Source organism: Diceros bicornis, chromosome 16 (genome assembly GCF_020826845.1).
Source record: "Diceros bicornis minor isolate mBicDic1 chromosome 16, mDicBic1.mat.cur, whole genome shotgun sequence".
In the NCBI taxonomy this organism is placed as follows: domain Eukaryota; kingdom Metazoa; phylum Chordata; class Mammalia; order Perissodactyla; family Rhinocerotidae; genus Diceros; species Diceros bicornis.
The window spans coordinates 26,546,315-26,607,966 of NC_080755.1; the positions used below are offsets into that span (position 1 = coordinate 26,546,315).

The following is a 61,652-nucleotide window of genomic DNA, read 5'->3' on the forward strand; positions in this document are numbered from 1 at the left end:
ATCCTTTTCTTTCTTGGTAAAAGAATCTCTAATTATATTGTCAGAAGACTGAAGCACCAAGCCCTATGTGATGAATTAAGAGTTTAAGCCAATCACAGTACTCTCATTGTCTTTTGCTAGTGACTGGGTTAAGAATGGTCATGGGGCCCAATTTGACCAATAAGATGTAAGGGGAGGTCTGCAGAAGAAGGCCTTTAGGAAATATTTTTCTCCCATTTAAAGGGACAGAGAGCTAGAAGGAGGAAACCCTATCTTTCCTTTCTGCTTTTGGAGATTGTTGTGTGTAGATGTAATTATTGGAGCAGTTCCTGCCATCTTTCTGCCATGAGGAAGACACTTCTGACACACTGGGGATGGCAAGGGACTGAGCCCTTGAGGACATCATTGAGTGGCTGAGCCAACTCTGGAACTGCTTACCTCTGGACTAATTTACTGTAGTAGATAATAAATATCCTTACTGATAAAGGCACTTTGAGTTGAATTGGCATTCCCTCCTTGCCATAGGTATATTAACTGATTATAGTTATTGAAGGAATAAGATCACACAGGGCTTTGTAGATCATGTTAAGGATTTGGAATTTAATCCTAAGGGTTATAAGAAGCCATTAAAGCATTTAGAGCATGAGGTGACTTGAGATATTTGCTTTTCAAAAGGTCACTTCAGTTGCAAATGGATAACAGACTGGACAGTGGCAATAGTGGAGGCAAGTGCAACAGATAGCAACTATCGCAACAGGTCATGAAAGAGGACGCAATGATTTTAAGTAAGCGGTAGCTGGCCATGGGAATCGAAAAAAATGAAACAATTCAAGAACTACTGAGAGATACATTGGAGGCAGAACTGTGATCGTGATTGTGATTGATTTAGTGTGAATGAGGAAGAAAAGACATCAAGGATGCTTCCCAGGTGTCTAGACTGAGTCTACAAGTAGACGGTAGGGCCATTTACTAAGAGAAGGATAAACAACTGGAGGTGGAAGTGCTGGGAGGCTACTGTAACGAGTTCATTGTTGGACATGTTGAGCTGAAGGTGCCTGATCCAACCAGGTGGTTATGTCAAGTAGTTGGGCATTTGAGTGGCCTAGAGTATAGAGAAAGACTTGAAAGTCTTTGGAATCTAGATGGTAACAGAATCTATATGATTTTTGAGATTCTTCAGGAGGGAGGGAGGAATGAGAAGGGAAAAGATCCTAAGACAGAATCCTAGGATCTCCAGCACTTAGCTTTTCCATGGAGGAGAGTTCAGCGAAGGAGACTAAGAACAACCAGAAAGAAAGAAGGAAAGCCAAGGATGGTTTCTACAAGGAGGGAATGGTCAACACTGACAAATATAGTTGAGATGTCAAGCAAGAACAGGACTAAAAAGAGTCTATTGGATTTAGCCACAAGAAGGCCACTGGTGACATTGGTGATGAAGCAGTTTTTGGACAGATGGAGGTGGAGAGGCCGGTTCAGGACCGAGATTGAACTGGATAAGGAGGGGATAATTAAGAAATGGAGACACAATAGGTAGAGAATCAGGTCAAGAAATTTGGCCTTAAAGAGGACACAAGGCAGGAGCTGAGGGACATGTGGGATCAAAGGAAGGTTTTTGTTTTTCTTTTCAAGTTGGGAATGGCTGTCTTTCCTTCACTTCTATATCCAATTCATTAGCAAGTCCTTTTAGATTTTTCTTCTAAATATATCCCAAACCTGTCCATCTCTCACCTTTTACCCAGATATCTTCCTGGCTCAAGCCGTTATCTGCCTCACTTGGATTAATTCAGTAGCCTCCTAACTGGCTTCTCTGCTTCCATTTTTTTCTTGTTCCTGTCTTTTTAAAACCACACAGCAGTCAGAGTAAATCAAATCATGGCACCTGGAATAAATCCAAACTCTTAGTCCTGGCCTGTAAGATTGGATATACTCGGGCTCATCTGCTACCTCATCTCATCCCATCTACCCCACTGGTCCCCTAGGCTCTAGCTCCACTCCGCTTCTTTCTGTTCTTTGCTCCTGCCTCACTCACCAGTCCCAGTGCCTAGCAAGCTTTTTCCTAAATCTTTGAATGGCTGACTCCTTTTCATTATTCATGAATGCTCAAATGTCACCTCATCCAAAAAGTCTTCTCTCACCTTATCCTCTCCCCCATCCTCACTCCTGTTTTATCTTATTCATGGCTCTTACCATCTGAAATGATCTTGTTCATTATTTCTTGATTACTTATATCTTCTTATTAAAAGTAAAGTCTGGGGGAAACTGGGTGAAGTTTATGGGATTATTATGTTATTGTATTACGTATTATTGTATGTACATATTGCATCTGTGTATTATGTATTATTTCTTAATAATAAGCATATGAGTCTATAATTATCTCAAAATAAATGTTTTTTTTTTTAAAGTAAGTTCTGTGAGAACTAGGATTTTGTTTGCTTGTTAGGAACTGTGTCCCCATCACCAGAACATAGTATGGCATGCAGTGGGCACTAAATAAGTGTTATTAAATGCGTAAATTAATAAATGACATATTTAGTCATGTTTAAAAGAGGATGGGGTTGGTTTACAAACAACATCAAGAGATCCCCAGCCGAAGAAACCGGGGGTCATAGAGTCTAGCATTAGAATCCCTGTCCTAGAGCTAGGATCAGAATCCAGATCTCCAGAACTCTCTCCACTACCCCATGCTACCTCTCTATTAATGGAGTATGGATTGGACGACCGAAGTAGTGATTAGCACTGTCTTAGGGGACGCTCAGTCATAGAGCATCTTTGTAGCTTGTTATGATTACAACAGTGCAGGACCGATAGGACCATCACCTTCGAAGTCAGTGTTCTCTGATTCTCATAAAGATGACCAGGCCTGCACTTTCCTTAACTTGCCAGAGTCGGGAAGGAGGATGTGCGATAACCTAGAAGATTCACTGGCAGCCCAGGTCCTCCGCTCTGCAGTTGAGGTTTCAGGTTTCAATCCTCGCAGGACCACGAGACGTTACTGCGTGCACGGTGCGGCTGCCGCCTCCGCCTCGGCGCCTCAGACAGAGCCCCGCGCGAGAGACGACTTCAGAGGCGCGGCCGCGCGCTCCGCCTGCACACGCCGAGGTTGGGCCCCGCGGCAGAGGCTGCTCCCAGGCTGCGCTAGCTGGGCGCGCTGGGAGGCGGCGATCACAGCTGGGCCGGGACTTCCTTCCTCCACCGTAGGACAACAAAACAACCCGGCAGCAGGCGCTGAGCTCTTGGCAGCTCGCTGGGCGAGAGGCGCAGCGATGGGCTCGGTGCTGAGCAGCGATAGCGGCAAATCTGCGCCCGCCTCGGGCACCCCGCGGGCCTTGGAGCGCAGGAGGGACCCCGAGCTGCCCGTCACGTCCTTCGACTGCTCCGTGTGCCTCGAGGTGTTGCACCAGCCTGTCCGGACCCGCTGTGGCCACGTGTAAGTGCTAGGGGAGCTCGGTTTGCGCGCCCACCCCCGGGGAGGGGAGGGCGATGTTGAGCGGACCGAAGGAATGGGGGGGGGGGGGCGGTTCAGAAGCCAGCACTTGAGAGAAATTGCTGCGGGGAGAAACCTGGACCCGTCGAGTGCGGGCCACGGGAAAAATGCTCAGTTGGAAGGTGACACAGGATTTCAGGAGGAGAAAACAGCAACAAGCGGGCCCTGCAGTCCTGCTAGAACTGCCTCTTTCCGACGTCCAGGTGTGGAGCCCCTGGGATGGGGATCCCAGGCGCGGGACCCGCAGAGAGCCAGGGCTAGGGAGGGTGGGCTTGGCGGGAGAACCAGCATCCGCCTGAGTGCAAGGCGGTGGGCTCCCGTGGAGCACAGTTATCCCGCTGAACTCGGTTAATGGAGCGGTGCTCCCCCCGCCGCCACCCCGTTCGGTTTTGTTTTGCTGGCTGTGTGCACGTGTTCCAGAATGCTCACTGAAGCTCGTCTCTTGAGCAAACAAGGATCTATGCAAGCTGTCCTTCCACCCCCACCTCCCTTTCCCAGTACAGACACTCAGAACCCTCAAGGATCAAGACAAACTGGAACGTCCGAGTGACTTTCTGTAGTCGTTGGAGTTGAACAACCTGTCGGGGTGGGGTCTGGGGCTTGGACGTTCGCACCTAGCCGGTGAATGTAGCCGTTTAAAACCCAGCCACGAAGGGACAGGAGGTTGCAGACTACCTTCCTTACGTACCGCCTCCCCCAAATCGATAGAAAGGAGAGATAAAAATAACTGTCTTAAAAACCACGAGCTGTTGAAAACTCGCCGTTAGCGCACGGCTGTGGTAGTTTCAAAGAATTGAAAAACAAAATCCCGATATAAATTGGCACGTGCTTAATGTGTGCTTGAAGAACTAGTACAGTAGTGGGAGTTGGATCTGTGAATTTGTGTTCTCTGTTTACTTAGAAGCTTTCTTTTCGTGAATGCATGGGTGTGTGACTGTGTGTGTGTGTGTGTGCGTGTGTGTGCGTGTGTGTGTGTGTGTGTGTATGTGTGTAGGGGCGGGGTTGCATAGAGCAAGAGCGGAAGCCCACTTAATGTCTTCTTTGGACGGCCGACTGACTCATTTGATGAAGCGCCAGGGCAATACCGCAATGGCTAGTAAGTGCTTGTGGCTTACCGGGAGAAAAGAAGTACCGTATTATAAATGCAAATGCACAGAATGCTTTCAAAAGGACTTAGGTGGTCCTGGACATCTATAGCCTAGTGCCTGAGAAGCAGTTTTCACCACTGAAAAGCCCAGCAGTGAGCCAGGGAGAAAAATCTGCAGCCCACACAATGTTTTAAATAAAGAGTGTCCTGGGCATTATTTTGTGGCTGTATTTTCAGGGCCGCCTGCCGTTTCAGCTTTGTACTTTAAACTCAAGGCTGACTTACCCTCTGTCTGATTACCGATGATGTTTTTTCCCAGCTGTCCAGATGTAGCTCATTGACATAATATCCCAAGGCCAATATGGAAGCCCAGGTGTTGTTGTGTAACAGTATAAAATATATTGATTAGTTCAGGGCAGTAATAACCTCAGGATAACCACGTTTAAATTTAATCTGTTAGCATTCAAACGTTAAAGTTGCACCAAAGATGCACAGTGGGCATCAAGTTGAAGATTCCTTTTGTAGAACTGAATTGAGCAGCTTTGCGATTGGAAATTGTTATATGATTGGAAGTTGTGTTCCCCAGTTTGGATTTTGAATGCTATGACTTACTGTTTGCAGTGTTTTTGCTTCTGCTAAAGGATAATATAAATTTGCAAAATGTTAAATCTTTTGTTTAATCTTTGTTAGAGTGAATAGGAACCCAGCAACTGGAAAAATAGTCATGAAGTAGCACAGCAAGGGCTGGACAAATTGCCTTCCCTCACTTTACTGTTCTTTGTTTCAACAAATCTATGTCCATTGTTCTGGCTGTGGGCAGAATTTCCATATTCCTCCTTTTGGCAAATTTACTTGAGCGGCTTCCACTTTGTAAATGTTAACCAGAGTCCCTTCTGCACTGGAGATGGTGAGCGCTGTAAACACCATTTGTACTTTCTAAATGAATTGCTCTCTTCCATTGAAGTTAAATTGGAAAATGAAAAAATGCAAATGAAACCTCTCTGTATTATCTCATAGTGAAGCTAATTTCCAAACTTGTTGATCTAGGTTTTTTATGCTAATTTCTGTTTATAAATCTATTTCAAATCAAGCAAATATAACAATGGCAACAGTACCTTGAAGGAATAGGTATATAGCACTTGATAAATTGTATTGTGATGCAGTAGAAACAGTGGGCTTGATAGAGAGCAGGATTTGAAATGCAACTGCCTTTAACCAGCTGTGTGCAGTCTCTTTGAATATCAATTTCTTCTTTTTTAAATAGGGTGAGTAATGGAATTTTTGTGAGTATTTGAAATGTAAAAGTAGCACATAATAAAGTCTCAAAACAGTGTCTATTTCCTTCAGAGTCATTCCACAAAGCAAAAACCCATGAATGGGATTATTTCTTATCTCTGTATTTCTTTTGGAATAAAACTGGGCCACAAAAGATAAATCTATGACATTTCCGAGGTGTCCTAGATAGCCTTACTTTTGGCTTAGTTCTTTTTCCTTTGGTGGACTTGAAGAAGTTCCATTTTAATGTTCTGTCATTTCCAATTGACTTTATTCATATCCTTGTATCAGTTGTCAGAATAGATTTGGGGGAAAGGCTTCCTCCCTCGGCCTTATCTTCTGTTGTTGGTGAGCTGGGAAAGAGGGAGAAGATAAGTTGAAGCTGTATAAATGAAACTGAAAGAGAGTGATTTACATTTAAAAGAAATATTCGAAGAAATTTGTTTTCTGATTAGATATGGTAGATACAGGGGAAGAAAAGTTGAAGACAGCTCCTGAAAGGTGACAGAGAGAAAGAAGGGCAGAGTTTAGCTCAGGAGGAAGTTAATGAACTCATGATTGGGCCTGTTGAATGTACAGTAGTCTGATAGGGAGATTCCAAATGGAAATATCCCAGTGGCACTGGGAGAGTGGGTTTGGAGAAAGAGGTCAGAGCTGGAGCTAGGGACTTAGCTAAAAGGATTAAGAGGTTGAAAATGGGCCCAAGTACACACTGGAGCATACATACTATAAGGTACAAAAAGCCACCTCTCCATTGAATTGGGTTGGATTAAGTTTCTCTAAATCACAGAATTTGCCTAATTTTTTAAATGAAACTTGAGGATAATCTTGAAGTGCTTTCAGGTAAATGGATTAAAACGTTCCATTTGTGGTCCAGTATGAGCAGTAGAGCCTGCGCCAAATTAGTGGTTCTCTAAGTAGAGTCTGCCAGTTTCCTGATGCATTTTAAACTGACCCAGGGAGCCTGGCCGGTGGTGCAACCGGTTAAGTGCACGCGCTCTGCTTTGGTGGCCCGGGATTCGCGGGTTCGGCTCCCGGGTGCGCACAGACGCACCTGTCACGCCATGCTGTGGCGCCGTCCCATATAAAATAGAGGAAGATCGGCACAGATGTTAGCTCAGGGCTAATCTTCCTCACAAAAAAAAATAAAAATAAACTGACCTAGAAATATGCATCAGTGCTTTCATTCTTTTTTTTAATTTTAGTATATTTTATTTAAAAATTTTTTTATTGGGGGCCAGCCCAGTGGCATAGTGGTTAAAGTGTGCGTGCTCGGCTTCGGCGGCCCAGGCTTCGTAGGTTCGGATTCCGGGCACACACCGATGTACCACTTGTCAAGCCATGCTATGGCGGAGTCCCATATAAAGTAGAGGAAGATGGGCACAGATGTTAACCCAGGGCCAGTCTTCCTCAGCAAAAAGAGGAGGATTGGCAACAGAGGTTAGCTCAGGGCCAATCTTCCTCACACAAAAAAATTTTTATTGTGGTGTAATTGACATGTAACATTATATTAGCTTCAGAGGTACAACATAATTATTTGATATTTATATGTATTGTGAAATGATCACCACAAAAAGTTTAGTTAACATCCGTCACCATACATAGTTACAAAAAATGTTTTTTCTTGTGATGAGAACTTTTAAGATCTACTCTCTTAGTAACTTGCAGATATGTAATACCTATTAGTTACTATAGTCACCATGCTGTACATTACATCCCCAGGACTTATTTACTTTATAAGTGAAAGTCTGTATCTTTTGACCCCCTTCACCCATTTTGCCCACCTCCCACAGTGCTTTCATTCTTACAGGAGATATGCAATCCCAAAGACTTCTTTTTTAACCTAACATTAAAGCTGCTTATGCTATTATTTATTATAGAAATTTATTACCTACTTATGTATTATCTATTAGTGAAGGTTCTCCAGAGAAACAACCAATAAGATATATATATGGAGAGAGAGAGAAAGAGAGAGATTAATTGATTTTAAGGAATTGGTTTACGTTATTGAGGATAATCTCTTAAAGTCAACTGTTAACCACATCTACAAAATACCTTCACAGCAACACCTAGATAAGAGTTTGATTAAATAACTGAGTACTATAACCTAGCCAAGTTGACACATAAGACTAACCATCACATCTGGCAAACAAGTTTTTAAGGGTTATTAAAATCTGGTTATCAAAAACAAAAATTAGGTCATTATCAGGCTTTACTAGAAGACCCTTCAGAATTCTACTCAGAAGTCTGGCTGTCAGGCAACCATGGACACACCCACATGTTGCTCAAGCAGACAATGGGGAATCCACACAATTTTCTTACAATTAAAATTGTTGTTCATGGGCCGCCCTGTGGCTTAGCGGTTAAGTGCGTGCGCTCCGCTACTGGTGGCCCGGGTTCGGATCCGGGCGCGCACAGATGCACCGCTTGTCCGGCCATGCTGAGGCCGCGTCCCACATACAGCAAATAGAAGGATGTGCAGCTGTGACATACAACTATCTACTGGGGCTTTGGGGGAAAAATAAATAAATAAAATTATAAAATAAATAAATAAGTAAAAAATAAAATTGTTCATTTAGCTTCATCCTTATCATTTTGGTTTGCTGTGGTTGTTTGGTTAGATTTGCTGTTGTATGGGGTGCATTCATTTATTCATCCAGCAAACATCTCCTGCTCTGTGCTGAGCACATAGGCACAAATGCTCTCCTCTAGGAGCTTTCATTCTCATGAGGAAGGTGGACAATGAACAAGATACGAGTGTTAAGTATATGGTTTGTTTTATAGTGATACATTAAGATTTAGAGAATAGGGCCGGCCCTGTGGCTTTGCGGTTAAGTGTGCGCGCTCCGCTGCTGGCGGCCCGGGTTCGGATCCCGGGCCCGCACCGGCGCACTGCTTCTCCGGCCATGCTGAGGCCGCGTCCCACATACAGCAAGTAGAAGGATGTGCAGCTATGACATACAACTATCTAGTGGGGCTTTGGGGGAAAAAAATAAATAAATAAAAAATTAAAAAAAAAAGATTTAGAGAATAAGGCGAAGAAATGGGATAGAAGTGTGTGGGGGAGTTGCACTTTTAGGATATTTAGAGCAGTGCTTCTCAAATTAACTGTTGTAAAGAACCAGTGAGGTTTTTTTGTTTTGTTTTAATTTCCAGCCCATCACAGACCAGTACTTTTATAAAATAAAAAACATATTATGGAAAAATGAAATTTAAAAATACCAAAGATATATAAAATACAAGCCCTCATTATAAAAATTATTATTAGATTCAACAGGCATAAAGTTACCCTGTCAGATTTCTATACAAGTTTCCAAATACTTCTGTCAATTTCTATACTTAATTAAGCATGAACTATAATTAACATGGCCTCATTTTGGGCAGCCTTGGTTTAGAGGAAGGTGGAGGGTGAGGAAGCTAGTTGAGTTGGAGCAAAGTGAGTGAGGGGCCGTTGTATGGGATGTGGGGGCATTCATGAGAAGTTTGGCTTTTTATCTGAGTGAGGATTTTGAGCAGATTCGTGGCATGAGCTAATTTAAAAGGATCGCTGTGGCTGCTATATTGAGAATAGACTGTAGTGGGAAGAGCAGGATCAGGAGGGTGAGGTAGGAGGCCCTTGTAATAATACAGATAAGAGAGACCAGGACCAGCATGGGAACAATGGAGGTGGTGAGAATGGTAGGATTTTAGATCTAGTTGAAGGTGCAGCTAACAAGATGGATTTAATGTGGAGTGTGAGAGAAAGAGAGGAGTCAAGGATGACTGCAAAGTGCTTGGCCTGAGCAGAGGCTGGAGTTGCCCTGAGATGGGAAAGACTGAGAGGTCGGGATGAGGATCAGGGTTAAGTCAGGAATTCAGTTACTGACAAGTCAAGTTTGAGACAACCAAGTGGAGATGTTGAGTAGGCAATTGAATATATGAGTGTGGAGTTCAGAGGAAGATATGGGTTGTAGATAAATAAAATTGGAAATCATAAGCATATACTTGGTATAAATCCATGGGACTGGATAGCTCATCAAGGAGTAAGTATAGTTAGAAAAGCATAGAGGTCCAAGGACTGAGCAGTGGTGCACACCAACATTTAGAAACCGGGACTTGAAACCCAGAAAAGCAGCAGCCAAAGGGGTAGGAAGGAAAGCACCTGGTGTCCTGGAGGAGGCCAAGCGGGTACAGGAAGTATTTTCAAGGAAAGAGGGCTGCACTGAATCCAGTGCTGCTTAAAGGTCAAGTAGATGAAGACTGAGAACTGATCATTGGATCTAGTAATGTGGAGGCTATTGGTGACCTTGACAAGAGCAGTTTCAGTGGAATGGTGGGCTCCAAAGCCTAATTGAAGTGGGTTCACCAGCAATCAGAGGAGCAAATTAGAGACAGGGAGGAAAGAAAGCCCTTTCATAGAGTGGAGAGGCAAAGGGAAGGAGAGAGATTGGGACAATAGCTTTAAGAGAAGAAGAATTTTGTATACTGATGGAAATAAATGAATAGTGAGGGAAAAATTGATGCACAGGAGACAGGAGAGAATTGCAGGAGCAAGGCCCTTGAGTAGGGGAGAAGAGCTAGTATTTACAGTGGGGGCTTGGCCTTAGCCAGGAGAACGGACAGTTCATCCATATAAGGAGGATGTAGAGTATTAAATAGGCACAGGTGCAGGTAGTTGAATTGAGGTAGTGGGAGTTTGTAGACATTTCCATCTCATTGCAAGTTATCATTGACATGACGTGTGACCTGTGATTTGACTTGAAGACAAAACTTTGCAGTTTGAATATAAATCATCCATGACCCTGAGCTAAAACAAGTGTATACAGAATGTCTCCTCCTCCCAATGTACTTGGGTAAGTGTCAAAATGGGATGAGTAGAGTCTTTTGTACCATCAAGGTCCAAAAACTCTTGAGAGCCATTGCACTAATAAAGGAATGCTACTTCCCATGTTGCCTCTACTGTAAGGTCTGGCACTTAGTAGGGGTTAGAAATTAGTTGAATTAAAGAATGGCTCTAAAACAAAAGGCAGTTTGGATACTTTTGTAAACACCCCTGAAGTGGGGACAACCACTGATGCTATGCTGATGCTATGCAGTTTGAGTGATAGATAGGAGTTCCATGATAGCTTGTGAACTCCATTCCTTTTATATGGTACTAATCTGTGCCTGTATTACTGAGAATTTCAGAAAGATGTAATTAAGCCTCCTCAGGTGGTTGGACTGCTCTGTGTTTACTTAGCAACATTAGGGTTGTCATATGCAAATTAAATATTAGCGACCTATTAAATTATATATTCTCTAACAAACAGAACCTAAATGACGTAGCAGATTGAGTTTTATGCTGAGATTCTCCTTAGAACCTGGTCCAAAGACCAGCAGCACTACAGAATCTCAGGCCCCACCTCAAGTCTACTGAATCGGAATCTGCATTTTAATAAGATGCCCAGGTGATTTATATCCACTTTCAGGTTTGAGAAGTACAGCCTTAGATAACCCTATTTAATTGACAGTAAGATGCAGTAAGTTGAGGACAGTGTTTGAGAGTTATAGAGAGGCACCCCTGTAAGATTTTAGGCTAAAGGAAATAAAATTTTCCTTCGGGGGCTAAATTTGGAGTATAGAGATATGCAGAGTCAATGTTTGGAGGCTGAAAGATTCCCAGGATGGACTTGGAGTGTAATGTAATTGAATACATAAACACAAAGAGGAAGTCTTGAGGAGCAGTGCGTGGCTTGGAGGGCCTGTGCTCTAAGAATAGCTGAACTTGGGCCTGTCCAGGCTGATCCATCATTGGTGAAGAGGGAATGGGGTGTGTGTGTGTGTGTGTATTGCCCTATATTGGAATGTTTTAGCCTGAGACTCTTATCATCACTTTGAATAACGAAAGCAACTCCTCTAATTCTATTTACATTTTCAAGCTCACCAAGCCAACTCAAGATTTTAATTCGGCTTCATATTGGCATACCCACAGTGAGGCAGCCTAGTGTTGAGAACATAAATAAAAGGTTAGACCGGTCACATGTTGCCAATGGCTTCTTCCAGAACCCCATTTAGGGACCACCTCTGGATACTTATTTTGCCTGTCTAGCCCTAGGCCCCATGGAACCCCTCATGCATCCCTTTCCTCTTAGGGTTCAGTTTTACCTTTTAAGATTGGATCCATTATTTTAGCCAGTGTCCTCAGCACCCCTTTCCCTGTTCCCTGCAATCCTTTGCTGACCTCTTCATTACAAGAGTTTTACTGCTAATCACTTAATTTAGGGGAACAGAAAGGGGTTAATAAAATAACCAGTGGGAGTGGGCTAATTAAGTTTCCAGCTGGTTTCTAAGTTCTTAGAGTCATCATTTAGTGCCTGGGTGATTTCTTCAGGAGCTACAAAATCAACAGGGGTGAGGCAAGTGATGTAAATGAATGTGGAGGGTGAGTACCCCACAAGAAGGGGCACCAATCTGTGTGGCCGCTCGGGAGTGCGAGTCCAGATTTGCAGTTGGCTAGCTTTTCAAGAGAAGCCAGGTATTTGGGTTTGTGTATGATTTTAAAGCAATGGCAACTCATTCAGAATTTTTGAAAACATTGAACCAGTCTAAAAAAAAAAAAAGCAATTGACTTCCATCCTCAGCTTCTTTCTGTCTTTCACCTAAATTCTCCTCATTCTAATTGTGTCTTTTATTTTTTATTTATTTATTTTTTTGTGAGGAAGATCAGCCCTGAGCTAACCTCCATGCTAATCCTCCTCTTCTTTGCTGAGGAAGACCAGCCCTGAGCTAACATCTATTGCCAGTCCTCCTCCTTTTTTTTTTCCTTTTTCTCTCCAAAGCCCAAGTAAATAGTTGTATGTCATAGTCGCACATCCTTCTAGTTGCTGTATGTGGGACACGGCCTCAGCTGGCCGGAGAAGCGGTGCGTCAGTGCGCACCCGGGATCCGAACCCGGGCCGCCAGTAGCGGAGCGTGTGCACTTAACCGCCAAGCCACGGGGCCACTCCTAATTGTGTCTTTTATAATTCATCATTCTCAACCACGTTATGGAGGGGGGAAGAGAGGCAGACAAATAGGAATCCCTTATCTCCTTAGGTTTGTGTTCATTTCTATCCCTTGTGTTCTTCCAGAAGGACGTAGCACTCTTATTTATTAATGGAAACGTTGGGCCCTGCCCAGAAAATTCTCCTTTGGGCAATTCCTCATAACTGATTTAGTTATTTCAATTTATTGAGCATTTACTGAGGTTGCATGGGGCTGCATGGGAGGTAGGCCTACAAGATTCTGAATGGTTCTGTGCTGTATATATTTCTGTGGTCTTCATGCAGTGTTGGTGTTACCGACCTGTTGTCACTGTGGCATTTTTGTTTTGTTGTAATTTTCAGCTTTATTGAGGTGATACAGTACAATTGACACAAAGTGTACAGGTTGATGAATTTTGGTAATTGTATAGAACCCTATAACCACCAGCACAAACCAGATTTAGAACAGTTAATTCCATTGCCCTAGAAAGCTCCCTCAAATCCTTTGCAATCAATCCTCTTCCCAAACCCCCAGCCCCAGGCAACCCCATCTGCTGTCTGTCACTAAGTTTTGGAATTATATTGTAAGTAGTCTTTTGTGTTTTGACTTGTTTCACTTAGCCTAATGGGGCATATATTTGTTGTCATTTGGTACGTCGTAAGTCCTTTTGCCTCTTCTTCCAGAATAAATCCTAAATCCGTCTGTCCACTTACACTGTCTACTGCTACTCTGCTGGTCTAAACCACCATCCTTTCTTGAAGTGACTCTTACAATGGACTTAAAACTGGGCTCCTTGCTGTGGCTCTTGCACCTCTGTAAACCATTCTTCAGACAGGAACCAATGATCTATATAATGTAAACAAAGTCATGTCACCTCCTGCTTAAAACCCGCCAATGCCTTCCCAACACTCTTAGCTATGGCTTTATGGTTTGTCTCCTTCCTACATTACTTTCCCATTCATCTCCAATTCCTCTCTGTTACAGCCCCCTACATTTTAACTGTGCTGGCTTTCTGTACCTCAGCAAGATGGTCCCTATCTTTTGTACCTTTTGTTTTCAGCTTGGGAAACCATTCCCAGATCTTCCCAAAACTGGTGCCTTCAAATATCATTTCAGGGACCACTCATCTGACTGCTTCCTCTGCCCCACCCACTCTATTTTTATTGTCAACTATTTTATTCTTCTCAAAGTGTTTATCATATGCTGGGCTATTTGTTTACCTGCTTATTTCCTCTCTCCCCATTCCAGAACTCTGAGAGCAAGGACTTTAGGCACAGTTTCATCTCTTGCATGTTGAACACTACCTGGCAATAGTAAGCTATTACTAAAAATTTCAGCAGTCGTGGCTGGCCCCGTGGCGTAGTGGGTAAGTGCGCACGCTCTGCTGCGGGCGGCCTGAATTTGGATCCCAGGTGCGCACCGCCGCACCGCTTTGTCAGGCCATGCTGTGGCGGCGTCCTGTATAAAGTGGTGGAAGATGGGCACAGATGTTAGCCCAGGGCCAGTCTTCCTCAGCAAAAAGAGGAGGATTGGCGTGGATGTTAGCTCAGGGCTGATCTTCCTCAAAAAAAAAAAAAAAAAATTTCGCCAGAGAATGCGTGCTTATATGGGTGGGTCTTGGGAGATTTGAGCAGATTTATGCATTCTCTCATAAAGTCTTCATTATAACCATGGACTAACTATGCTTGCTAAAAGCCACACAAATTAACTTTTAAAAGTTTTGTATTTTTTCTCTTCAGCCTTTTATTATATTTCAAATCATTCTGTGTTCTTTAAATTTATTTAAATAATCATAAATGCAATGTAATCTTTTCTTCACACTGAATTTGGATGCCCTTAAAAAATATTTTTAAAAATATTTTTCTCTTCAAATCACATCCTATTAAAAAATTTCAGGTCTCTCATCCTCCTAACGTTTCCCTTCCTAATTTTCCAAATAGATTTTTCTCAGGTGTAAAGAAAACTTAAGTCATAGTAAAGTTAAGTTACACATGGTTAAGTGAAGAAATATTAATTTATAGTAGGTGATTAATTTTCCCCAACATTTTATTATGAAAAATTTCAAACATAAGTTGAAAGAATTATACAGTGAACACCCATATATCCACTACCTAGATTCTACAATTGTTAATTTTGCTATATTTGCTTTTGTCTCTCACTTTAACACATACCTATCCATCCGTCAATCCATCTTATTTTTTGATGCATTCAATAGTAGTTTGCAAATATCATCACACTCTATCCCTTCTCATATCAGCATGCATAATATTAACCAGAGTTCAATATTTGTTTATGTTTTTTTTAAGGTAAATTACATATTTAGCGAAATGTGTAGATCTTAGGTATAACATTGACTGAGTTTTGACAATTGTTTAGCCCAAACCCCTATCAAGATGTAGAATATTTTCATTACCCCCAGAAAGTTCCTTCATGCCCCTTCTCAGCCAGTCCCTCTCCACGTACCCTAATAGGTAACGACTGTTGTGATTTTTTTTTTCTACCATAGATCAATTTCGCGTATTCTAGAACCTCATATAAGTGGACTTATACAGATGCGCTCTGTTGTATCTGGCTTCTTTCACTCAGTATGTCTTTGAGATTCACCCATGTTGTTGCATCTATCAGTAACTTGTTCTTTTTTGTTGCTGTGTAGTATTCTATTGTAGGAATATGCCACGCTTTGTTTATTCATTTTCCTGTTGATGGACACCTGGGTTGTTTCCAGCTTGGGGCTATTATGACAACATGCCTTATGAATATTCTCATACTAATGGACATATGTTTTCATTTCTCTTGAGTAAATGCATGGGCTTGGTATTGCAGGGCCGAGGGGTGCCTGTATGTTTTGTTTTATAAGAAACTACCAGACCATTTATCCCAAGTGGCAGTAGGAGACTAATTTTTTAAAAGAATCATTTATTATATAGGTAATATGGTTATATGGTTCAAATTTAAAATTCGACAATTAAAATACCCTCCTTCTCCACACACCCCCTCTTTCCAGTTCCCATTTCTCCAAGAGGTAGGTAAATGTTCTTTCTTTATTGTTCTAGATAAAGGATAGATCTACAAACCTACAAGTGCTTATACTATATACATGGTTCTACACTTTGCTTTCTAAGAGGTTTTATTTTTTAATTATCTTGTCTATGTGCCTTGTTATATAGTTTATATATATTCATTACCTAAACCTGAATAACCCCATATGAATTCTAATTAGACAATTCATAAAATGCTTGATCACTTGTATACTTTTTAAGCTAATGTACTAGAGTAGGGATGTTAAATTCTCCAGTTCTCGTGACTTGAATTTGATGACTGTACCTTTAAGGAGAGAGTTTTAACCTCAGATCTTTTTGAACTAAGCAGTTCTGCAATCTAGTTTCTGCGTCCCAGAAAGTGAGACTTAAGCTGCAGTGGCATCCAATTCCTTTCCTTATTTGTAACACTTCTAAAAGTTGTAGTTTTTATATACCATAACCAGTAAGTTCAGTCTGTTCCAAAACACCTTGGTCTTGATGTGTTTTCTCTGTTTAATAATCACTTTTATTAAAACAAGTACAGCTAATTGACTGATCTACCAGGTTTGCAACTAATATTGTCACATAATGCAATAACATCTATATGTAACACCACTGTACAGATGTAGGGAGGTTATAGTGAGGGACTTGATAAAACATGCAAGTATGCTCCTTTTCATGAGTATCTACTAGGCATTTCCATTGTTGTAGTTATCAATTGTAGTTACAAAAACATGTGCACAGCGCTTACAAAATGACAGCGGAAATGTACTCTGTATAAAGCCCACTGGTTTATACATCGATGATCTTATAATTTTGCTGCTTCTGCTTGTCACTAGGAGGAATTGAGGTGATTAAAAAACTTTACCGACTTTGAACCCTTACTGAAACTGAGAATCAAAGCACTACTGTACCCTGGCTGCGTGACCTTGGCAACTTGTTACCCCTCTCAACCTCAATTTGCCATCAGTCAAGTGAGGAGAAAGCAGAGCAGCCTTTTAGGATTACTGTGAGGGCTCTGAGATGGTGTATATCAGTGGCCACTGCAGGGCTTGGCACCAATATTAGCCTTCTGCTTGTGTTGGCATAAAACTCAAATAAGTTGTGAGAAAAGTGAGAAGACTTTTTAGTTGTCAAAAAACAGTGCTGTCTGCTTGCCTCTAAGTTATGTAAGCAAATAATTCATATCTGAACCATAGGTGTTGTATTAGAAATGTGAATTATGAGTTAAGCATTTGGACCATTTGTAATAAATGCCTTTCAAGACTATATTTTGAGACCCAATTCTTAGGGACTCAAAGAAACGCAAGGGCAGACTGTGCCTTAGAACTTACAATCACCTGAGGCAGAGAGCAGTAAAACCACAGCGGAGGACTTAGGTTTCTTGATTCCGGAAGTGTTGCTCTTTCCAACTGAGGCAGCTGTGGTGGTGGAAAGAAAGGTTACTGAATTTTGGACCAGAAAACCCCAGCTTCAGACTAACCAAACTCAGGCACTTTCTATAGATGTGACCTTGCAGAAGTAATTTAACCTCTGTGTACCTCAATTTCTTCCTCTATAAATGGAAATAATGATCTTTCTTAGGGGTTTGTTAGGGTTAAATGAATGAAGGTATGTGTAAGTGTTTTTAAAATTGTAAAAACCCAGTGTATCAAGTTTGAGATTATATCAAAATAAAAAGTTACCAAGCAACAATAATAACACAAACACCTAGGAAAAAAGGGTAGGAACTGAGGCACATCTGGGGTTCTAAATAAAGAGCGGGACAGTCCCTTCAAGCTGTTGCTGAATCAGTCTTTATGTCACTTCGTTTAGTATTCTACTTCAGAGAGAGGTTGAATACTCAACTTCAGATGTTCGCTTAGTCTGGCCGTCATCAGGCGCTCTTGCCTTCTGCAGGGGATCGTGGGCACTTTGATTAAGGTCCCACCAGATTGTATCTGATATGAGGTTAGTTTCTGTAGAGCAAAATCAGAATGCTATTGCAAGAAAAAGGGGAAATGGATGCTGGGCAAGCATAAACATCAAGCAGATGCCTCAAGAACAATGCAAACGTCAGCATCCTCTGTGTGCACATAAGAATTTTATAAACAGAAGCAGAAGAGAGTACTTTTAAGAACCAGTAATAGCTAGTATAATTGGGAGTTCAGTTTACGAAATTTCATTGAACTGTATAGCTATGATATGTGAACTTTTCAGTAGGTATATAGTATACTTAAATTTTAATGCCGTGTATTAATACTCCCAAATAGATAATTATATGCTGAGTACTTTAAGACCTATCAGATCATGCTACCTAAATGCTCATTTTTATTTCCGTGTGCATTTAGCCTTCAACAGCTCCTATAAATAGGTTAAGATTTTCTGTGAATTCTGTTGATTATGTTAAGATTTTATTATGATCATCTTTAAATAAACCAGAGAATATATTTCTTGACTTGGAGGACATTCCTAAGAGTGGTGATACTGATCAGATAATTTTCTATGTCTGGGGAAGACTTTAAAATTATTTTATGAAGAATTATAATGTGTCTGGTGTTTTTACCTCTTAGAGTTGCTATTTTCATATCTAACACCTAAAATCTCACAGAGCGAAGACCTATTTTCCCAAAAAATTTTAGGTAAAATAGGATTAAAGAAAATATAGAACACAGTGGCTATCCTTTGAGTTATAGTTTTAACTCTGTTTTTGGAATGCTGTTTCACCACTTTGTCTGTATTTTGTTTAAATGTGTGCAGTGCATGTGGTGACGTGTGACCCCCAAGAAGTCTTACTGGGAAGGTAAGACTCTCTGGCAAGTGTAGGATGCAAATGCACCTTTAGTTTGGCAGAACAGCTCACAGTGCACGAAGTATCATTAAAATACAGTTTACACACATCAACACATAGTGGTGGCTCCTTCATATCTTTTAAGGAAAATGATGTATTCTTGGTTTGTTTCGGGTAGGTTCTGCCGTTCCTGTATTGCTACCAGTCTAAAGAACAATAAGTGGACCTGTCCTTATTGCCGGGCATATCTTCCTTCCGAAGGAGTTCCAGCAACTGATGTAGCCAAAAGAATGAAATCAGAGTACCAGAAATGCACCGAGTGTGACACCCCGGTATGTGACCCTTGCCTGTGCTGGTGATTACCGGCTTAGACCTCTGACAAAATTGTCATGCAGCTGATCACTTCAGCTATGCCTTTAACCTCATCCTACCCCGACTTTCTAAAGTTTATTGTCTCAGCCTCTCCCCTTCCTTTCTCCAATTTCATGTACGTAGGCTGCAGTAAAATTGTCACCTGACTCTGACCACCGCCTAATTTTTCAAACAGATGCTTTCATTGACCACCCCCATTTCCTCTCTTCCCATTACTCCCGTGACCCCCTATTGTGTGGCCTCCATTCCTGCTCCTCTATTGCAGCCCACCAGTGAATAGCTTTATTATCAAATCCAGTGGCATAGTTCCTCCTATATTATTCGGAACTCTGCAGTGTTTGTCTCTATTAATCACTTCCTCCTTGTTGCATTTTTCCTCTTTGATACTATACTGGCCTGATTGGATCATGCGAGGTCTTGGAGGCCATGTCAAAGATTCTAGATTTTATCCTAAATGCAGTAGTGAGTCATAGAAAAAGAGGAAGCTTTTGATCAGATTTATATTTTTAAGATATCACTCTAGCATGTGCGTGGTCAATGGTTTGAAGGGGGCAAAAGTGGAACTGGGGAAGCCAGTGAGGTGGCTGTTAGGATGGGTTCGGTAAGTAGGCTGGATTAGGGTGATAGCATTAGATCTGGAATAAGAGGTTGTTTCAAGGCGTATTTAGGAGAGAGAATTGACAGAAATTGGTAATTGACTGGATGTAGGGGTAAGTGAGAATGAAATGTCAAAAATGCCTCCCAGGTTTCTGATGTGAGTAGGTGAGGGAGCAGATTTGGAGAAGAATCCAGAGTTAGGTTTTAGATACGTTAAGTTTGAGCTGCTGATGGGCCGGCCCGGTGGCTTAGCGGTTAAGTGCTCATGCTCCGCTGCTGGTGGCCCGGGTTCGGGATCCCGGGCGCGCACCGACACACCGCTTCTCTGGCCATGCTGAGGCCGAGTCCCACATACAGCAACTAGAAGGATGTGCAACTATGACATACAACTATCTACTGGGGCTTTGGGGAAAAAAAAAACAAGGAGGAGAATTGGCAATGGATGTTAGCTCAGAGCTGGTCTTCCTCAGCAAAAAGAGGAGGATTAGCATGGATGTTAGCTCAGGGCTGATCTTCCTCACAAAAAAAAAAAAAGTTTGAGCTGCTAAGGGGAGGATATTTAGATATACCAGTCTAGAGATCAAAAGAGAGATGGTGTACTGAGGATCTGAATTTCCTTAGAGAACCTTTCTTTGTTCATTGTTAGTGTAAATTAACGTAAAGCCCATTACACTTTCTCTTAGCACTCTGTGCTTTCCCTTTATAGTGTTTATCACCATTTGTCATTATGCTTCTATGATTTTTTAATTTCATGTCTATTATCCCCACCAGATTTAAGTTCCATGAGAGTAAGGACTGTGTCTGGTTTTTTTTTTTTGTGAGGAGATCAGCCCTGTGCTAACATCTGCCAATCCTCCTCTTTTTTCTGCTGAGGAAGACTGGCCCCGGGCTAACATCCGTGCCCATCTTCCTCCACTTTATATGGGACGCCGCCACAGCATTGGGTGCCAAGCAGTGCGTCAGTGTGCGCCCAGGATCCGAACTGGCGAACCCCAGGCCACCGCAGCAGAGCTCGCGCACCCAACTGCTTGGGTCACTGTGCTGGCCCCAGGACTGTATCTGTTTTATTGGCAACATGTACCCAGCACTTTGAAACGTGGCTGGCACACAGGAAGGGCTCCATGCATTTTTTTTTTGAATATTTATGTAAGATTCAATAATCTATTCATGGCTGACTGACTGCAGAATTTATGCATGGTCTCTCACTTATTCTTTGTGATTTTGGGCAATTATTAATCTAAGTTTTTGTTTACCTCCTTGAAAAATGAGGAAAAAGGTAATGTTTGTGTCAAAGTCTGGTTGTAAAGGTAAATCATAAAACATACGGCTTTTAGCACTGTCTGGAACATTGTAAATGCTCAAAATCAATAGCTTTTTACATTCATAATAATAGATTATTGCTTATTTTTACTTCGATACTTTTTGTCAGATATGAAATTCAACATGCACAAAATTAAACTCATCATATTATTCCATCATCCAGTTCTTTATCTCACCTTTGGGGTCTGTCAGAAACAAGAAAATTCTCTCAATTATCTTGGGTGGAAATCCCCTTCTTTTTTTAATCCACTCATTTCTGATTATTCACAAGGATTTTGATTTTTCCTTTGAGATATTTCTTCTATCTGTCTCTTCCTTTTCATGTTATTCCTCTTGCCAGGAATACTGCCATTCCTTCTATAGCCATTTTATTTATTTATTTATTTTTTTATTTTTTTGGTGAGGAAGATCAGCCCTGAGCTAACATCCTTGCCAATCCTCCTCTTTCTGCTGAGGAAGACCGGCCCTGAGCTAACATCTATTGCCAGTCCTCCTCCTTTTTTTACCCCAAAGCCCCAGTAGATAGTTGTATGTCATAGTTGCACATCCTTCTAGTTGCTGCATGTGGGACACCGCCTCAGCATGGCCTGACAAGAGGTGCGTTGGTGCGCACCTGGGATCCGAACCCTGGGCCGCCAGTAGCGGAGCGCGCGCACTTAACCACTAAGCCATGGGGCTGGCCCTCTATAGCCATTTTAGACTCTACTGATTCTTCAGAGTCTAGGCCGCATCTCCATTCCATGAAACCTGGCCTTTGTATGCCAGTCCCCAATATCAAACGGTTTGCTATGCACTTGTGTCTTTTTTTTTCCCTCCGTTAGAGTGTAAGCACCTTCACAGCAAGCACAGTGGCTTATGTTTCCTCTGTCCTTTCTTAGAATGCCTTACATAATTTTGTGTCTAGAGTAGAATGAATTATCAATTCATTTGTCAGTACATAGTCCCCAAATTGCTAATTTAAATGAGGAATGCTTCTCTTTGTTGATCAAGGAATGCAGAGAGGAAGAAAGAAACTTTTAACAAAAGTCATAAAGAGATGAGAGAGCACTAATGTACAAGGTTGGATGTTAAAAGTTGTAAAACAGTCTGTTTTAAGACGGCTACCTAGATTGGTCCCAGTTTTTACCTCTTTTAGATGGATATTTGTAAAGCAAGGATTTGTTTTTACTTTTCCACTTGATTTTATTTTTTATCTTGTGTTAAGCAGTTATAACTGTTTCCTTGATACGGTAGGTTTCACGTTTGAGGTTTAACTTCCGTAGCTTGGGCAAATTGAAGCAGGGTGGGTTGGCCACCTTACCACAGCTGTACAGAGCTTCCTTTAGCACAAGATTGTATCAGTTTCTAATGACACATTTAGTGGAATATGTGTTATTTAGCAACAGACCCCTCCTGGTTAGGATCTCTGAATGTATATCTGGAGGAACAAGGGCTCTCTATTCTGCCTTGATAGATATGGACTGCAAGAGCTGTCTTTTATGTTTACTCTTAATGGGCCCATTAAGTATACTGTGTATTGTGAATTCATGTAACACTACTGGATATACTATAAAACCATGGTATTTGTATCTTTCTGTGAGGCACAGGGTTTCTTTTTACTTACTATGAACATCTCTAAAAATCCTTCCATTTATTCTTTTTCTCTCTCTTTGTTTTCTTTCTTTCTGTCTCTGTTTTTTTCTTTCCTCCCTCTTGCTCTCTTTTTCCTCTCCCCGTTTTCTTTCTCACTTCCTTCTTTCCATCACTGACTTAGGTAATGGCATGCAAAAAAAGTAAATTTGAGATAGTACACATCTTTTCAGTTTAAAAAACATATGCTTTCTAGAAGAACCAAATTCAAAACTCAATATTTGGGCCTTCCAAGTATTAAAGAAATTTTAAAATAGTGTTATTCTTGAGAATGCCGTAACTTTGTGTACTGTTGTCATGAATGCATCCTTTTAATCAAGTGTCCTCACGCTATGACCTTATTTGAAATAATGAAAGTCATAAAGCTGGATTACATAAGACTTCATTGAGCCCCTTTCCAATAGTGAGTTTATTTTCAATTTGCTTTTATATAGGTTTGCCTCAGTGAAATGAGGGCACACATAAGAACTTGTCAGAAGTACATAGATAAGTATGGACCACTACAAGAACTTGGGGAGACAGCAACAAGGTTTGTTTCAATACAGTATAGTTTAATGCTAAATTTGATATGCCTGTAAAGAATTTAATGGGCTGGAAAGTTTAACAATTTTGTTGTGAAAATATGTATGTAGTTATATTTATCTTAATCATAATACCTGTTATTGGTAATCATTTGTTAATAGCAATAATTATGAAAGAATTTTGCTTTCTTAACTTTAAAAACTTTGCATAGGAGAACCAACAGAAAACCAGAGAGATTGGGGGAACTTCCTCAGACAAGTTTGTATTAAGGAAGATCCAAAAATAGAATGCAGAACTGTTCAATTTCTGCTAGGCTCTGTTTTCTGAGTAATAGATTGTTGAGGTAAATCATAGTTAAGAGGTTATTCATCTTTACTTTTCCATCGCCGCCACTCAGTTCTCCAGCTCATTCCCTCTCATTTTGCTGGTTTCTCTTTAAAAGGTAAGAAGTGACATCTCAGGATATATATCCTAACAAGGAAGAACAGGCCTGGGGCAGGCATTCGGAATCCTGTACCTGCTTGGTGCCTAATCTTATAGGGGGCTGAAGGAAGGATGGAGGTGGCTAGTAGGTATAGTGGAGAATATTGATCATTAAATTTTTTTTTTCTTTAAAAAAAGAAAAGAAGCAAATCTAGGTCGTTACCTCTATCCTTATAGCCAGAGTAATTACAAAGTTTGGAGTCTCTCTGTACTGAAGAAATAAAGAAATGATTTGTGTTTTCCTGCATAAGCTGATGACTTGGAAACCATTAAACCTGTTTATAAACTCAGTTATCATAGTGATATTCAGTAGAAGTGTGATTGCTTTCTTCTGAAGGAAAATCTTAGTTCTGCTTTTTTTAAGAAAATACACTCAAAATATAGCTTAAATTTCCTAACCCAGAAGTCTAAATGATTGCCCCATTCCTTTTGTTTTACTAGAGATTGCTTTGCAAGTGTACCTGTTATTATAGAATTAGTTTTATACCATGGCATTATACATTGTAAATGAGTATTTTAGCTCTAAGCAGAGTATGGATTCTGTTAGATTGACTACAAAGACCAATAGGAAGAAAGGATAACAAATGGGTTGAGAAAGCGTGTGGGTTTGATTGCAAAGTTGATAAGCTTTATGAAAATTTAAAAATATATGAAAGCTAATTTAAATCCTAATTTCTCCTGCTTCTTAGAATTAAGTAATAAATAATTAAAATAACAGAAAATGAGAAGGGTTGTTGATTAATCAATCTTACAGGCTAGATTAATATTTGCATTTAAGACAGAAATCTTTGCTTTATAGAAGAACTTACTACATGATTCAAATTTTTAAAATTCATATGCAGGGAGCTTGTCCAGAGTACAAGTCTTGGGGAACAGGAACTTATATTTATAATAGAGAGTGAGCAAAAAATTCCAAGCCTCCATATTTTTCCTAAGAATTTAAGGCAGCACTATCCAATAGAAATATAATGCAGAAGTCATTTGTAATTTTAAATTTTCTAGTACCCACACTAAAAAAGTAAAAAGAAACAAGTGAAATTAATATTTTATTTTATTTTATTTTTTTAATTTTTTATTTATTTATTTTTTTCCCCCAAAGCCCCAGTAGATAGTTGTATGTCATAGTTGCACAGCCTTCTAGTTGCTGTATGTGGGACGCGGTTTCAGCATGGCCAGACAAGCGGTGCGTCAGTGCGTGCCCGGGATCCAAACCCGGGCTGCCAGCAGCGGAGTGCGCGCACTTAACCGCTAAGCCACGGGGCCGGCCCAATATTTTGTATTTTATTTAACTGAATATAGTCAAAAAATTATCATTTGAACATGTAATCAATATAAAAATTGAGATATTTTACATTTTTTTGGTATTAAGCCTTTGACATTCAGTGGGTATTTTATACTTCCAGCATATCTCAATTTGGACTAGCCACATTTCAAGTCGCAATAGACACATATGGCTGACAGCTACTGTATTGGACAGCACAACTGTAAGGGACAAATACTCCCTGTGTACACCTGTAGATATATAGGCTAGTGGAGTTGGAGAACAATGACACCCAATTCAGATGTTACCTGAATTAGGAAAGGAAGGAAGAAAAATGGACAGAAAAAGTAACCCAGGGACAGCTGGGTGGTGTGATCCTCAATTTCTCAGTTAACGGGTACTCAGATTGCTCTTTCTCCCAAAGACAACAAAGTGTTTCAAGTGTGTTGTAACTGTTTCTCTGTGAGGATACACATTTGCATTTCTCCTGAGAAAAAATTTAGGCACAAAGAGCATTATCAGGATAGGAAAAATAATATGAAATCTGAAAGAATGAGAACTGGAAACTAGATTCACCTACATTCTATTTTTCACCTCCAGTTAATTGCCAACAATTTTAGTAATATTTGTATTCTATGCAATTTCCAGGTGTGTATGTCCATTTTGTCAGAGGGAATTGGATGAAGACAGCTTGCTGGATCATTGCATTACTCATCACAGATCAGAAAGGAGACCTGTGGTGAGGATTTTTTCATTATATATTTCTGCAGTGTCTAAATTCAGTATACATTAGAAAATCCATTTAATAGGCTACTATTTATAGACATGATAAAGGATAGTTTATGTCAAGGTTAGGGTGGTTCTATGACTATTAACAATATGAAAGTGTTGAGTTGAAACTGATAAGAATTACTAATATGCAATCATTCTTTTATTTATGAAATTACACATCATCTCTTACAGATAATCATGGGCATAATCAACTAAGAAGATCTAAAATGCACAGTTAAGGTATACTAACCATGGTCACGTCCTAAGTTAAAAACATTTTTTAATAATGTAAATAGGGTTATCATGACAATACACTAGAAATGAGAAGTAGACAGTCATTCATCTTTATTAATCAATCTGTTGTTTTATTTCCTAGTCTGAATATTTATCCATATGCTTGCACATTAAATATACATATTGTCATCATTTCCTAGGTCCATTGTGAGTGCTCCTTTTTTTCTTTTCAACCTGGCATTTTAGTTCTACTTGGCAGTGTAGCTGTTATAGTTTTCGTTTCTGTATAGTTGTGAGGAAAAGCAGAGTGATGATGGAATGATGATCATCATTTACGTAGCCATTTGACTATTTTTGAACACTTTGTTGCCAGTTTTTAGGATTTGAATTCATATTCTTGGACATTTAAACTTTTCTTTCTTTTTTTTTTTTTTAATAATTTTTATTTATTTATTTTTTTCCCCAAAGCCCCAGTAGATAGGTGTATGTCATAGCTGCACATCCTTCCAGTTGCTGCATGTGGGACGCGGCCTCAGCGTGGCCAGAGAAGCGGCACGTCGGTGCGAGTCCGGGATCCGAACCCGGGCCGCCAGCAGCAGAGCGCACGTACTTAACCGCTAAGCCACGGGGCTGGCCCTAAACTTTTCTTTCTATTGGATTTTTCCTATGAGGGAATTCCTTAGATTGATATTTCTTTGACCAAGAGGGCAAACTTTTTAATAACTCTTGAAATACACTTCTAAAATGCCTTCCAAAAAGTTTGTCAATTTATATTTGTGTCAGCAATTTATGAGTAAACCAGTTTCACCTTAACTTGGCCAAGATTGGCTACATTTATTTTAAAATTGCCCAGGCTTAACAACTATATAGTTATACCTTGAAGATTATTTTTTTCTTTTTTTTTGTGAGGAAGATCAGCCCTGAGCTAACATCCGTGCTAATCCTCCTCTTTTTGCTGAGGAAGACTGGCTCTGAGCTAACATCTATTGCCAATCCTCCTCCTTTTTTTTTTCCCCAAGGCCCCAGTAGATAGTTGTATGTCATAGTTGCACATCCTGCTAGTTGCTGTATGTGGGATGCGGTTTCAGCATGGCCAGACAAGCGGTGCACACCCGGGATCCAAACCCGGGCCACCAGTAGCAGAGCGCGTGCACTTAACCGCTAAGCCACGGGGCCAGCCCATGAAGATTATTTTGAATTTTATTTTAGTTTTATATGTATATGTATGTGTGTTGTTTTTATATATATGAGTTTTTGGTTTTATAAATGTAAGTTTGTTTTTTTTTCATAAAATCCTTTTGGGAAGTGGATGAAATTGAAACAAGATAGACAGATGATAGACAATAGATGATAGATAGATAGATAGATAGGTAGATAGATAGTCAGTCCTCACAACAATCCTATGAGATAGGTATGATTATTATCTCCATTTTACAAATGATAAACTGAGGCTCAGAGAGGTTATGTAAGTCTTGCAAGTTAAGTAGCAGAGCTACAATTTCCACACAGTAGTCTAGCTCGAGGGCCTGCATGGTAACACCTGTGCTCTACCAGCATGTTCAAGAGAAAAGCCCCACAGCACAGTCAAAGGTACTTATTATTGATCCTAATGGCTTAGGGGTTTGGTTCTTGGAATGGCTAGCTAGGAGCTTGATATGTATTCTGGGAGCAGGGGAGATTGTCATGGCCTTTTCCTGCTCAAGTTGCTCTGCAGGAGGAACTGGGCTAAGGAGTTGTTTTACGATAGGTCCTTGGGAAGCCAGAGGAAGTCAGAAGAAAACATTAGGATGGCATAATAATGGCTACCATTTACTGAGTTCTAAGTGCCTCCTTGGGGCCAGCCCAGTGGCGTAGTGGTTAAGTTCGTGTGCTCTGCCTGGGCAGCCCGGAGTTCGCAGATTCGGATCCCAGGAGCGGACCTACGCACCACTTATCAAGCCATGCTGTGGCAGGCGTTCCACATATAAAGTAGAGGAGGATGGGCACAGATGTTAGCCCGGGGCCAATCTTCCTCCCCCCCCCAAAAAAAAAAAAAAAGTACCTCCTTGTCTCCTCCTAGCACCCCTATGAAGAAGGTATTATCAACACATCTTGAGCCCTGACTAGTATTACCCAGGGTGCTGCTCTGGCTGGAGGAACACTAGGCACTCTGGACCATGGTCTTGGGCTACATCATAGCAGCAATTTAAGGCAGGCCACATACTAGTCCGTCCATTAGTACTATGTACCTGCAGAAGTCCAGTCCGTGTGCTGCTCCGTTTGGCCATCAGATTGAAGGTGGCCTATGGAAGCTAGGCCTTCCATGATTTAGCGTTTGTAGAAGTCATTGAAGAAAACTGACCTAAGGACAGAAATAAACTAGGAACGAGGGATCAGATTGCCAATGGAATGTGGTAGTTAAAGCCTAGGCTTTGGAGGAGATAAGCTTTGGTGCAAATCCCAGAAAATCCTATTAACCTCTCTGTCTCTGTTTCATCATTTGTAAAATGGGGATGATGATGATGATAATGATGCCTTTTTCACAGGGTAGTGAAATAATACCCTGTACCAGTGAATGAGCAGGTGATAATGGTACGTTACTACCACTTTTGCAACTATGTAAAATCAAGGCTAGTGGAGAGTTCTCAGAGGAAGTCATATACTCTCACGGTTGGGGAAACCAAGCTGGGAGAGGTAGGGAAGGTGAAGTGGTAAAATTTCACAAGACCAGGATGCTATCATGGCCCTGAGGCAGGAGCAGATTGTTTAGAAAATCCATGGTTCTGTAATACACTAGGGCCGTCTAGAGGTGGTCACTGGAACAGAAGACCTTTGGGTGTCTGATGTTGGCAGTTCATTCTTGACTAGAAGCTCAAGACACATGTCACTCTGAAGGATCTAGAGCCATTAGAAGTCAGGATATATGCTGTGGTTATGAAAAGGCTGGAAGTAGATACTGTGGCATAGCTGGGGTTCACGTGCTTAGGGATCCCCACTGGGGACACATAGTTGAAAACACTCTGGTAGAAGTCCTGGACAAGGAGGGCTGAGCCCGAGGCTGATTCTGGATTGGTGTGGAAGTTAGCAAGGAATTATTGCTTTAAAGGACTGGATTGCTGGGTTTGCCCACAGATAAGATCAGTGCCATCACCTGATTTACCTGGTACAGGAAGTTTCAGGGCAGTTAGAGACTTGGGCAAATGATTCCACTTTCCAGTATAATTAGATAATTCAGAGATCAAACTACAAGCAGCTAATCCTTTCTTTCTGACTTGCTCAAGACTGAGATAGTAGGTTAAGAACGTCAGGGTATTTGACTTTTCTCACATGCAGCTTCAACAGCCAACAGCTCCTTTTTGTCACACAGTAATTATATTCTGTCATGTTTTATTTTTTTTTAAAAAATTATAGCTATGGAATGTTAGACTCAAAGGAGGCAAATGACACAAGCAGCACATGCTTCAGATTGAATTATGAGACCACCTCTGAAAGGAGTTTAGTATTTTATCTTGTAAAGGGAAGATGTTTCAGCCAAAACCACACTTTCTGGCTATCTTCTCTGGCCAGGGTCCCCTTTCTTTCACTGGTTGGGCTCTTCTTTATCCTTTAGAGCTCAGCTTAAATCTCACTTCCTCAGGAAGCCCTCCCTGACACCCTAAGTAATTTCAGCTCTTGCTTTTCTCACCTCTTTTTTTCTAATTTACCACAATTTGTAATTGTGTATTCATTTCATGTCTGTCTCTCCCTCTAAATTATTAGGTTCATGAAGTCATGGAACTTAACTCCTTTGTTCAACCCTGCATGTCCAGTTCTTGGTGGAAAACCTAGCACATAGTAGGATGTAGTGATATGAAAAAAAGGATATTAAAGAAAAGCATAATGCCATTCACCCAGGTTCAAAGATTCCAGTAGTCTTTTATTTTCTGTCTTGCTCTGGAGATTCATTCCTTAAGGGAAGGGACAGGACTTCTGTTGGTTTGGAACGTAAACTGTGGTGACTAGAGTCTGAGCCACTCGTCCACAGCAGTTTATTTCCATTTATTTTCAGAAGATCTGTGACTTGACTGGGCAGTGGGAGCATATGTGCATAAATGTTTTGGAAGGAAGAAAAATCTTCATTAGATTTGCTTTCAAACTCCTACTAGATTAGATGTGCAATTTGATACCTTAATTTTGGTTACATATTTGCCTTTAATTATTTTCAGTGCATGTGTCTTTTCTCTTCTTTGGTTCTTGGATTCAGTGGTCTTTAATTTCTTCCCCAAATGGCATTTGCCATCATATAGAAAGTGTTCTGTAATTGGCTGAGTTGCTGTGGAGGTTAATCTAAACCACAGATAGAGCTGGGTGTCCATTGTAATGGACATTCCGAAGGATTGAAATTGGTGGCAGCTTCTAATATGGCGACTGTTATTTGCCCATTGCATTCACCGTCAAATAAAGGCCATACTGAGATGAGGCCCATGTCTTTTGAATGTACACTGTACAATCGTTGGTTCCTAATATGAGTAGTATGGCCTGGGAGCATTGAGTAGAGAGAAATAATAAAGGATGAGCTGATGTTAGGAAATTGGCAATGTTAGGAAGAGAGTAGGTGAACACTTAGGTACTTAGGTAATGATCAGTCTCTCACTTACCATTTCCGTCTCCTTCCTATTCTTACCCTTTCCTCCGTCAGGTCAAATCCCTCAGTTTAAGAAACAAAAGAAATTTTTGGAGTAACAGAAACTTTAGGCCATTGTTTTGCAGTGTCCTTCTGGTGGACGTCTCTTTAGTCACACAGCTAAATTTTATGTACACCAGAAGACTGAAGCCTCCACTAGTTCCTTATTAACATCAGACTACAAACAAAAACTACTTTGCTTAAAATTCCAGGTTTTCTGTAGCTTTCTCCTCTGCTAGACTCGAAGCTCCTTAATGATAGGGCCAGAGCTTAGTCATCTCTGTACCTCTGGCTCTTGGCATGGGGCCGACAGAAACCACGTTAGGTGCTCAAATAAGTGTCTGTCGAGTAGAACTGGTCCCAACTTAGCGTTCCAGACTCATCTCCCACCACTTCCTCCAACATGCCCTATCTTCAGCTTCGCTGAGCTATTTCCATTGCCTAAGCGGGCCCGTCCTTTTAGGATTTCCTGCGTTTCTCCACATTGATTCCATTGCCTGTGATGTGGCTCCCCTGACAGGACCGGCTCATTCTTCAAGACTCACTTCAGGGGCTGGCCCGGTGGCGCAAGTGGTTAGGTGTGCGAGCTCTGCTGCGACATCTCCGGGTTCCCCAGTTCGGATCCCAGGCGCGCACCAAGGCACTGCATGTCGAGCCATGCTGTGGCGGCATTCCATATAAAGTAGAGGAAGATGGGCATGGATGTTAGCTCAGGGTCAGTCTTCCTCAAAAAAAAAAAAGAGGAGGATTGGCATCAGATGTTAGCTCAGGGCTGATCTTCCTCACAAAAAAAAAAAAAAAAAGACTCACTTCAGTTACCAGAAACTCAGCTGAATCCTTTCCTGAATTCCCGGGCAAAATTAATGACTCCCTTTTCAGGTCTTGAACAGTCGTCTGTTTGTATCTTGAATATAGTATTTGTTATGCTGCGTTGAAAGTATCTGCTTAAGTGATAATAATAGGAGCCATTTGTTATATGTGCCAAGGACTCGGCTAATATAATGACTGAGCTTCATAATGTTGAATGATGTATTATTTTAAATCTACCAACAGCTCTGCAAAACAGAGATAATTCTCAATTTACAGGTTAAGATTAATTATTTGCCAAGGTTAAGTCAGTGAGAGGCTGGGATGAAATTGGAAACAATTTTCCAGGTACTGGGAAGGCAAGGGTGAACAGGACACGTGTAGTTTCTTCCCTCAGGGAGCCCCAGCTATTCAAGGACAAGGATCAAATAGTAGTAAATATATGGCATTTATTAAATGCCTAATTATGTACCCAGCACATTAAGGACATTATTTCTAAACACCATAACTACTCTACAAGGTAGGTGGTGGTATCTCCATTTCACAGGAGAGGGAACTTAGTGCTGAAGGTGAGACAGCTAGTAAGAGCTGGTGCTAGGATTTGAACCCAAGCCTCACTGACTTCAAAGGTCCTGCAACGCAACCCTATCTTACTGGTTTCCATAGTCCACGTGCCTAGTACATAGTAGAGGCACAGTAAAGAGTGTTGAATGAACACATTTCTGTAACTACTGTTCTTTCTCTCACACCACAAAAAATTAATGTTGCTTTTCCATTAAAATATTTCTTGATCTCAGCTCTGTTCTCTTTACTATGTAGGGGTCTCAGGGTAGATTAAGTGCTATCTTGGGATAGCCAGTGTTGCCAGTTAACCAAGATAGCTAGAGCATTAGAGAATCGTAAATGGTTATACAGCAGTAATAATTTAAATGATGTAATTTTTAAAAAAATAAGACAAAGATTAATGGAGTAGAGCAAAATTCAGAAATGGACCTTATTTATAGAAATTGAGCATATTGAAACCAGAACCCCGTAAAACAATAAGAAAGAAAAGAATTATATAAAGACCTCATTTAGATTTAAAGAAAAACATCATCAAAGGTGGTAAGTTAGACTCTGTTATAATCTGAAAAGAACCCTGGATTATCTATTAGAGGCTTAGATTCCAGTTCTGATACTTATAGTGGTATAAATTTAAGCTAATTTTTTTCCTCTCTGAAATTGGGCTCATCAACAAAATAAGGATAATAATTCATTGGATTGTTGTGAGGATCAAATGAGAATACCACCTAACTTATACTTAGCACATACTTTGCACTCAGTAATGATTCTGCATCTCCTATTTTAGAAAATGAATACATGAAGAAATAAAATTTTTTAAAAACCTAGCTTAAAATATAATAAAGTAGCATATGTTAAAAGAAAGAGTCATTTATATTAGCCATTAGAGAAATGCAAATTAAAACTATGATAAGATACTACTACACACCTATCAAAATAACTAAAATAAAATATTGACAGTACCAAATGCTGACCTGAGTGAGGAAAAACTGGATAATTCACACATTGCTGGTCAGAATGTAAAATGCTACAGACACTCTGGAAAATAGTTTGGCAGTTTTTTACAAAGTTAACCATAACACTATATGCCCTAGCGATCATACTCCTGGAAATTTATCCTAGAGGAAGGAACACATGTTTATGCAAACATTTGTGCACAAACATTCATTGTAGCTTTATTTGTAACAGCCAAAACCTGGAAACAACAAATGTCTTTCAGAAGGTAAATGGATAAACAAACTGTGGTACATCCATACTGTGGAATACTACTCAGCAATAAAGAGGAAGAAACTATTGATGCACACAACAACAAGGATGAATCTCAAGATTATTAGGCTTAGTGAAAAAAGCCAGTCTCAGAAGATTAAGTACTGTATAATTCTATTTATATAACATTCCTCAAGCGATGAAATTATAGAGGTGGAGAACATATCAGTGGGTGCCAGGGTTAGGAGAGAAGAGAAAATGAAGGGGTAACACCAGGGAGCTCCTTTGTAGTGACAAAACAGTTCTGTAACCTGATTGTCTTGGTAGTTATATGAATCTATACATGTGATAAAATTTAATAGAATTATACAAACCCAAAAACATGAGTTCTTGCAAAAACTGGTGAAATCGAAGTATAGTCTGTAGTCTAGTTAATTGCCAATTTCCTGGTTTTGATAATGTACTATAGTTATGTAAGATGTTACCGGTTGGGGAAGCTAGGTGATGGGGACATGGGATCTTTCTGCATTATTTTTGCAATTTCTTGTGAGTTTATAAATATTTCAAAATGAAAAAGTTTTATTTAAAGAGCCATTAATGGCTATTAAATTAGGAAAATACATGTAAATACCAATATCTGATGCTGATGTGTTATAATCTGTATTGCTGATAGCAATAAAAAGCTATAGAGGAATAGGTATTATGAACTGTAAATGTTCATAAACTTTGACCTACTAATCTCCATTTCAGGTCATTTATCCTAAGAAAATAATCCTCCAAGAGATAAAACTAAAGATAATGTCATTTGTAATAACAGCATATGCACATACAAAAAAACTTAAGTATTCCAAGAGATAGGCAACTAATTAAGTAAATTATGGTACATCTACTAACTGTAATATTGTTTAAATAATAAATGGATAAATACCAAAGAAATAGCTCTACTGTTATATACAAGAAATGTGTTTGGAGAATAAATGCAATTTTATTTGTTTAACGTTGCTATAATATTTATGCAATTTTAAAACATAATACTGAGGTATGGCCAATAGATTCATAAAGTTAAAATTCACTGTTGAATGGTTATTTAATTTTTTAATTCTGACACTAATGATTATTTTAAATTCTTTGTTGAACTCTTGGTCTTGTTACTTCCAGTTCTGTCCACTTTGCCGTTTAATACCTAATGAGAATGCAAACAGCTTCAATGGCAGTTTAATAAGACATTTGCAAGTCAATCACACTTTGTTTTATGATGATTTCATAGTAAGTATATTTTCTTACTTTTACATTGTTTTTATGCTGTCTGTGTTAAGCTTAACTTTTTTAATCCAAGTGAATAAAATTATAGAGGGAAAAAAATGTGTATGTAGCTGAAGTGTTAAGTATTAGCATTAAGTGAGAAATCATAAAAATATAGTGTTTTATAAATTTGACTATTAATATTAAAGTAGTTATCTGCTTTAGACAAAATTATTTTCTTTGTGATCTATATAATTATCCATTGTATGAAGAGCCAAATTTTGCTTTCAAATTATTTTAATTTCTACTCTAGTCCCTCCTTATATATGGTTATAATTTTTATGAACCTGAAAATTTATGCAGCTGAGATGCAATCACATCAGTAATGAAATGGCTCCGAGAGTTTGTTCTGCATCCAGTTGCTTTTTGACCAGCTGTTAACAGATATGATATTATCAGTGTAGTAAGACACACCGGCCTTATTTTTAATTTAAATTCTAAAAAACACAAAACCCATGTTTATTGAACTTTTTTTAACTTAAAAAAAGTTTATTATAGGGCCGGCCCCGTGGCATAGCGGTTAAGTGTGCGCGCTCCGCTGCTGGCGGCCCCGGGTTCGGATCCTGGGCGCCCAACAATGCACCGCTTGTCAGGCCACGCTGTGGTGGCATCCCATATAAAGTGGAGGAAGATGGGCACGGATGTTAGCCCAGGGCCAGTCTTCCTCAGCAAAAAAGAGGACGATTGGCATGGATGTTAGCTCAGGGCTGATCTTCCTCACCAAAAAAAAAAAACGTTTATTATGAAAAAATGTTAAACATATGCAAACGTAGATGGAATAGTATAATGAGCCCCCATATACCCATCACTGACCCATCAATAACTAGCAATTCTTGGCCAATCTCATTATATTAAGACTTTTTTAAGATGCAAGAAAAGTTAGGTATAATATGAATAGTGCTTTAAACTTATGACTGTATTTCCCATGGTCAAAAATGAGAATAAGAAGCAAAAAGTTAACGTAGCCTTTGTTGTACTTCAGTCCGCGCATTGCCATGCGAGGGTAATGTGTTGTCCTCTGAGCCTCTTTGAGCCTGTTATTGGAAGATTAATCACTCATAGCCATATTCTGAAATAGAATATTTTGTTACTTTTATCTAAATACATGAAATATTAAGGGCTAAATTTTAATTTGCATATAATTTCACATGATTTTGACTGTTTTCTTTTCATCCTATTTCAAGGTAGAATTTAATAATTGTTAAGGATTGTCATTTGAAAATTTTCTCCTTGCTATCTGCTCTGCCCACTATGAATATCCGCGTTCAGCAGGAGCTTGGGTCCTAATCGAGGTTTAAGTAACAGCTCTCTCACAGCTGTATGACTTTGGGCAAGATATTTAACCTCTGAGCCTCTGTTCATTTGTTAAGTGAAGAGAGTAAAAGCACCTACGCCCAAAAGCTGTTGTGAGGATTGAATGTGAGATAATGCGTGTAAAATGATTTGCGCAGCTTGGGCCCGGATTTAGGCAGGTTAGTGATGGGGCGAGAGTAAACGGGAAGCATAAGAACCACCTGAGGAATTGAACGAGCTATACCCCAGAGGCTTCATATTCTCTGCTCCATCTCTCAAATAGTGTCTTTCCTAGCCCCAAGCACACAGGCCTCAACAGAGCCTGGTTCTGGTCTGTGTGTTCTCATTTTTCACAACACATAGGACTTCCTCTTTATTTGAGCTCCATATGATGTTCTAAAAGCCGGGTTGATTCCATACCTGTTCTGGCTATTCACGTTCAGTCCATTCTTCTCAAGATCTTTCAGACAAAGTCTGATCCAGGGCAGGTCGGGAAGAAGTCACTTTCCCCCCCTCAAGACCATATTCTTGGGTATGGAAGTCAAGTTGAAGCCAAGTTCTTTGTTTTGATTTTCTGTTTCCTAAGCTACCACGTACTATACAAGGCACTTTATGCAAATTATCTAATTTATTCCTTGCAGCAACTTCTATGAAATGAGTACTGTATTATTATCCTCACTTAGCTATGAAATATCTGATTCTCAAAGTTTAATAAATTGCCTAAGAACAAGCCACTATTTAGTCCAAATCTTGTGCTCTACTGTGCTTTATGGCTTTCCTCTGGATTTTGTTTATTTACTTTTATGTTCTAAAATAGACTTCGAATAGAGTTTACTTTTTTTTTTTAGTTTATTAGGGAAGAGGAGATGGATTACAGAGGATAGGACTCTTAATAGTTTTTATTTTATTTACAGAATGTGCTGATTTAAAGTTTTGAATTCCATTTTGACCATAGGGAGGCAAAGAGGAAGAGACTTTTGTTTTCAGCCTTTTTTTTCAGAAATAGATATTCAGTAGTACTGTTGGGATTGGTGAATCCTATGGGAATGTCTTAATTGTATTCCATGTTACATGTTTATGTGGAACATAGCACTCTGACCAGGATTTGTAATGTTGATTACAAACTACTAGTTAGATCAGATAAAAACTTTAAATTTCAAATCAAGACTATTTTACTATGACAATAACTAGTTAATCCATAGGCAGTAAAATGAAATAGAAAATGCGCCAGCCCCAAAGCAAAAGTCTCGGGTTCTATGACAGTTTTTGTGGAAACTTGGACAGATCACTAAATTCAAGGCCTTAGTTTACTGCAAAACGAGGGCATTGCAATGACTCACTCCTCCAGTTTCTGAAAACTATCATCTCTGATTGTATGTTTCTAATTATTTTTCTTTATTGTAGGATTTTAATATAATTGAGGAAGCTCTTATCCGAAGGGTCTTAGACCGCTCACTTCTGGAGTATGTGAATCACTCGAACACCACATAATTTTATTAAAAGGAAAACAAAGGAGATCATACAGTTGCACCATGTGTTAACATGCTGCTTGAACAATTGAAGGGAAATGGTCAATGTTTGATGAGCAAAAATGTACAACACAGTTAAATGTCCGTGTTTGTTCTTATATTGCATTTTAAAACTGCTTTCATTTTGATGGTTTAAATCTGTTTTACATTCTTGAGTTTCTTAGACACTTAATGACAAAAAATAGTCTCCATCAGCCATTAATATATGGAAGAGAACATAAGGCTGGGTATGTGAGTGAAGGATCTTTATTTGCAAATTGGATGACACTGTGTGTAATGCTACATATTAATAATTACCATCATGGCTGGGCAAGATAACTAATCTTTGTTCTATGTAAGAAGACGGAGAGTGAAACAGAGTGTGGACATTCAAGGAAATATGAAATCTATTCCAATGCTCATATTCTAATCTCTAATGGAATAACATGAATAATCTCGTATGACAGTAGGAAAGGAAAATTTTGGAAGTCAACAAATTCCATTTAACCAAATTGTGTAACATAATACTGTAACAAAATAAATTTTGTGTTAGGAATGTATACTTAATTCTTTGACTTTTTATAACTATGCACACATGAGAATTTAATATTATATTTTTCAAATATTTGTAGCTTATTATTTAGAAATATTTCTATAATATAGGCAATTTTTTAAGAACCATCAGCTGATATTTACAGTAGAAATATTCACATCCATAATTTTTAGTGGAAAACCCTAAGGGCTTTGATTTTTTTTTTATCCTTTAGAAAAATTATAAAATAAAACATAAATACTGAAAACCAAATAGAAAACATATAGCTTATTACATTATTATAGGGAACTACTCTCTTAGAACTCTGCCAGCCACCCTGGATGTCTTGTGTGTGTCCTGTCACAGTTAACAATCCTCTTCCCCACCCCACAAAAGTAACCACTATGTTGATTTCAATTGTAGTCACTTCTTTCCTGTCTTTATCATCATCCAAGTGTGTATCTCTACACACTATATTTTAATCTTATCCATTTAAAATTGTTTTGTTAGTTATCTCTTTTACATCTCTTTTTAATCTACAGCTTCCCCTTTCTTTCATTTCCTTAAAATTTACCAGTTGAAGAACCTGGTCTTATGACCTATAAAGTTTCCCACAATCTGTGTTTTGCTGATTGGGTACTCATGGTGCAATCCAGCCTGTTCCTCTCTCCTCTGGATGTTGACACATGGATCCAGAGGTCTGAGCAGACTCGGGTTCAGTCCTTTTGGCAAGACTACATGTCATGGTGTGCTCTTTCATCTGAAGGCACTTATGTCTGGTTCTCTCTTTTTGTGATGTCAGCTGAAATTGATACTCAGTGCCTAGATCCATTGTGAGTTGGAGAATATTCTATCATTTCTTTTTCATTTATTAGTTGGAATATTTTTATAAAGAGATGTTTCCCTACATCTACTATTTGGTTAACCAGTGGTAAATTACATATAGAAAAGGGAAAGTAAATATTTGAATTTTCCCTTTACCTATTTTCAAGGTAATAGACTTGTTTCCTATCATCTTCCAGAGATCACTTTTTTTTAAAGTATTATAAACTCATGGATTCAAGCATATTTGATAGGCTTCAATCCATTTCAAATTTTACCTTATTAAAGCTCAAATTGTCCCATCTTTGGCCATTGGGAGCCTCATCAAGTTGGTTCGAGTCCTTTTGACATTATTCTAGCAGTCTTTAACAGCCTCCTTGCTGTCTCCTATGATAGATATTCCAGGCTCAACTTGTATGTTTCCTGCCCCCAGACCTGGAATCAGCCGTTTCTCTGAGAAGCCTGGTTACTTACAGTGAGAAATGGCATTTCAAAACCATAATTGGGGTTCTAAGGATGCTCATTGCTATTAGATTGGTCATTGTTTCTCGGAGAGAGCTAGGAAATATCTATTTTTTTTAAGGGTAAAACATTTTATGAGTTTATTTTGATACTTCCAAATCAAATTGAGTACTACAGGTTTTTACCTAATCCTTTCCATTACAACTGTATCTCCATTTTTTCTATGTTGATAATCCTGGTTTTCAAGGACACAGGGCATGATAAAATTAGAATATCCCACAATTATTCATTTCCTTTATCTACCTTATATATACAATAGTCTTAGAATAACAATACTAACACAACTACCACCAGTATGATAACCAAAACTGTTAAAAATGTTTCCATATGCTCTCCCCATTCTCCCTCTATTTTTTAAAGTCATACTACATCAACATTTTCAGAACATACTGGTATAGCATGCTATACTCTCTCCCTTCTAGCTCCCATTTAATCTTAGTTCTTCAAGTAACTGTATATTCAGTGCTTGCCACCAGCCTTTATTTGATGGCCATGACTTTTTTTCATATCTTGCTTTTTAATGATGAATCCAGGACATAGAATAATGTTTCCATCTTGAAAGTAAGCACAGAAGCTATAAAGATTAGTGATATCAACTCCTGAGGATAGAAGGTTATTTGGCTATAGTTAGCTTTGTAATTGTAATCATTTATAAACTTCTTTGTTCCTTACACGTAAATGTAGTCATAATCATGGTGCCCAAAATTTTATGTAATAAATTATCCATTACTTCTTTAAAGTCTTGCTTACTGTTCTGCCATTGAGTTCAAGGTAATTAGAAAAACATAAAACCGGATGAAATCTAGAGGGCCTTATTTCCGCCCTTTTAGGTATTGGTTTCAAGCTTAGTTTTCACAGCTGCAAAAAAGTTAACAACAGATTTTTAGTTTCACAACCTCTCTTCCTCCAATTTGGATGAATCATTCAATAAAGCAAAACCTGTTGGACAACAAGTTCGAAAGGAGAGGAATTTTTCAGAGGTAATGGGACTGAAAATCTAGTCCCTGAAAAATAAAAGAATGTATTTCTGAGCAGTAGTACTGACTATCCAGAAAATAAATCTTTGTTAATTCAGAGCAATACAAAAGGCATCTTTAAATCTGTAAAACTTGAAATAATTTCCAAACTTTAAAACTGTATTTTAAGTAAAGCTTTAAGTCACCTGCCACTATTAACCTCTCAGTGCAGCAATTCTGCGTTTTCTCCCTGGATTCTTCTTATGATAATTTTGCCACCTACAGGACAAATTAGGTGCTGGCCGCCTGAATTATTTTGCGTTTTGAATTATTTTGAGTTCTAAAATGGTGAAGTGCAAATATTCACTGTTTCACTGTGCCTTTAACCTTTTATAAAAAGGTATTTATAATTCATTGTTTTTTGGGTTTTTTTTTTTTTTTTGGTGAAGAAGATTAGCCCTGAGCTAACATCCATTTCCAATCCTCCTCTTTTTGCTGAGGAAGATTGGCCCTGGGCTAACATCCATACCCATCTTCCTCTACTTTATATGTGGGATGCCTGCCACAGCATGGCTTGATAAGTGGTGCATAGGTCTGTGCCCCGGATCTGAACCTGCGAACCCCGGGCTGCCAAAGCGGAGCATGCAAACTTAACCACTAACGCCACCCGGCTGGCCCCTGTAATTCATTGTTTTAAGAAATGAAAACCAGTATTTGAAGTCATTGACTACTAACAAAAAATTTCACTCACTTTCTTTATGGCACCTCAAAATGCAACTTTTTCAAGGCCTTAATAGGGGAAAAATGATTCACCTGTTATTCTTCAAAAGTTAAATTCTTCTAACCCTACAAAAACCTTCCTTCTGTGTATTGTTTCACCCAACTTTCTAAAATGTAGGTTGAAAAGTTGGATTGTGAATCTATGGTGAAGGTAGTTCCAGGTCGGACCTCCTAAGAGATCCTGGCTCCCGTGGTGTTGCTTCATTACTGTGACTGGGTGCTAAGTGTCTTTCATTTTGAAGTGACCTTACTCAGTTATTGAATGTTTGTCATATAGTTTGTACCATGCATTGAAGTTATTTTAAAAAGTCACTAAGAGGTTCCTTCTTTTATTATTCAACTGCAAAAAAAATCTGTATAATAATCAGAATTTAAAATGTACAATTCTTAAAAAAAAAATGTACAATTCTTTTTTCTTCTGTAAATATGTATCGTGAGAAATAAAGAATGGCAGGACCATTGCTTTCATTAAAATCTCTAGTGTGTCTGTTCTTAAATATTGATCTTGATAATTTTTTACACAAACCTAAAATGCTTTTAAAATTGTCATCATTGGGCCGGCCCCGTGGCTTGGCGGTTGAGTGCGCGCGCTCCACTGCTGGCGGCCTGGGTTCGGATCCCGGGCGCACACCGACGCGCCGCTTCTCCAGCCACGCTGAGGCCGCGTCCCACGTGCAGCAACTGGAAGGATGTGAAGCTGTGGCATACAGCTATCTACTGGGGCTTTGGGGGAAAGGATAAATAAATAAAATTTAAAGAAAAAACAAAAAAAATTGTCATCATTCAGGGACCGGCCTGGGGGCGCTGCTTTGGCAGCCCGGGGTTCACAGGTTTGGCTCCTGAGCTCGCACCGCCGCACCGCTTGTCAAGCCATGCTGTGGCTGCATCCCACATAAAGTGGAGGAAGATGGACACTGATGTTAGTTCAGGGCCAACTTTCCTCAGCAAAAAAAAAAAAGAGGAGGATTGTCATCAGATGTTAGCTCAGGGCTGACCTTCCTCACCAAAAAAAAAAAAATTGTCATCATTCAGCAATATCTATCACAAAAATATACCTTAATTTAGGCCAGTAGTTCTCAACTGGGGGCAGTTTTGCCTCCCAAGGGACATTTGGCAATGTCTAGAGACATTTTTTGTTGTCATAACTAGGGTATGCTATTGGCTGGGGATGCTGCTTAATGTTCTACAGTGCACAGGACAGCCCCTCACAACAAAGAGTTACCCTGCCCCAAATGTCAATAGTGCTGAGGTTCAGAAACCCTGATTTAGGCCAAGGTAATGCTGAGCACCATGGAGTTATTTTTGGTTGTGCTTGCAAGGGGCTTCATTGAAATTTAAAAGGTAAGATGTAGATGAACTCTGTATAGCCTATTCTCTGCTAAATACACACTCAGTTTGGGTGGCTATAGCTGTCACGTGTACCTGAGTTCAGAATATGCTCAAACATATGAAAGCTTTTTGGATTTTTCACAAGAGGTACAGGCCAGAACACAGGTGTTACTGACATGACCTCTGACAGTTTGCAGAGTAACATTCTAAAAGATAGAGGGAACCCAGGATAGGTTGGGAAGACTTATCACCTAGGCTATCTTTTTTGTGTGTGTGTGTGAGGAAGATCAGCCCTGAGCTAACATCTGCCAATCCTCTTTTTGCTGAGGAAGACTGGCCCTGGGCTAACATCTGTGCCCATCTTCCTCCACTTTATATGGGACGCTGCCACAGCATGGCTTGACAAGCGGTGCGTCGGTGTGCGCCCGGGATCCGAACCGGCGAACCCCGGGCCTCTGCAGCGGAGCGTGCACATTTAACCGCTTGCGCCACCGGGCTGGCCCCACCTAGGCTATCTTTATTGAATTAATTAAGACAAAATATTACAGAGGGATACCTATGTCTGAAATATATTTGTTTTGTTTATTAAGAAATATTTAAGTTTTTAAATGTTTAAGATTTTGTCTTATTATTGGAAAATCGTCTGGTATTTTAATCCTGCAGGTTTCACAGGCGGCCATGCATGGGTCTTGATTAAAGTTAATCATTGCCCTGAAGCCTCCATATAAGAGGTCTAATGAAGGTGAACCACGGGGAGAGATTAGTCAAGACAGATTAGGTCATACTGCGATTACAAACAACCCCCAAACCCGGCACTCACCCAGGTCTGCTGTGGAGCTGGCTATTCTCCAGGCAGCTGTTCTCCAGAATTCCAAATTACTTTGATCTCCTGGTATTTGTATATCACCGTATGCTTCCCCAGTCACCTCTCACCACAGTGGGCTGGAGAGTCATTCACACAGGTCATTTCTGCTCACATTTCATTCGCCAAGGCAAATCGCATGGCCTCAGGTAATTTCAAGGCATTGGGGAAGTGCAATCTTCTCAGGTAGAAGAGAACTGGGTATTGGGATATAGTAGTAATGCCAACCGTGTGTGGAAAGGAGGGAGGGAAAAGTCAAAATGAGACTAGCTTTTTAGAAACATGAAGTGATATTCATTTTTGCAATGGTAATTGTTTGGTTTATTTTACTCAAAGTTTGGGATCATTTTACCAAATGAAAGATCTGTCAGTTTCTCAAACATAAGACAATAATTTTTTTTGAATCATTCTTTCTTGTTCCTTAACAAGAAATGATGAGTGTCTTCTCAGTCCCTTACAACTGTATTTTCTCTAGATATTTCTTGTGTACCTCCATCAGAACCAGTTGCATCACTTGTTATAATTGCGTTTTTCTGAGCCCTCCCCAGATGTACAGAATGTCTGAAATTCTGATGGATTCATCTGCAAGTCATCAAAATGTATTCAAATCCATCTATTTCTCACCATCTCCATGCTTATAATTTCATCCAAACCATCATCATCAGGGATCCCCGCAGTACACAGGCATCCCTGTTTCCACTTATGACCTTATGGCCTATCATCCATGTAGCAGTCGGAGAGATCTTCAAAAACATAAATATGATTATGCCTTTGTCCCTCTCCGCTGCTTAAAATGCTCCAAAATCTTCTCATTGTTACTAGAATAAAATCGGAATGCCTTTCCATTCCCTTCGAAAGCCCTTCATAATCTGACCCCTGCCTACCTCTCCGGTTTCTTCTCACTTCCCTCTCTCCCTTGATCCTTTAGCCACATTGGTCTTTTCTTTGGGGGGGGGGGGTGTGAGGAAGATTAGCCCTGAGCTAACATCTGTCGCCAATCCTGCTCTTTTTGCTGAGGAAGACTGGCCCTGGGCTAACATCCATGCCCATCTTCCTCTACTTTATATGGGATGCCGCCACAGCATGGCTTGACAAGCGGTGCATCGGTGAGCGCCCGGGATCCGAACCCCGGGCTGCCGCAGCATAGCACACGCACTTAACCGCTACGCAACCAGGCTGGCCACAGCCACACTGGTCTTTAGGTTTATTAAACACACCAAGGTTATAGTGCTGCCTGCACCTTGGCATTTTCTATTCCTTCTGTTCAAAAGCTCTTCCCCCAGAGTTTGATGTGGCTGCCTTCTAATCATTCAACTCTCCCCTCAAATGTCATCTTCTCATAATTCTAGCCAAAGTCACCTCCCCGTTTTGTCATTAGCCTATTGTAGTTTCTTCTTAACTGTTATTAGAGTTTGAAATTAGCTTACACATTTATATTCATTTTTATTGAGTGTCTCCCCTCTCTAGAATATAAATTCTTTGAGTGCAAGTATACACCACTAAACTACCCAACATCTTAATGGGCATCTTAAAACAACATCTAAAACCGTGGCACGTGGTATGTACTTAGTAAATATTTCCAAGTGTTTTTATTATATAAAGATCATAAGAATGATAAAAAATATTAAAACCCTATTAATCTAGCTGAAAGTCATTATGAAACAAAGCAGAAGTATAAGTTAATTAGAATACCTCAATAGATAAGTGTCTTAGCTCAGGCTGCTATAACAAAATACCATAGACTGGGTGGCTTAAACAACAGACATTTGTTTCTTATAGTTCTGGAAGCTGAGAATTCCAAGATCAGGGTGCCAGCAGATTCAGTTCTTGGTGCGAGCCCTCTTCCTGGCTTGTAGATAGCTGCCTTCTTACTGTATGGTCACATGTCAGAGACAGAGCAAGCTCTGGTCTCTTCTTATAAGAGAACTAATCTTATCATGGGGGTGCCACCCGCATGACCTCATCTAAACCTAGTCACTTCTCAAAGGCCTCACTTCCAAATACCATTACATTGGGGATTAGGACTTCAACATACGAATTTTGGGGGACGTAAATATTCAGCCCATAACAATAAGAACACAATAATACACTTGTAATTAACAATGGAGAAATATATCTTGTAAAACACACACACAAAATGTGCAAATATTACCAGTAGTCAAAGATATTAACTTGAAGACTATAATGATGTACTACTTTTCTCTGTTAACACAATGTGTGGTATATTGTAACCTCTCAATAAACATTTTTTGAATCAGTCTATTAGCAAAATTTCTCAGTTGATAGTCCTCCGTGCAAGGAAGCTATGGCGGAACTGGCACATTATGGTGGTGTTAGCGGTATAATTTCCACATTCCAAAACAATTTGGTCGTGTTATCTTACCTCTTGACACAATCATTCTACTTCTGGGGATATTTTATGGCCCTCTACCCAAATGGAATCTATATGCAGGATGATATTTATTGTAACACCATTCATAATAACAAAAAAAGGAGTGGGAGGGATAAACTGGAGTTCAATGAGGGTTAAAATGTGGCCTTTTTTGATTGACACTGTCATTAAATATGTTAATATACCCTTAAGTTTACTGTCAAGTCAGCCTAGAAGAATTTTATATCTGAATTATCATATTTAAACTCTGGCATCCATGGTTAGTTTTAATTTAACTCCCTGAAAGCAACCCTGTTCACTATTTCCAAGTTCTTAGGAAATATTTTATTGTTGCCCTAGTCCTCTTACCCCTCAATACATCATATTCTTTCATACTTCTATGACTTTGCATACTTTTTCCTCAACCTAAAATAAATTTCATGATTTCTCTGAAAAGACTTCTTTGAGCCATCCAAGTGGAATCAATCACACCATCTTTGATATCACCACTATCCCTAGACCACACTTTCATTGCCATAGTTATCACATTATATTGCTTTGTTTATGTGTCTGGTACTCATGAGACCGGGAGTTCCTTGAGGGCAAGGATTGGGATTTATCTTTACACTCTCAGGGCCTTATTAGAAACTCAATATGCATGTCTTAGTCTGCTAAAGCTGTCATAACAAAATACCATAGACTAGGCGGCTTAAGCAAGAGAAATTTATTTTCTCAACAGTTCTGGAGGCTGGCTGCAACATCAAGGCCTGTCAGAGTTTGGTTTCTGTTGAGGACTCTCTTTCTGGCTGGCAGACGGCCACCTTCTCACTGTGTGCTCACATGGCAGAAAGAGAGAGAGTAAGCTCTCTGGTGTTTCTTCTTGTTGTTGTTGTTTTTGCGAGGAAGATCAGCCCTGAGCTAACATCCATGCCAATCCTCCTCTTTTTCTGCAGAGGAAGACTGGCCCTGGGCTAACATCTGTGCCTTTCTTTCTCCACTTTATATGGGATGCTGCCACAGCATGGCCTGACAAGCAGTGCCTCAGTGCCACCTGGGATCTGAACCCGGGCCGCCAGCAGCGGAGCACTCTCACTTAACCGCTATACCACGGGCTGGCCGCTCTCTGGTGTTTCTCATAAGGACGCTAATCCCATCATGAAGGCACCACACTCATGACTTCATTTAACCCTAATTACCTCCCAAAGGCCCCGTCTCCAAATACCATCACACTGGGGATTAGGGTTTCAACATATGGATTTGGGGGGCACACAAACATTCAATCCATAACAACATTTCTTTTTTTGTGTGTGTGAGGAAGATCAGCCCTGAGCTAACATCCATGCCAATCCTCCTCTTTTTGCTGAGGAAGACCAGCCCTGAGCTAGTATCTATTGCCAATCCTCCTCGTTTTTTTTTCCCTTTTTCTCCCCAAAGCCCCAGTAGATAGTTGTATGTCATAGTTGCACATCCTTCTAGTCACTGTATGTGGGACTCGGCCTCAGCTGGACAAGCAGCGCATCCGCGCACCCAGGCTGCCAGTAGCAGAGCATGCACATTTAACTGCTAAGCCACGGGGCTGGCCCCAACATGTTTCTTGAATGGAAAAATGAATGGCTGACAAATGGATTAGAATACTCATGTTAGTTCCACAGCATATTCTTTTCTCACTAATAAAGTCCATATGGGGAACAAAATCATAACAAAAAGAGCAGCGTTATGTCTAAATTTATTCATTATTGTTTCCCCAGAACATAGTGCAGTGCCATGCATCTGTAGGCACTCAATAAATATCTGATGGATAAATTAGTGAATAAATTGTAGTTTGAGAAGCACAGACATGATGTTCTTTTTTTTTTTTTTTTCGTGAGGAAGATCAGCCCTGAATCAGCCCTGAGCTAACATCCACGCTAATCCTCCTCTTTTTGCTGAGGAAAACCAGCTGAGCTAACATCTATTGCCAATCCTCCTCCTTTTTTTTTTTCCCCCAAAGCCCCAGTAGATAGTTGTATGTCATAGTTGCACATCTTTCTAGTTGCTGTATGTGGGACACGGCCTCAGCATGGCCCAAGAAGCGGTGTGTTGGTGCACACCCGGGATCCGAACCCTGGGCCACCAGTAGCTGAGCGCATGCACTTAACCGCTAAGCCACAGGGCCGGCCCAGACATGATGTTCTTAATGAATAAGGTCTTCAAGCCAGATGCCTCTCTTCTCTTTAGAGACACACCTGTCAAGTGAGCCAAACTACTAGACAGCTTCTCTCCTAGACAGAGTTCTAAAATAGAGATTCAGCCCAGTGGTATGGCTCTTATAGGAAAAGCAGTGTTATTTTGCCTTCATTCAGTAATATTAGAGTTATGGTGCTAATTCTGAAGGACGACTATGTATTATATAATATAGTTGCTGAGTTTAATTTATTCCAGATGATACAGTGTAATAATTTGCTACAGAGTTAACCTAGGTAACCAAATAAAATTGGCTAAGCCAGGTAATCAGATAAAATGAAGACAATGTTTAGTTCTTATGTCCACTATATTTTTATATACCTCTAAGTGTGTTTCACTTTGTCCCTTTGATGTATTCTTTTTTGTGTGTGTGTGAGGAAGATCAGCCCTGAGCTAACATCGGTGCTAATCCTCCTCTTTTTGCTGAGGAAGACCGGCTCTGAGCTAACATCTATTGCCAATCCTCCTTTTTCCCCCCCAAAGCCCCAGTAGATAGTTGTATGTCGTAGTTGCACATCCTTCTAGTTGCTGTATGTGGGACACGGCCTCAGCATGGCCCAAGAAGCGGTGTGTTGGTGCACACCCGGGATCCGAACCCTGGGCCACCAGTAGCTGAGCGCATGCACTTAACCGCTAAGCCACAGGGCCGGCCCAGACATGATGTTCTTAATGAATAAGGTCTTCAAGCCAGATGCCTCTCTTCTCTTTAGAGACACACCTGTCAAGTGAGCCAAACTACTAGACAGCTTCTCTCCTAGACAGAGTTCTAAAATAGAGATTCAGCCCAGTGGTATGGCTCTTATAGGAAAAGCAGTGTTATTTTGCCTTCATTCAGTAATATTAGAGTTATGGTGCTAATTCTGAAGGACGACTATGTATTATATAATATAGTTGCTGAGTTTAATTTATTCCAGATGATACAGTGTAATAATTTGCTACAGAGTTAACCTAGGTAACCAAATAAAATTGGCTAAGCCAGGTAATCAGATAAAATGAAGACAATGTTTAGTTCTTATGTCCACTATATTTTTATATACCTCTAAGTGTGTTTCACTTTGTCCCTTTGATGTATTCTTTTTTGTGTGTGTGTGAGGAAGATCAGCCCTGAGCTAACATCGGTGCTAATCCTCCTCTTTTTGCTGAGGAAGACCGGCTCTGAGCTAACATCTATTGCCAATCCTCCTTTTTCCCCCCCAAAGCCCCAGTAGATAGTTGTATGTCGTAGTTGCACATCCTTCTAGTTGCTGTATGTGGGACACGGCCTCAGCATGGCCAGAGAAGCGGTGCATCAGCGTGCACCCGGGATCTGAACCCGGGCCGCCGGTAGTGGAGCGCGAGCACTTAACCGCTAAGCCACGGGGCCGGCCCTGATGTATTCTTAATAATGTATGCAAGAAGGTCAAAATCTTATACATAAAATCGTATTGTCCTTTGATAGTATTTCAACGATGTGTTCTCCAGAAATTTCAGCCTTGAGACATGCTGGTTTTAAAACTACCTTAAACAGAGAAACAATGACCTTCTAAAAAAAATTCTAATGAAGTACTCATACTCTTAGAAATAGAAAATAGAATGATAGCTGCCAGGGGTCAGAGGGAAGGGAAAGAGGGGAGTTGTTGTTCAATGGATATAGAGCTTCAGTTTTGCAAGATGAAAAAGTTCTAGAGACCTGTTGCATAACAAAGTGAAATAGTTAACACTACTGTACTGTACACTTAAAAATGGTTAAAATGGTAAATTTTATGTCATATGGTTTTTTACCACAATAAACAAACAAACAAACAAAATTGTATGTGAGTAAACCAAATACCATGGTGTATATATAGTTCTATGCCACCCAATTTAGAAAATTATAATTGTCTGTGAAATTTAGGAAAGAAGTATCTCACTGGCGAAGCCCTTGAGGTTTCAAAAATAAAGTATTTAAATATAGAGACTGAACAACTCTCCTCCCTGATGCTGTTTTTTCCACCCACTGGTCTCTCTCCAGACTTCTGATGAAGCTTAAAGCGCACAGCTTTATTTGCTTCTTTCTTTCCCCATTTGCAGTGGTTGTACATTCGCTCAGATATTTATTGATTTGAGTCAACAGTTTGGGCTAGTATCAATTATAGGAGTTTTGATGGAACTCCTAGGAGGAAAAGGCAGTTCTTATTTTCGTTGTTGGTGGTGGTGGTATTGTTTTTCACACTGAATATCCTAAGCTCAAATAAATTAGCAGTTGGGGACCACCAGGAGGGGAAGAGTTTGCCTGAGGCTAAAGTCAATCCAAGGAAAGCAGAGCCAAGAGAAAGTGAGAAACTAAATCCTGATATCTTCTGAGCCTCTGGTTTCAAACATGCATTATCTCAGCTTTACCACTGGAATTGTCTGAACTAGAGAATTCTATTTTTGCTAAAGCCATTTTTTTTTTTTTTCTGAGGAAGATTCACCCTGAGCTAACATTGTGCCAATCTTCCTCTATTTTCTAGTATGTGGGCAGCCAGCACAGCATGGCCACTAACAGAGCAGTCCCCACCTGGGAACTGAACCCGGGCCGCCGAAGCAGAGCACACCAAACTTAACCACTAGGCCACCGGGGCTGGCCCTGCTTAAACCATTATTACTTGGATTTTTATCACGTGGAATGTAAATAATTTTGACTAATGTGAATTCCATACAATATTTCTGCATCCTTAAAATGCATTTCCTCCCTTACCTAGTTCAAGTTGGGGTCTGTAATGTACAACCTAAGAGTTTTAAGTGATTCAGAAATAGTACTAGAAGTGGGATCATTATTTCAGATCATCCGAGAAAATGCAGAACTAGCTGAACTGTGGCTAGGTGGGGGAGGTGGAGCAGTAAAGATCCCTGCATTGTGGGGTAAGAAACTTAAGATTTTGTATGTAGATGTAAAGCAATTGCCTGTGCTAATTCCTTTAGTCCCTTAGGCTCAGGCAAAAGGCCATGGAGGGTGAAGCTTTACAGGACTTAGTAGCAAAATGTCAATGGGTCAGTATGCCAGTTATCAATCTATTAATTCTCAGCTCCAAATTTACTCATTTTTTTGCCTACTATGTGAAAATAAATCTAGACCCTTAAATATTTTTCCCTTGCCAGCTGGCACAATAAGTTTTGCTAATAGAGGGTGACAAGAGATTTTAACATATTGAGGTATATGGGGTAACTATTCAGGTTCAAAACTGATTCGCCTTGAACTAAAAAGCTGACTTATGGCCTGTCACACATACATTGTACGTCTGCTTAACCATTAAGTAAAGAATACATTCTTTTAAGATAAGAATACATACTTCCAGGGCCAGTCCTGTGGCGTAGCAGTTAAGTGCACCCGCTCTGCTGCTGGCGGCCCGGGTCCAGATCCTCAGGCTGCGGGTCCTGGGCATGCACCAACGCGCCACTTGTCAGGCCATGCTGTGGCAGTGTCCCACATAAGGTGGAGAAAGATGGACATGGATGTTAGCTCAAGGCCAGTCTTCTTCAGCAAAAAAGAGGAAGATTGGCATGGATGTTAGCTCAGGGCTGATCTTCCTTACAAAAAAAAAAAAAAAGAATACATACTTCCCCTCCTATGCCCTATTGCTAAGGCCCTATTGGTAATGCAGGGATTAGTCCCTTTCCCTGACGTCATGGTCATGTTGACCTCCTAATTTGCAACTGAATACCTCTTTGAAATTTTGATGAAAATGTATTCTGGGAGTGTTTAATGTATATTCTTTGTTCTAAAAAGATCTAAGACTGTACTGAAAACCATGCTTCTCCACAACACTTTCAAGGCCTTCTCAGGTTTTAATCCTCACTCTACCTCAAGTAAACTCACCTTGTTTCTCTTATCTATTGTGGGGGATCAGAATTGGCCACCTCAAAATATGTCTCTTTATCTTGATTATTTTCTGAAAGATACTTTGGTCTCCCCCTCCAGCTGCCTAAAAGAATTTAAGATAAGAGGCCTGTCCCCAGGCCAGGCCATCGCCATAGGTAACTCTGGGTATTGATAGACTGGCAGGGTCCTTGCTAAGTCCATTCTTATCAAAGTTCTGTTTACCAAACATTTACATTTGTAAGGGAAATCTCCATTTGTAAAGACATCTCCCTCTCTGTACTGGGAAGAAGAAGGGATGACCTCATCTCTAGAAACTTACCAATGCCAATGTGGAAGGCAAGGCTGCATGATAGACTTACTCTTTTTTTTTTTTTTTTTTTTTGTGAGGAGATCAGTCCTCTGCTAACATCTGCCAATCCTCCTCTCTTTTTGCTGAGGAAGACTGGCTCTGGGCTAACATCCGTGCCCATCTTCCTCTACTTTATATGGGATGCCACCACAGCATGGCTTGCCAAGCAGTGCGTCGGTGTGTGCCTGGGATCCGAACCAGCGAACCCCGGGCCACCGCAGCGGAGCACGCACACTTAACCACCTGCGCCACCGGGCCGGCCCACCCTTACTCTTATTTACTGTGCTTTTCTGGTAATCTCCCATAACTGACTCCCCCCACCCCCAACATCCTCCTTTGTCTTTAGCTGAAGAGGGTAATTAAGAGAACCTCCACCATTTTGTCGAGTTACCCAGTCCTTCCTGGGTCTCTCCCATGTATACATGTTATAAAGCTTTGTTTGATTTTCTCCTGCTATTCAGTCTCATGTCAATTTAATTTGTACCCCAGCCAGAAAGGACCCAGAGTGGGTAGAGGATAGTCTTCCTCCCTTTTGCTAGAGAACAGTTATTGGTTATTTTGTGTTGACAAGAGCACTAGAGAGAAACTGCAGCAGGAAAAGTGTTTTGCTTCCCAGTTCTGGTGTGCGTGCTTCCCAGCTTCTGCAGTGCATGTGGCCAGCAGCACCTAGCAGACAGCATCTTCCTCCAAGGGCCCCCTGAACAGTTTTGTAGCAGAATGCCTTTATGTTACACTTCTCTGTGAACAGCTTTCCCTGGCACTCTAGAGGATAGATTTCCAAGTTCCAACAGCATGGCACCACAGAGACTTCTCTGTCATCCAGTGAACCACAGCTGGGCCCTCTCCAACAAGGTCTGGGTCTCAGCCCTAGTGGTGGTGGTGGTGAGCCCCTTCTTTGAGGACTGTCTCTCAATCCTATATTCTTCTTCTTCTTCTTTAGTATGGAATGCTTCACAAATTTACATGCCATCCTTGTGCAGGGGCCATGCTAATCTTCTCTGTATGGTTCCAAATTTAGTATATGTGCTGCTAAAGTAAGTACTCAACCCTACATTCTTGACTTCTTATGCCAATCCCCTATGAGAGGTAAAAATTTTTATATTAAACTTTTCTGTTCAAGTTACCGTGTGATTTCTCTCTCCTGATTGGACCCAGACTGATATATCAGATTATGTTGATTTTTCCTGTGTACTTTCAATAAAGTACAACAAGAAATGTGCATACTTCCATCAAGGTTTTCCTGGATGTGAGTAGAGAAAAAGAGTTGGGAACTGAGAATGCTGAGGTCCAAATCAAGATAGTGTAGGGAGGAAGAACTATTTCTCTACCCTCTAGGTCCTTCTGGCTGGTCTAAGAATTAAATTGCTGTGAGACAGAATAACAGTAGAAGATAAAGTTTAATAACACGTATACATGAGAGAAACTCAGGAAAACTGAGTAATTTGCCAAAATGGCTGAAACCACCACCTTAAATACCATCTTCAGCTAAAGACAAGGGAGGATGTTGGGAGTAGTGGTTTGGGACTTTGAAGGGGAGGAAGGCAATTCACATGGAGATGGAAAAGCAAATGTTTGATAAACATGTATTTGCTGGGCCATTTATAGACAATGGGACCTGAAAGACAGAACTTTGATAAAAATGGGCTTAGCAAGGACCATCCCAGTCTAGCAATACCCAGAGTTATCAATGGTGATAGCCTGTCCTGGAGACAGGTCTTCTACCTTAAATTCTTTTTTGTTTTTTGGTGAGGAAGATTAGCCCTGAGCTAACATCTGTGCCCATCTTCCTCTATTTTTTATATGTGGGACACCTGCCACAGCATGGCTTGATAAGCAGTGTGTTAGGTCTGCGCCCAGGATCCGAAACTGTGAACCTCAGGCCACTGAAGCAGAGTGTGCGAACTTAACCACTACACCACTGGGCTGCCCCCTACCTTTTAGGCAGTTAGGGAGAAGGTCAAAGTTTCCTTCAGAGTCTTTTGTTCCTAAAAAATAATCAAGCTAAGGAGTCACATTTTGGGGTAGCAAATTCTGATCCCCCACAAAAATAATCATTTGCTAGACTGAAATGCAGAAGTCAAGTTCTCTGATTCACTTCCCTTTCTGTGTATAAGATTAACATGCTGACTGAGAAAGCAGGAGATCCTGGCAACTGGAATAGGGAGGAATTAATGGAGGATTTGGGGTACCCTGACTCCCTGAGCCATACCACAGTGCTTCTCACTGGCTCCCTCCCTCACAGACAGGATGACACTGCTATTGCAAAGTACACTGGACTGGAATTCAGTTTGGGGGCAGGGAGATATTCTAGAAGATAGAGTAGAATTCTCTGTCAGTCCAGCCAGTTTCTTCATCCACATTGTCCTGAGACAAAGTTTGTCCAACAGAGTGCGCTGGGTATGTGTTGTCCCCAGTGTTTCGGCTAACAAACAAAATCTGTGAGTATAGCCCAGTCGTGGTTCTCCAACTTAGCAGCCCTGCTGACTGGACAAAGTTTTTGGTGTTTACTTTTAGGAAGTTGCCCTAAAATGAAACTCATAGACAGGTGTCATTAGACTAAGGTTTTATTAGAATTGTAGCACCAGCAAAAAACCAACCTGTGTAACAGGCCTGTAATTCATTAAACTCAATAGAGCAGAATGTTCTAATCCTTAGAGAGCCTCAGGCTATTTTTGCACCCCAATACCTTTAACAAAAAGTGAACTGCAAATGAGATATACACCCCACCCCACCCCCTCAGTCCCCAAACACAGTTGTCTATTCTAATGTCCTTTTAGGTGTTCCCTTGGCAATAGAAATGATCCCAGCAGGCAGTATCAGAGAGCCAGATTAGCTGACAATAGAATTGTCACCACTGCCAAGTCAACCAAATGATGCCCATGATACTCAGTGGTTCTCTGCTTTGTTTCATTAACTCTGTCCAGCAGCAAATGGTATATACCCTGTGATTTTTTCCCCTTTCTCCATGTTCTAAATGGAAGTTTTCATGGTAGTTCTATAGTCATGCACTGCATTGAGATGTTTTGGTCAACAGTGGACCACATATATGATGGTGGTCCCATAAGATTAGTACCACATAGCGTAGATGTGTATCAGGCTATACCATCTAGGTTTGTGTAAGTACATTCTGATGTTCGCACAATGACGAAATCATCTAATGATGCATTTCTCAGAATGTATCCCCATCATTAAGTGATGCATGACTGTATTTGCTCTGCACTGTAGTACATAAGAGGTGGTTGATAAGGATTATATTTATGATTTAGTCTAAGTCTGCAGGATCATGAAATGTTAAAACTGGACCAGATTAAGCCTCAACTAAAGGAAGAAGTAAATTATTTGGAGATATTGGACTGGAAAAATAGTGCTCTCATGACATTGCCTCCAGAAGCATTGCTGGAAGGGACTTTGGATTTTCTCTGTTTAAGGAAGTAGTAAATGCATATGTATATTGAGGGGGAATGGCTGGAATAATTGAATTTTATATATAGAAAGAAGGGCGTATATTTCTGCTGGAGGGTTCTTCTAATTCTCTGAAAATTAGGCTTTGTTTGCTTTTTAATAATTTTATTTATTTATTTTTCCCCCAAAGCCCCAGCAGATAGTTGTATGTCATAGCTGCACATCCTTCTAGTTGCTGTATGTGGGACACGGCCTCAGCATGGCTGGACAAGCGGTGCATCAGTGCGCGCCCGGGATCCGAACCCAAGTCGCCAGCAGCAGAGCACGTGCACCTAACCGCTAAGCCACGGGGCCGGCCCTTTGTTTGCTTTTTAAAACTGGTGTCAGGCTTTTGCGTCCACTGTTATATTGGAACTAATTTTGTTTATAGTAGCCTTTGTCCTGGCTATGCACCCAGGGCAGAACAATGCCAAGAGGATGTTAATAAATGTGTGAAATAAAGAAAAGAAAAAAGGAGGAGGGAGGGAAGGAGAAAGGAGAGAGAACTTTTAGCTTCAAATTTACATCTTTCTCTCTCTTTTTTTTTTTTTGTGCAGAAGATCAGCCCTGAGCTAACATCCATGCCAATCCTCCTCTTTTTGCTGAGGAAGACTGGCTCTGAGCTAACATCTATTGCCAAGCCTCCTCCTTTTTTTCCCCCAAAGCCCCAGTAGATAGTTGTATATCATAGTTGCATATCCCTCTAGTTGCTGTATGTGGGATGCGGCCTCAGCATGGCCGGAGAAGCAGTGCATCGGTGCACACCCGGGATCCGAACCCAGGCCGCCAGTAGCGGAGCGCACGCACTCAACCACCAAGCCACGGGGCCGGCCCTACATCTTTCTCTTAAAGATTAAAAAAATAAATAAAAGTTGGAACGTGAGTTAATTTGTTGAAATCTATTGCCTTTTCTGGTTTAATCTGTGGCTCTGCCTCTTAGAACAGCATAGCTTATTCAGTGAAGCAACTTGAGCTGCATTCAGAATGTCTGTTTCCTTGTTGGTTTGCTCTGTCTCTACTGATTGGCTTTCTCTGCTTCAGCAAGGAAGAAGATGCCTGCCTCACAGCTCCTGTTAACATACTTACCCAGTTAAGGCACTTAAGAGGCTGACTAGATTATAGGGATGTCAATTCCACATTCTTGGGGGAAAGTATAACTTGCACAAGTTGGGACAATATACACCTCTATTCTAATCAACTTGAACAAAGGAGGATGGATTCTACAGCATAAATAGGGCCACTGGGGCTACTAATAGGAATATTTTTTAAAATGACAGCTGTACAATAGAACATAAAATACTGCTGATAAGAAATTAAATGCTATGTAAATAGCATGGAGAATGTATATTCATAATGACATTTATGAAGGAGTTGAAATTTAACTGTCCCAAACTGGGGTGGATTTAAAAAGGGTCAATTCCTTGATTTTTTATAATTTAATCTTACTTTTGAGTTTCCATTTGTGCTAATTTGCAGAGTTGTGGAGAGAATTTAAACCTGCAACAAGTAACTCAGTTTGATACCAAACCAAGTGGGCTTGCCTCCTGGTGAGTTAAGTGAGACTCTACACCAGTGGAAGTTGTCTCACAAAAGTAAAGTGTATTTGCAGCAAATAGGAGGCCATGAGGAATCATTGTGAAAGTCATGGTGTCCCCGAACAAAGGGAAGCAGGAACTTTTATTTTGGTTGGGGAATGAATATTCAAAAGGGAGTGGTGGGTACACTGCAGTTTATGGTAATGAGGCTTAATTTCCTCCTAAAGAGATCTTCGCATTAAAAATAAGGCAATGTCATGGGCATAGCTCTTGTAGGGAGGCTCGGTTAGCTTCCAGGTGGTTGCTGGTTCTGTCTCCTTAACATAAAAAAAACAACTTGGAAAAACACTTAAATGCTTCCAAACCCACCCTTGATTTCCTCAGGGCACTAGTCAGTGACAAGTTTCTTCTCTTTTGGGAAGAGGAACCACTTTTGCAGTGTTTCGTTCTCCCTTGCCTTCCCCTCTCCTCTTAAAGTGTTGATTCAGTTAGGAAAATGGGTCAGGGTTCAATGAGGAAAGAGTTCTCAACAAGTAGTTCAAAAGAGGATGTTTAATACGGAAAATTAATTACAAAGATGTCAGGAGAGCTGAAAGACCAAGTGTGACAGGGAGGCAAACACAGAAGCCACTGAGAAAAGGCAGGGACTTTCCAGCAGGAACTGGGACCCCAGAGGGGAAGGGCAGTCTCCCAGAAGCTGAAACCATGGAAGCAATGAAGCCATAGCAAAAAGCAGAGAGAGAGAGGGAGAAATACCTTGGCTTGTTCCTTCCAGTCTCTCATCAGTGCCTCTATTGGCTGAATATAGCCAGAAGTCAGTTGGCAAGGGAAAATGAGAAACGGTTTGTAAGAGTTAGCTCCAGCAACACAGAACAGAACAGGGAATGGGTGGGGAAACGGATCTGACAGTCGATGAGCAAATGCCATCTCAGATACTTGCAGCTACAGATAACAGAAGAGGCAATTGGGAACGGCTTAAACTAGGCACGTTTAACAGATAGGAGGTAGGGCAGTTTCAGGGTTGATTAGATTAATTGAGGTTTATGGGGGTTTATGGGGTAACTATTTCGGTTCAAAACTGATTCGGTTTGAATTAAAAAGCATGACTTATGGCCTATCAAACAAACATATGTTGTACATCTGCTTAACCATTAAAGTACAGAATGCACTCTGTTAAGATAAGAATGCATACTTCCCCTCCTACACCCTATTGGTAACACACTTTCGGTAAGCCCGGAATAGTCCCTTTCCTGACATCACCTTCACATTGACCTGATAATTTGCAATTGAATACCTTTTGAAATTTTGATGAAAATGTATCCTGGGTGTGTTTAATATGTGTTCTTTCTTCTAAAAAGATATAAGACTGTACTGAAAACCATGCTTCTCCGGAAGGCTTTCTAAGGCCTTCCTGGGTTATAATCCTCATTCTGGCTCAAGTAAACTCACCTTATTTCTCTTATCTATAGAATGGTTATTGGTTATTTTGCATCGACACTATCCTCTGGCTTGTTCTTTTCATGGTTTCACGATGGTTGCAGAATTCCAGGCAGCACAGATTAAAAAAACATCAGGATGTAGCATGGTATTGTTTATTCCTATGTGTCTGCTTTTTAATCAGCAAAGAAAAGCACTTGCTGAAGCCCCTGAAAAGAATTCCTCTTAAACCTCCTTGGCCATGACGGAGTCACACGCCCCGGCCTAAACCACTGGCAAGAGGAAATGGCCCACCCAGATTGGCTCATCTCAACGATGTTTTTTCCCCTTGAGCTGGGAATGAGTGTTGCCTCCTGAAGGACGTAACTGGGAAAAAAAGAGAAGATACCTGAACAAAAGTCATGATTTGTTAGAGTGGGAGATGGGAGTGGGGTTTATGAATGTTTACTCATAGGAACATGGTGGCTGTTATGGTTTCTCTTTCACATTTTTATTCCCCTGACCTCCTCCGTACTCAGCCTGAGGCATCCGTCTGCCTATGTGTGTGTGTCTTGGGGTGAGGTGGGGAAAAGAAGAAATTAGGATTAATTCAACAAGAATGCAAAGAATATTGCTCTTTTTTCTTTAAATGTATTTCCAAAACAGGCTTAAACAATTAAATTATATGCCTTCAGAGACTAGGTTATTTATGTATGTGGTCAAGAGTAATGTTGAAAATATTTAACAACTGGAACGAAATGAGCACTGGTCATTCAGGACAGACTACTGACCAATCAGAATGGGCAAGGCTGAAAAGCACTAGTAGAGCTGTACTGGTGCAAACCAGCTGAAGGTCAACACTGCACACGGTACCAATTTAAAAAGATACCAAAGGGTAGACAGTGAAACATGAGCCTTGCTCCCATTCCATCCCCCAGCTTCCTAGTTCACTTCTTCAAAGACAACCACTTTTACCAGAAAAACAGGCTTTTGAGGCTCTGTAGCAAGACAAAGCCAGGCTTTGTCAACAAAGAAATTAACTTCCTAAATTCATTTATCTCCCTCTTTAGCATGTTAATTGGTTTAGTGGACTTGACTGAAGAATTTTGCATATGGGAGGGTCCAATCAGCAATAAGTGGCAAGGGTAAAGGTCCATTCTTTCCAGTCCAAGGGATTGTGGTTGGAAAAGAGACAGAGTAGGGGAAGGGTATATTAGATAGGTTGAGGGGAGTGCTGAGGGCTGGGGAGCTGAAAGCACATTTCCCTATAAGCTGTGCAGAACCAACCGGGGGGTCAGCACTTCATGCAAATTCAGTGACACGGAATGTTTAGAAGGAATGTCTGCCTCTCAGAGTGAGAGAGAGGAGGACTCCAAGGGATGCCATGGACAGTAGCTGTATTGAGCGTCAAGGAACTAGAAGATGATTGTGGCAGAGATTCAGAGGGTTCAGAAGGTGTTAGGCTGAAACAACCAGAGCACATTGAAGGACTTTGACCCAGCTGAGAAAGGCCAGAGTAGCCTTCACATACCAGCAGCAGAATACCCAGGATTCATTGCACCTCAGTGAGCAGCCAAAATTAGCCTTGCTGCAGGCAAGTCTAGCAAGAATTCAGAGACCTTGAAGGTCCCAGGACCAAGATTCCCCATCAGTGTCTCAAGTTCATGTCAGCTACCCTTTGTCCTCCCTCCTATTCTCCCAGATGTCATTTTGAGGGGAGCAGAGAGAGATGGAGTATTAAGAGATTGAGTGTTTTAACTGAAGCTTCAAAGAACTGTTTAAATTATTGCAATGCACTAAGTTTATCAAATTGGTCTAACGTTTAGGGTGCTCCTTCTACTGCCCGAAGGCTATTTTATTTACACAGCTGAATGTATTTTAAGTAAATCTGTGACACTGCCATAAAAATATCAAGCAGTTTTTCATATGAAATGCTGCCAAGACAGAAGATTGTGTCTTTTGGCAATTATGGTTTATTTTTCTAAGCTTAACTCTTAGAGGGTAACTATATTTTCCTTATACCCACATTTTTGATGGATTTCCACATATTGCTAACTGTATGCTTACATATTCAAACATGTTTGAATTCGGGCATGAGTAAGACTGCCATTACAGAACAGAATGAAGCAAATAAAATTAAAGTCACAAAATTAATGTTCTGGTTAAGGATTCCCAATGAGCAAAAGGCAACACTCTACTAAGTAGAAAATACACTTCCTAAAGTGGTCAAAATGAGTGAAATATCATTGGAAATATGTTATCAAAAAGGTGAAATTTGGAATCCAAGAATCATTTTATAAGTGAATTTGAAAAGCACCTGGACTACTGCTACTAGGTGCCCCTCCCATCAAATGCTCTTCCTCCTTCCAGGAAATCTGAAGCTAAAATTAGCTTTCCTCCTCTGCTTTCACTGTTCTTGCTAGGGAGGAAAGGGGACAAAAATACAAAATGTTGTAGTTTGATAGAAGAAAATTGCTGTTCATCGGACAAATAATTCAGTAAGTATTATTCTAGGAATTGTCTTTTTTTTTTTTTTTTGGTGAGGAAGATTGGCCCTGAGCTAACATCTATGCAATCTTCCTCTACTTTGTATGTGGGTTGTGGCCACAGCATGGCCTTATGCGTGGTGTAGGTCTGCACCTGGGATCCCGGCAGTGGACCTCGGCCACTGAAGCAGAGCGCAACAAAGTTAATCACGACGCAAAAGGCTGGTCCTGGAATTGTCATTTTAAGATGCACATTAACGCCCATTCCCTCCATAAAGTTTTTTCTAAGTCCAGACAAATCCACTCCTTCCACTTCCCATCCCTTTTATAATCATCGCTAATGAAAAATTTAATACTTTGGCAAATATAATTTTTTGTCCTTTCATTTTGATAGACATCCTAGAGTGCAAACTAGTTGAGAGCAAAGTTCAGGACATCTGCATAGCATCTAACATAGTGCCAAGGACAATGTAGACAATGACAGAATTGAATTAACTAGTCCCTTCAATGGCTTCTATTTATGATTCATTTAGACCATAGTGGAGAGCTTTAACAGAGCAGGGTAATGAAACTTTTTTTCTCTTCTGAAGCTAATTGAGTATGCTTTATGATGTTCCAGATTTTCCTTAGCTCCTTTCATGTGGTTGTGGCTCCATCCTACAGATTTATCAATTTTACAGATATATCTGGGAATTAAGAGCCTACTAAATAAAAACAGAAACGTTTAAATTAGTCAATAACTTAACGTTGGTGAAACACTTAGATCCATGCTTCTACCTCATTTTTCTTCAAAGCGATCAAAAAACAAAGGAGTTGGTGGAAGACTGCATCTGCGACTGAAACCCGTCAGTCACACTGTTAAGGGCGAAAGTTGACACCCTCTCAAGGGAGCTTATTTTTAATTTTTCCTCCTCAAAGGATTAAAATCCCATAACGGACATTACTTGCTTCATAACACATCTTGACATGATCAAAACATTCTGACAAGGGGAAAAAGTAAGGAACAAATCTTTAACATTAGGGAATTTTTTTTTTTTTTTGAGGAATAATTCCTGAAAAACCCAATATATTGGATAGGGGCGGTAAGAAACAGGGTCCTCAATG

General features: G+C 40.3%; 1 protein-coding gene and 1 non-coding gene across 2 annotated transcripts; one reads left to right on the forward strand and one right to left on the reverse strand.

Annotated features, from left to right (window-relative positions):
- Window positions 1-2,812: 2,812 nt before the first annotated feature.
- On the forward strand, window positions 2,813-39,719 carry RNF125 (ring finger protein 125). Its single transcript, XM_058556950.1, has 6 exons — window positions 2,813-3,406; window positions 18,775-18,928; window positions 22,949-23,043; window positions 25,429-25,519; window positions 34,160-34,267; window positions 37,001-39,719. The coding sequence occupies exons 1-6, from the start codon at window positions 2,877-2,879 to the stop codon at window positions 37,085-37,087; spliced, it is 1,065 nt and encodes a 354-aa protein (XP_058412933.1). The 5' UTR covers window positions 2,813-2,876; the 3' UTR covers window positions 37,088-39,719.
- A 12,886-nt stretch (window positions 39,720-52,605) lies between these two features.
- LOC131415509 (U6 spliceosomal RNA) lies at window positions 52,606-52,712 on the reverse strand. Its single transcript, XR_009222474.1, has one exon. It is a non-coding gene; the product is annotated as a U6 spliceosomal RNA (small nuclear RNA).
- Window positions 52,713-61,652: the final 8,940 nt, after the last annotated feature.

Bases quoted from the DNA above. Each gene is read 5' to 3' on its own strand.
- RNF125 (XM_058556950.1), top strand. From the start codon at position 2,877: ATGTGCGATAACCTAGAAGATTCACTGGCAGCCCAGGTCCTCCGCTCT. The intron at 3,407-18,774 runs GTAAGTGCTAGG...TGTTTCGGGTAG, and splicing joins CGGACCCGCTGTGGCCACGT to GTTCTGCCGTTCCTGTATTG. The intron at 34,268-37,000 runs GTAAGTATATTT...TCTTTATTGTAG, and splicing joins TGTTTTATGATGATTTCATA to GATTTTAATATAATTGAGGA.